Source organism: Nicotiana tomentosiformis, chromosome 6 (genome assembly GCF_000390325.3).
Source record: "Nicotiana tomentosiformis chromosome 6, ASM39032v3, whole genome shotgun sequence".
NCBI classification, from domain to species: Eukaryota; Viridiplantae; Streptophyta; class Magnoliopsida; order Solanales; family Solanaceae; genus Nicotiana; species Nicotiana tomentosiformis.
In genome coordinates, this window is record NC_090817.1 from 61,607,573 (window position 1) to 61,679,661 (window position 72,089).

General features: G+C 39.1%; 5 protein-coding genes, 1 non-coding gene and 1 pseudogene across 9 annotated transcripts; 3 read left to right on the forward strand and 4 right to left on the reverse strand.

Moving 5' to 3' along the window:
* The first annotated feature begins 11,369 nt into the window (after window positions 1–11,369).
* On the forward strand, window positions 11,370–13,430 carry LOC104094765 (AAA-ATPase At2g46620-like). The gene has a single exon (XM_009600760.4). The coding sequence runs from the start codon at window positions 11,670–11,672 to the stop codon at window positions 13,167–13,169; it is 1,500 nt and encodes a 499-aa protein (XP_009599055.1). The 5' UTR covers window positions 11,370–11,669; the 3' UTR covers window positions 13,170–13,430.
* A 6,818-nt stretch (window positions 13,431–20,248) lies between these two features.
* On the reverse strand, window positions 20,249–21,760 carry LOC104094766 (rhodanese-like domain-containing protein 14, chloroplastic). The gene is made up of 6 exons (XM_009600761.4): window positions 21,488–21,760; window positions 21,318–21,364; window positions 20,999–21,091; window positions 20,780–20,918; window positions 20,605–20,707; window positions 20,249–20,492 (listed from the first exon to the last, which is right to left on the reverse strand). The coding sequence occupies exons 1-6, from the start codon at window positions 21,672–21,674 to the stop codon at window positions 20,378–20,380; spliced, it is 684 nt and encodes a 227-aa protein (XP_009599056.1). The 5' UTR covers window positions 21,675–21,760; the 3' UTR covers window positions 20,249–20,377.
* Window positions 21,761–24,823: 3,063 nt separating this feature from the next.
* LOC117276410 (U1 spliceosomal RNA) lies at window positions 24,824–24,984 on the reverse strand. Its single transcript, XR_004506670.1, has one exon. It is a non-coding gene; the product is annotated as a U1 spliceosomal RNA (small nuclear RNA).
* On the reverse strand, window positions 24,970–38,158 carry LOC104094767 (RNA-binding protein 2-like). 4 transcript variants are annotated; one of them, XR_685984.4, is made up of 8 exons: window positions 37,920–38,158; window positions 34,145–34,266; window positions 33,835–34,069; window positions 33,696–33,757; window positions 33,417–33,498; window positions 26,984–27,050; window positions 26,515–26,595; window positions 24,970–25,096 (listed from the first exon to the last, which is right to left on the reverse strand). XR_685984.4 is itself a non-coding variant. In XM_009600764.4 (7 exons), coding segments are annotated over exons 1-7 (663 nt in total). In that variant the 5' UTR covers window positions 38,014–38,158; the 3' UTR covers window positions 26,085–26,594. The 4 variants fall into 4 exon arrangements, 3 of the variants coding, with proteins under 3 accessions (XP_009599059.1, XP_009599058.1, XP_009599060.1); XM_009600764.4 differs by lacking the exon at window positions 24,970–25,096 and having other exon boundaries at window positions 26,085–26,595; XM_009600763.4 differs by lacking the exons at window positions 24,970–25,096; window positions 26,515–26,595; window positions 26,984–27,050 and adding exons at window positions 28,642–28,985; window positions 29,092–29,214.
* Window positions 30,747–30,928, reverse strand: LOC117276411 (U2 spliceosomal RNA; annotated as a pseudogene).
* Window positions 38,159–38,758: 600 nt separating the features above from the next.
* LOC104094769 (uncharacterized) lies at window positions 38,759–40,049 on the forward strand. The gene is made up of 3 exons (XM_009600767.1): window positions 38,759–38,836; window positions 38,927–39,360; window positions 39,509–40,049. Exons 1-3 carry the CDS (start codon window positions 38,759–38,761, stop codon window positions 40,047–40,049), a joined length of 1,053 nt encoding a protein of 350 aa, XP_009599062.1.
* Window positions 40,050–68,456: 28,407 nt separating this feature from the next.
* Window positions 68,457–69,432, forward strand: LOC117275943 (uncharacterized). The gene is made up of 2 exons (XM_033655292.1): window positions 68,457–68,968; window positions 69,072–69,432. The coding sequence occupies exons 1-2, from the start codon at window positions 68,457–68,459 to the stop codon at window positions 69,430–69,432; spliced, it is 873 nt and encodes a 290-aa protein (XP_033511183.1).
* Window positions 69,433–72,089: the final 2,657 nt, after the last annotated feature.

Below are 72,089 nucleotides of genomic sequence, written 5' to 3' on the forward strand. Positions count from 1 at the left end.
CAATTTAGTAATTCCGGGAGTAGTCCCTGATTCCTGCTCGTTAGATTTTACTATGGCAGGCTCTGTTCTGGGGGTGACCTCTCGAAGTAACCCCTGCCGGACCTCTCGAAGTGGATTGGAAACCGGCCTGCTTTGTGCTTGAGTTTGGCTCTGTAGCCGAGCTATCACTAATTGCTGGGCTTGCAACATCTCGAAGATCATGCGTAAGCTGGCCCCGATCTCCTCTGGGTTTTGGGTGTCTTGGGCTATGGATCGAGCACCGCCCTGAATGCTTCTTTCCGGTTCGGAACGCTGGTTTGCTTCCAAAGCAATTTGTGAATTGACATCTAGCGGTATTTTGGCTCGAATCTCGGGTAGTGCCAAGTTGTTGGTTTCATCTTGAAGGCCAGCTTCGTAATCGGTCGGTGAAGCCATTCGGTCGGTGGCTATTCGTAGCCGAACCTGAATTGAAGGTGTTTTCGAAAATAAGTGACCATTGTTATCCTTGGCCCCACGGTGGGCGCCAAACTGTTTTCTCAAAAAATGGATAGAGTTGAATTTATACGCAGTTTCGAAGATATGTGGTACAACTTAACACAGAATGCTAGAATAAATAAAAGGGATGAATATAGGTTGGAGAAAACGTAATTCAGGCGAATCAATTATGAATAGTGAATTTAGGATTTTACGAAATAGAATCAATCTCAGAAACTAGAAATATCACTCTTTTTCTTATAGAGGAAATAATACCGTTTGTGATAGTCTATGGCCCCTCAAAAGGATCCCCTGCAAGAATGATAAACAAGCCCTTTTATAGTGAAGGGGTTTGGCTACAAGTATAATAAAATAACCATTCAGTGGGAGACCCATGATAAATCAGCTTTTTCATAATTTCTGCAAGATTCCCTCTAGTGGGATTACAACGACTTTTGCCTGCGAGCTCGATCTTTCTTAGAATCCTCGATTTTGGTTCGAGCTTAATTTCGACTCGAACTCGTGATCTTGGTTCGAGCCTGATCCTGGTTCAAGCCCTCGGATGGATTCCAGGTCGATGTAGGTTGGTTTTTGGATTATCAGCACAATAGATCTACCCGCGCCATGGTTCGATTCTTGTTCGAGTTTGATTATGATATCGATCTCAACACGGACCGGCCTCCCCGGACTCTAGGTTAGTTCGTGCCCCACCTTCGGGATCTTACTTCGATATACCACCATTCGAACCGTACTGGACATGCCAAGGCTGAAATTTATTTCGGCCATATATATATATATATATATATATATATATATATATATATATATATATATATATATATACCAAGCTCAAAGTATCCTAGGTACAATAATTGTTGTGTGCACCTATACAAGTGAAATTGCCGGTTCAAATTTGATAGAATTCGAGGGTCCACCAAACTATATAGAGAACCAGGTTCTCTATTAGTTCCCACAGAACACACTCACACTACAGTAAGTAAATGACACAGAGAAATTTTACGTGAAAAATTCTCAGCTCACGGGATTAAAAACCACGACCTACCCTTGTAGGATTTCAACTTCACTACTAAGCAAACTTTAGATTACAACCTATTGTAACCTAGAAATTAACCTCTTAATCTCTCACTAACTTGTAACAACTCTATTACAAGTCACTTTGTAATAACTCTATTACAAAGACTTTACAACTCGACTAACTCTAGCCAAGACACAAACACAAGGGTTTATGATTTATAAAGGATTTCCTACGCAATGCTTCTAACTAAGCTAAGTAGGAATTACAGGTAAAGAACTTTGACAAAGGTATAACACAACAAAGGACATGTAATAACTCAATACAGGGAATTGGTCTGTTGCTATGTTGTTCTTTGTTCTTGATGCACTTGAGAATCGTTTGGCAGATGATCAATCACTGTGTAGAGTGCTTGAGAAAATTCTCTAAATGTTCAAGTGATGTTTTGTCTTGGTTTAATGTTAATATAACATTGATGACATCACTTGAATGATGTAAGCATCTTGGGTACATGATCATTCCCAATGAAGCTGACTGCTGCACTGTGCTTGTACTGTTACGTGTGCAGGCAACGACTTTACACTTGTTGGAGAATTGACTGGTACGATCACTAGGTGAACTGATGTCCATCTGTTCCCCTTGTTGATTCTTTGACTCCTAAAGCGTTGATTTACAATTCCAGCTTAAGTCTTGTTGTTTCCACAAACTTGAAAATGTGTATTATGTTCCTTATCTGGTTTTTGTCATTAAGTTTGTTAGATCATCAAAACATAACAAGGTACATATAGCTTATCAAAATCTTACTTTGGCTGATTTTATTTTCAACACATATAGTATAGGTATGTTTGTGAAAAATCACTAAAATTACAAAAGAACAGAATTTTGAATCTATAATTTCAAAAGTATAATGGGTTTACGGTAAAAGCATAAAGTTAAAATCCATCAATTGTGAATTTTAAATTCACATCTTTAAAACGGTGCACACGTTCTCTTAGAAATTTTAGATCCCCATGTCGTAACAATCTTACTTTATAATTTTAATCCTTGCATCTAAAAGAAATCCATCGTGAATTCGTGCCTTTGGCCTATCCCGCGACAAAAAGGAGAGTCCCACTCTCCCATTCTCCACCTGGCACTTTATCAGGCATAGACCTTTTTTTTAACGAAGAATTGACCAATCTTTCTTGAACGTACAGATACACCGCACCAAATTCAGTCTACTTAATTGGAAAAAATGGTTTTACTTATCGTCGTAGGATATAATGCATGCAATTGAAAAGTGATCCTGATTTTGAAATGGAGATAGTGCATGCAGTCGAAAAGTGCTCATGGTTGAATTGCAACATTTATAGTAAAAATGTTTGAAAAATCATAATAAAAATTATTTGACTTCTTAGGTATATTGTAACAGTATTATTATTTGTGAACGAAGAGTGTAACCGAGTATTTTCTGTTTTGCGATAAAAGAAAAATAAAGTACCGATCATTGGAACAAGATGCAAGAATTAAGTTTTCTTGACCATTTGATATATAGTCAATACAGATGAACAAGAAGAATGTATATAAAAAATGTGATTATTAAACTTTTAAACTAGTAGTACGTGGATAGTTGCTGATATAGAAAAAATGCTCCTACAGCTGGTCAAGATCAAATTTGTCCGCCGGGTATCTTAGCTATTGACATTTAATACCAGAAGAATCTGGTCCAAATAAGTGATAATGAATAATTTGCTCATCTTAGGAAAGAAACAAGGAAATACACATTCATCATCCTACTAAAAGAATACAACAACTAGTCCTAGTACTGTCAAACATTTCTATAACAGCATACTTTATAAAATATTCATTCATTACAAAAGTCAAGTTTTTATCAAAACCGATTTTTATATTATATTTACCTCCCTGTGACGGTTTTTTAGCTATAAAAACAACATCCATCTTTATAGAAATTATCTCTATATAACAACCATGTAGAATCTCTATGATCACCAATAATAAAATTAAAGATTTTGACCTCAACCTACTGTTAGCGTTATCTTTTAGTCTATTAGTTGTATTAGGACTTTATTTGATTTATCCTTATAATTATCCTTTTCATATATTGTTGTAACTTCCTTTCCTTATATTATTGTAACTTTATCTTATAAATATAAGTCCGGAAAGGTAGCAAGACTCACGCTTTGACACTTTAGTTTATCTATTTCATCTTGGTATCAGAGCCAGGCTCATCCCAATTATTGTTACCGATATTGGGCCCCCATTTATGTTGTTCACGCTCCAGTTTGCAGGCCTGGGCGTGAGGGGGTGTTGAGTTGTCCCACATCGGTGGGATTTGAGGTCCTTGGTCTCCTTATATGGTCTTGGGCAATCTTCACTTCATAAGCTAACTTTTGAGGTTGAGTTAGGCCCAAGGTCCATTTTATCTTAGTATCAAGAGCCCTAAACGATCCCCTTCAATGGCTCCAAAAAATTCCTCCTCCTCCTCTACTCAAACCGCCATGAATCAATCTTCTCTCGGCCTCCCCATTCCCCCTCAAACAGCTTCCAATATCAAATGTTTTGTTCCTATCAAATTGACATATGTCAACTACCTTACCAGGAAGAGAGTTTTACTCACAGTCCTTAAAAGTCACAACCTTCTTTCCTTAGTAGATGAAACCATACCATGTCCATTACCAGACCATGCTGATTACAAGCTATGGATTCAATGCGATACTATTGCATTAAGTTAGATTAATGCAACACTTTCTTCTGATGTTCTTGACACACTTTTGAACTATGCTTGTAAGACATCTAAACAGGCTTGAGAAACCCTCGCATCACTATATTTGGATCAAGTCTCTTCCTCCGCCATTCACCTTAAGTCAAAATTCCAAAATTTCAAGAAAGGTCCCATTTCTATGGAGGATTATCTTCAGCAACTTCACTCTATTGCCTGCTCTCTCAGTGAAATTGGTAAACCTATTACTGATGATAATTTATACCCTGTTTGGCCAAGCTTCTAAAATCAGCTTATTTTGAGAAGTGCTTTTCTTAAAAATATTTTTTTTAAAAGTACTTTTGGGGAGAAGCAGTTTGTACTTGGCTAATTAATTTAAAAAATACTTTTGAGCAGTAATTAACTTTTGGCCAAGCTTTTGAAAATTGCTTCTAAGTGTATTTTTTTCAAAAGTGCTTCTCAGAAAAGTGCTTTTGGAGAGAAGCTATTTTTTTCTACTTCTCAAAAATCGCTTCTGCTTCTCTTCAAAAGCACTTTTTTTCCTTCCAAAAGCTTGGCCAAACACCTCAATATTTGGCCAAAAAAGCACTTTTGACCCTAAAAGAAGCTTGGCCAAACAGGCTATTAGTCGCTCAAGCTTTGCAAGGATTTCCTTCATCTTATCGTACCTTCGTGTCTGGATTAAATGTTACTGGCTCACTTCCTTCTTTCATTGTATTACGACCACTACTTCTCACTGAAGAAGCTCACATTAATGCAAATGCTTCTGAAGAGTCAAATGCTCAAACTGTTTTGCTTGCGTCAACTCAAGCGAAGACCACTTCTAATTTATCATCTTCCTTCAATGAAAATCAGCCTACAAAAGGATACTTCCATGGACGAGGTCGTGGAAAAAATAACAAGGGACAATATGGTAGGGGTCGTGGATACCACAATTCTTCATGGTCTGATTTCCAACATCAATCTCGGCCTCCTTCCCCCGCTACTGGTATTTTGGGTATACCACCTTCCGCTCTTACTAAACAATGTCAAATTTATTTTTATTATAATCGCACTGCGTTGGAGTGCATAAACAGGTTCAACCATTCCTTTGTGGCTAATAATATTCCTAAACCATTTGCTGCAATAAATTTGGAGGAGGTTCAACCAACAGTTTGGTACCCAGACTCTGGGGCATCTGCGCACATGACAAATTATCCTTCTACTCTTACTTCTCACACTCCCTATTCTGGTCTTTCTCAAGTCTTGGTTGGAGATGGTACTCTTCTCTCAATTAAATCTACTGGTTCATCTACCCTTCCAACAACTTTTAAGCCTCTTCTCTTAAAGAAAGTTTTATATGTTCCGTCCCTTGCTAAAAATCTGTTTTCTATTCAACGCTTATGTGCTGATAATAATTATTTTATTGAATTTACTAACTCTGATTTTTTGTCAAGGACTTGAAGACCAAAACAATGTTGCTCCACTGTAATAATTCTAGGTCTCTTTATCCTCTACGTGTCGCTCCATCTTCCTCCTCCATCTTTGGTCTCTTTGCTAAAGTTTTGCGTGCTTCCCTTTGGCACCAACGTTTGGGACATCTTGATCGAGAGTCTCTTAGTTCGTTAGTTTCTAGAAATTTAATTCGTAGTACTTCTTCCATCAATAATAAATCTAGAATGTCTTTTCCTTTATCAAGTAGTAATGCAAATTTCCGTTTGCTTTAATTCATTCAGATGTATGGCATGCTCCTACTTTCTCAAATTCGGGATATCGTTATTATATTTTGTTCCTCAATGATTATACTAAATTCTCTTGGGTCTACTTGATGCGCGAAAAATCTGAATCCTTTGAAAATTTCAAAGAATTTTATGCAATGGTTAAAAACGTTTTTCATAGCTCTATTTCTTATTTCCAGTCCGATGGCGGTGGGGAATACGTTAACAAAAATTTTAGTTCATTTTTTAAACAAAATGGCATAGTCCATCGTTTTTCTTGCCCTCACACTTCTTCTCAAAATGGTAGGGTGATCGAGGCCAAACCTACACCACTATAGAGTAGCGAAGATGATCGATGTAGTTTTACCCAACGAGGTCGGGATCGATTTCCATATTGAGTTAATTTGGCTTGGAGTTGGGTATCTAACTAATCTAGATGTGCGTGTTTTTTCTAATTGCACTTCCAAGTATTGTTGCGATTTATTTTATTCTAATTTTTATACTATTGTATGCTGAGTATAAGCTAAGTACAATATTTTTGGTAAAAGTTTTCAAGTGTTAAAAGGCACTAGGGAAGTGACTTCCGCCTAGGTGAGTATCTAATGGGTATCAAGAATCTAGGACAAACTTGTTATGATTGGGGTCGTGATATAACCATCACACATAAGTGCTCACTCTATACCTCTCGGTAGTTTGAATGACTTTGCCCGATTTGGCTTTCTCAAACCTAAATGGTTGTTCATACAATACAAGTGAAATTGGCTCAAGTCGGGTATTACTATCTCTAGGTTTAACCCTTTAATTGGGGCTATCAATCTCTTGAGCTCACCCCAATTCCTTGTTAGCCTAATTTTCCTAGACTTAGTACCTCTTTTTCAAGAAGAGCCTAAGTCATAAAGGCATGAGTCAGTGTTTGCAACTACTAATTCTACAATTTTAGCATGAATTAGGCTAAATATCACTAACCCATAAATAATTAAGCCCTAAAATTCAAGACCCATTAAATACTCACACTAAGGTTGGGTCACAACCCTAGCTATGGGGTCTAGCTACTCATAATAATAGCAGAAATCAAAGATAAAGATGAAATATAAGCCATAATATTAAAGTTCAAAATGAAAATCTAAAGTTTGAAGGTAAATCTATTCTAAAATTGCCCAAAAAGGAAAAAACCAGCCGTTCACGTGCTCTGCTAAAAAAAACTTAACCTAAAAATGTCAAAAAGGTCTATTTATACACAGCTAAAATTTTCGGACAAAAATACCCATGCGGAGGATTCGCGGACGCGTAATTCTGACCGCGTCCGCGCTTGAGCTTTTGCGGCCGCGTAATAATGAACGCGGTCTGCGTTTCTTCAATACTGGGCTTGGATTGGACTTAGTTTCGCAGATCGCGTAATTTCAACAGCGTCCACGTGGCTTCCATCGCGGCCGCGTATTTTGGACGCGGACCGCGTTCTTCAATTAAGCCCGACTTGCAGGGTCTCAGAACCTCAAGATGCACTCTCAGCGGAATTCCCTTCGCATCCATGTAAGATCAATTCGCGGCCGCGTAATTTGGACGCGGGCCGCGTTCTTCATTTAAGCCCAAACTGTAGAGTCTTTAAACCTCGAACCACGCTCTCGGCAAAAATCCCCTCGCGGCCGCGCCAAAGATTTCGCGGCCGCACTTTTCCAACGCAGTCATCGGTGATTTTAGTACTGAAAGCAGCTTCTTTGAATCTACTTTCGCGGTCCGCGTAATAGTGGCTACCTCAGTGGTGGTCCTTACGCGGCTGTGCTTTTCTGCCGCTCTCAGCGCTCCAGTCTCAGCCTTGGATTCGTGCAAGTTTGAATCCTTTATGAGTTGATTATGGCTTCTTTGCCTCATTTCGACCAAAGCCTGCAAGCAAGCACATTAAGTTAGTTTTCGGGAATACCTTTACGTATTTTTGACCCAAAACCTAAGCAAAAGAGAGTAAATAATAGGCTAAAATGCCTAGTTATCATAGGGTCGAGCGAAAATATCGTCATATTGCAAATGTCCTACGGTATCTTATTTTTCAAGCATCTATGTCTTTTCAATTTTGGGCTGATTCTTGTTTATATGTTGTCTTCCTTATTAATGTTACTCCCCTTCCAGTGCTGCGTTTTAAATCTCCGCTTGAACTAATGCCAGATTATAATTTAATTCGTGTATTTGGGTGCCTATGTTATCCCTTTGTGGCATTTAGTCATCGTTCTAAGTTTCAACCTCGATCAAAACCTTGCTTATTTCTTGGTTCGTCGGATAAACACAAAGGATTTAAATGTTTGGATCCTTGCTCAAATAGGATTATAATCTCTCGGCATGTCCATTTTGTTGAGGACTCATTCCCGTTTCAAACTTTATTTCCTACTCATACTCCAAGTACCTCACCTAATTCTAAATAACCAGTCCATACCACACGTCTTGGTGGAATTCTCCCCCCTTCTCTTTCGCAACAACCCATTTCAAATAGGAAAAATCTTCAACTTCCTCCAACTTTACAGAATCCTATTTTAAATGGGAATAGTCATCCTACTTCACCTAATTTGCAGCACCACATTTCAAATAGGAGTCTTCAAACTCCTTTGAATCACGAGAATATTTTCAGCATTTCTCCTTCTTCACCATGCACTTTTTCTCCTTCCTATTCTCAATCACCTTTGGATCACGTAACTTCTAATAATCAACCTATCGTATCCACTTCGAGTTGCTCCTCTCTCTCTCCTATTGCACGTGATTCTTCATCTCATGCACATTCTACGCCAACTCTTTACTTCACCCGACAACCTTCAAGTATCTCGTATACAATCAACAACTGTACAACCTCAAACTCATCATATGACTAATCGCTCTAAAACAGGGTCTCTCAAGCCACGCATTCTTCCTTCCTTGATGGCTTCTACATGTCCCATTTTATCCGAACCTTCCTCCTTTGCTCAAGCTTCTAAAGACACTCGTTGGATGCAAGCAATGAGTTCTGAATTCGATGCTCTCATCCAAAATAAAACTTGAACTTTGGTGCCTCCTCCTCCTAATGCAAATACTATTGGCAACAAATGGGTGTTTCGAATCAAGTTTTGTGCAAATGGCTCTGTTGAAAGATTTAAAGCTCGTCTAGTGGCTCAAGGTTTTTCGCAACAGCCTGAAGTGGATTATTTTGAAACTTTTGCTCATGTAGTCAAGCCTAGTATAGTGCGTTTGGTCTTATCCTTGGCTCTTCAGCAAAATTGGTTCATGCACCAACTCGATGTGTCAAATGCATTCCTTCATGGTGAGTTATCTGAGACTCTTTATATGCGTCAACCTAAGGGGTTTGAGCATCCAGATTATCCCCATTATGTCTGCAAGTTGTAACGTGCTCTATATGGTCTTAAACAATCTCTGAGGGATTGGTTCCATCGTCTTGCTCGTTTTCTTCTTGATCTCGATTTTAAGCAATGTGTTTCGGACCAAAGCATGTTCATTTTTCACTCCGGGGGTGATTGCATTATTCTTTTAATTTATGTGGATGATATAGCTATTTTTGGTTCTTCAAAGTCCTTAATATCACAATTTATCTCTTCCAGGAGTACAGAATTCTCAATGAAGAACTTGGGACAGCTTCACTACTTTCTTGGCATTGAGTTAAAACATTACTCTTTGGGACTTCTCTTACTGCAACATCGTTACATTACTTCGATTCTGCATCGCTTTAAATTGGAAAAGTGTAAACCAATGCTTACTTTGCTTCATAGTAAGCTAGATTGGAATTCCACCTCTTCCCCGTTGCTTGAAAATCCTTCTATCTATCGTCAAATGGTTGGAAATCTACTATACTTATCCTTTACTAGGCCAGATATTCAATTTGCTGTCAACCTTGCTTCTCAATTCCTTCACCAGCCGAGACAATTGCATTTTCAGGCGGTAAAACGGATTTTTCGGTATCTTAGTGGCACCATCGACTGGGGCTTACAGTTGTATAAAAATTCTCCCTTGGCACTTACTGTTTTCTCTGACTCAGATTGGGCTGGTTGTTCACTAGGCGGTCTACAACTAGATTCTGCATTTTTCTTGGCTCCAATCTCATCTCTTGGTATGCTAAGAAGCAACCTACTGTTGCACGCTCAAGTACTGAAGCTGAATATCGAGCTCTTGCTATTGCAACTGCTGAAGCTACTTGGCTCCAGTATATTCTTCGTGATCTTGGCGTTTTTCTTACTTCTCCAGTCTCCGCAAAATGTGACAATATTTGAGCCATTCATCTACCTCACAATCCAGTTTTTCATTCCCGTTCCAAACATGTTGCATTGGATTATCATTTTGTTCGTGAAAAGATTAGTCATGGTGATCTGGTGGTCTCTCATGTTCATACCTCTGAGCAACTTGCAGATTTATTCACCAAAGTATTGCCCTCTACCCGTTTTCCTGAGCTGATAGCCAATCTTCACGTTCATTCTTTCCGGTCAGATTGAGGAAGGGTGTTAGCATTATCTTTTAGTCTATTAGTTGTATTAGGACTTTATTTGATTTATTCTTGTAATTATCCTTTTCATATATTGTTGTAACTTCCTTTCCTTATATTGCTGTAACTTTATCTTATAAATATAAGTCTGGAAAGGTGAGCAAGACTCACGCTTTCGTCACTTCAGTTTATCTATTTCATCTCCTACTACTACTTGGACTAAAATAGAAGATTTATGAATTGTTAAGCTCGTAGATTGCCTTCAAGGGAAAACCATCAGATACCCTTTTGCTAAAAGTTTAGACACAAATTTTCGCCAATTCAAGCGTTATATTGTTAGTAAAAGACTGAAATCTACGAAACAAGCTATAATTACAGAGTTCTTCCGTCAATCTTGAAAGAATTTAATCTTCTAGTAGCTTTGAAATATGTTCCTTAGATTTTAAATTTTTGCACATTTAATTTGAATTTATGAATAATGTTTAGGCTTTTTTTAATATTTAATTAGTGAAATATGTTTTTTTTATCTTACATGTAACAATAAAAAATAAAAAATAATTTTTGGATAATTTTTATTTATAACAATCAAAAAATAGTTAAACATCAAATGTTGTTATAGGTGTATTACACCCATTCACTATAAAAGCTATAAAATATCGAAACAAGCGATGATCTTATAGAGATATTTAACTGTATATACAAAGAATCCTTTGGTATAAAACACAGAGGGAAATATGTGTACTTACAATTTAAATTATTTTTGTAGGATCATGATCATAAATTGATTCATAACAGTAGGTAATTCTTTATATTAAGCTTAACTAATATAAATAGCATTGATAGTGTAAAAATTCTTACATTATTAGCATTGATAATATAAAAAATTTTACATTGTTATTAGTGATAGTGTAAAATTTCTTATACTATATAACCAAAACTCAATAAAGAATACTATCATGTGTTGACGGCTGAATCTCCCAAAAACGAATGTATAGTCAGATAAAGACGCGGGGCTACTGAAAAATTAGAAAAGTATAAGACAGACAAAATACATGTTCCTAATTTGACCAATTAAGCCTACCCATGCTTTGAAAAGAATAAGAAAAATAGCAAATGATCGATATGCCGGCTTTTAGCCATCTCCTAACTTCAAACCAAATAAAAAACCTAAGCTATTTAAAAAGACTCCAACTTTTCATTATTCAACATGCCCATCCCTTCATACTCTACTACTAAATTCTTTATACTTGTGTTTCCTCTCCATCATTATTCATTAATCCCACTACTGTTTATAATAATTGATTCATTTCATCATTAATCATGTTTCTCTATTTGTTAGGAATCATCCCTCTGTGTTTCTTTCTAAAGTTTGCATCAAAAACCTCCCTACTTGACATCCTCAAGAAATGGTTGAGGTTATTAGAAGAAAAATGCTGTGTGTACCAGTACTACAAGGTCCCTCAATTCAACCACAACATGCAAGAAAACCAACTCTATCGACAAATTAGCACGTATCTGAATTCTTTACCCTGTCTTGAAGATTCTAATTTCATCAACCTTTTCTCGGGATACAAATCGAATGAAATCAACCTCCTTCTCGACGACTCCAATCAGAACATCATCGTAGTAGACAATTTCCTCGGCGCCAGAGTTTGTTGGATCAACGAAAAGGATGATAAAACCGGTCTGAATTCATTTGTTCTGAAGATAAGGAAGAAGGATAAACGTCGACTCCTTCGTCCTTATCTTCAACACATTCACACAAAGTTTGATGAAATCGAGCAGAGGGGAAATGAAGTGATGATGAGATTATTCATCAACATAAACAGACGGTGGATATCGGTGCCTTTTACTCATCCGGCAACATTTGACACGGTCGTAATGGAACAGGATCTCAAGAACAAAGTCAAAGCCGATTTGGACACGTTCCTAAAGTCAAAACAGCATTATACTCGTATCGGTAGAATTTGGAAACGGAATTATTTACTGTATGGACCTTCTGGTACAGGAAAATCAACCTTCATTGCTGCAATGGCAAATTTCCTAAGCTACGACGTGTACGAGATTAATTTATCAAAAGTATCTAACAATTCGGATCTGAAGTTACTGCTGTTACAGACCATGAACAAGTCGTTGATTGTCATCGAAGATCTCGATATTTACCTATCATATTCATGTGACAAATCAGCGGCTCTTACTTGGTCGTCCGCAATTCTCAATTTCATGGACGGAATATTTTCGTGTTGTGGGGACGAGCGAGTTATGATATTCACGATGAACAACAAAGATCAGATTGATCAGACGGTTCTAAGGCCCGGAAGAATTGATTTTCACATGCATTTTCCTTTATGTGATTTCAATGCTTTTAAAAGTCTAGCTACTAGTCATTTGGGTTTGAAAGATCACAAGCTTTTCCCACAACTAGAGGAGGTTTTCCAAAACGGGTCGGTTTTGAGTCATGCTGAGATCAGTGAAATCATGATTTCGAACCGAAGTTCGCCGAGTCGGGCGTTGAAGTTGGTGATTTCAGCTCATCAGAGTCATACTAAGCTCCTCCCGTCCACAACATCTGATAAAATTAAAACGATACAGACTAATATTGAGGCCAACGTGGCAACTAAGCCTCCACTATGGTTAAGCAAATCTAGATCGGTTCGACCAGTGGAGGAATCGGCTGTGTTTCCACAAGGTTTACGCAAATCTCAATCGGTTCGACCCGTGAATGAATTGGGTACATTTGGCAAGGAAAGTGTGAACGAGCTTAGTAACTTCTATGGACTTATAAGGATAAGGAGTAACAGAAGTGGATCCAGAATTTGAGGCTTATGGGTTCCTACTGTAATTTCAGTCACCTTTATTGATTATGAACATGTGTTTGTTTGTTCAAATAGGTAACATGAATTTTACGTTTAGGGCTCCAACAATTAGTGGACCCTTTGTTAGATAATCGTTAGTTTCTTTAGTGTTTCAATAGTCAAAGTAAATTTAGAGTTAGACGTTCACGTGAGTTGATGTATATAGGATTCATTATTATCCTATTATTTGATTCAAGTTTAGAAACTTACTGATGGCTTTATCTGATGATGTTTTCTCCTTTTTGCAAAGCGAATGAACTTAGTCACCTTTTTGAAGCAATAAATTAATACTTCAATAATAATATTAATTCAGTTATTTTACATCACTTCTAACTATTGCTAGCTCTAATATGCATAAGAAGTAAAAGTCTAGCCCTCCTGATCCAATATATAGACTTTCGGAGCCCTTTATTTAGTAATGTGAAAAGGTACACGTCAAGAATATAATTTAGCATTGACAAATTAAACTAGCTAAGTTGTTAGCATCTTTAACTATTACTCTATACGTAAGTCAAATTTGAGAATGTAATCCTCGAATCAACGATAAAGTTATTTCCGTGTGACTTATAGGTAACAGGGTCAAGTCGTGAAAACAGTTACTAATAGTTACATTAAGGTAGGTTTTTTACATTACATCATTTGGGTGCGATTCTTCCTCGGACCCTACGTGAACTCAGGATACTTTGTGTACCAGATTGGCCTAAATCAATTTTGACTCACTACATTTACTTATTTAGATAGAGATGGAGCAGTCAAAGCCATTAGCCGCAAGGTACTTCAAATCAGTCATCTTGGGATAGTTAATTATATTATTCATATGTTCAAAGTTTAGACATTTTCTTCCAGTAAGCAGCTCCCTCGATGTCTGATCATTTCATGCCCAGATCACTTTGACGACAAAAAGAAAAGGAGAAAAGGAAAAGGAAAGAGGAAAAAGATAGAGACCCCATAACGTTGATGTTTTTTTTTTCTTTTCAATAAAGGGAGTTCCGTGGTTCTTTCTTCTTCCAATTCACTATTAGGAAGCTGTCTTAGGTCACACTACATATCAGCAACCTTTATTGATTATCAATTGCGATAAGGTATAGGTGACTGGACGGAGAAAAGAATCATACCAATTAATAAAAATCGTGGACTATGTGTGGATTGCCACCAGTATAGGTATAAAGTCTATTCTTTAGCTTGGCCAATTAATAAAATCGTGGCTTAGCTTCTCCAGTGCCGCCCGTTTTTCTTGTTGACATATTCCTGGCATATTTCATAAGTTGGGTCTTGACATTGCGCACAACCAGGGTTTGGCTATGGACATGTCAGTCCTTCGCCTGGCACTGAGCGTCACTCTCGCGCGCACAGTTCAATCCTCAAGCTTGACACTTGTCTAGCCGTGCTTTGTCCGAGTAGGGCAACTTTCAATCCTTGGCCTTTGTCATGTACGTCTTTCATAAGATGCCTATGGTTTTCGTATGGCATTGGCAAACATAGCCCTCACAACATACATCCATCCCGCATAGTACAGCGTCACTCCACGACTGCACGTCTAGGCCAATGGACCCTTGCTTCCAAGGCTGAACCCAAGCCATGCTCATAATTCAACACACGAAGAACTTAAAAGTTGTGCCTCGAGTGTCCAATCGGTACAGAGGTCTTTGTCCTTCCCTACGGTAGCCCGCATGGCCTAGTCGTTCCATACGTCAAGCCTATGGCACTAGTTGTACGCCCAAACGCTAGCATTGAGGCGCGACACCATCCATAGAGTTCCCTAGCTCGTATGGATACCTTGGACACTCCTTAGAAATGTCTAGGAAGGCCCTTGACGTTCCCCCTCAAGGTTGCTCGCTTGGTGCGGTTTGGTTGCAGCGCGCACGGGGGAGGTTAGCTGAGCAATCAACACCTCTGCTCCCCTTATATATGCTTAAAAAGAAGAAGAAAAACCATGTTCCCCCACTTGATATGTTTTGGTCAGAGAATCATAATGGACCTTTCTCTCTACTCTGAACTCCAAATGAGGCGCTGTTTGTTCTCAATGATTTGTCTTGACTTCCTTCACACATTCATGAAGTTTCATATCATTCCCATATCCTAGGAAAGAGATATAGCCTTCGCAAGATTCAGCTAATTACGACAATGCGACTAAACTTGGCTAAGTCAAGCCCATAGATAAACGAACTCCAAATGACGCCGAACTTGGTAAGCATATATAAGGACATATCAGGAATACGGCCTTAGCCTAAATCCTTACATTTCATCAATGGCTTGAAAACGTGCGGTTCTAACATTCACGGCACGCACGCGACCGTCGCCCATAGGCTAGACCCTTAGGCTCCTCCCAAGTCCTTGCTATACTTCCTTGGCACTCTTAGGACATTCAATACAACATATATGGATGGTCGTTGCCTCTCGCAAAGTCCCTTTTCCTGATGCTCCTTCTTGAAGCCTATCGTCAGTACGTGTCACCTGCACGGCTGACACTCGTAGAGCCTACTCGGGGCGCACAAGAGCGCTGAGAGTCAACAAAGGCAACCCGTAATATGTTCCCCCACTCAAACTTGCCATCGTCCTCGATGACATAGCATGCCTACGACAACCCGGAGTCTGTCCCCTCGAGGTCTTACATCGTGGCTCCCAAATCCTGCGGGTCGGACTTCTCAAAGCCCATCTCAAAATGGAGTCGCGCCCCATGCATTGTGAAGTGCCTCCGCACTTGCACCCTCTGGTGGTTAATTTTGTGGTGACATACATGTCATCCACACCGTGACCCTCACGACCTTCATCTCCATCTGGATCTCTCGACTCCCCTCTTGGTAATTCAATAAAGCATCCTCTAGTATGGCATGCGTAGTCCGACCGCGACTTTATCGGTCCCCTTACCTTTGGAATCCTTCAAGCAGACACCCGTTCCCAATGTCTCTTCATAGGCGGACACTCCCACACTCAAAGTGTAAGACACTCTTGTCGCCACTGCGATGTTGGCTCTCATGGTCCAGGTAGACATCACTCGATGTGGCCACTCTTGCCAACCATTCTCTCATGGTCCTAGTCATCTTCCCTCTGGAAGATCTCACTGTAGCAACTCTGCAAACAAGGTCAAATCTCGATCCCATAATTCAGAGTGACTTGCAATTTACTTGATCGCACGCTCAAGAAGACAGATCACGGCTGATCCAACATCTTGCCCATCACTGAGGGGCGATTCAACACCCAACAATGTCCCAATTGAAATATAACATGGCATGTGGAAACCCATGCTGCAACATGGTATCTTCGACCTTCACACGCTTTGCACCTTCTGGTACTAAGCAAGCTTGGGACGTAATCCTGGTGAGTACTGCATATTCTCAAAGTGATAGCTTCGCAACATTCCCGAACAACTCTTTGTTCTCAAGTCGCCCCTTCCTCAGCAATTAACCAATGTTCCCGGTAAGTACATTTGTACTCAGCCCCATAGCAAGAACCCTCTTGATTCTTCTATCAATGGGCCACCTGGTCTGATGTGTACATGGACCCAAATTGTTCGTTCCCCGGTGGTTATCCGTAAGTCTGGGAAGACCACGCTTTCAACTTGGAAATCTGTTCATCTCTGATGCTTAGCTATTCCTACCCTGATCCTGCCTCCTCACATTTGTGATTCATTGCAATGCATCCCTACATGGTGGTTTGGCAACCTCGTATATCCCCACCTCAGTGGGTTCGACACTATTCCCACACTTTTCTCCCTAGACGAAGTGGTTGACCCAACACTCAAACTCCCCACAAAGAAGCTTGCTCACAAGTCCTCCCTTACGGTTGTCGCGGCCCTCTAGCATACCCTGCTCTAGCTTTGGCATCACACAATACATAGAGCTCAAATTCTCAACCATTGTTCCCCCGCGATGGTAGGCACTAACATCTATTCGCCCAAAGTGATTGTTAGTGTGGCACTTGTGCCAACACCCCCACGCTAGCTCAGCATCTGCCTCACATAGCACTCAAACTTACAAGCCCATCTTGCCCCATGCTCACTTGTCTGGCTTGGTTGTTGAGGGACTCACCTACCATCCATTGAAACCTTTAAGATGGCTAGGCTTCAATCACAATGTTTAACTCATTGGAAGGACCCACCTCAATGCCCTCAAGTTGTACCCAAGTCTACCCATCTAGAAAGATGCTCAAGTGATGTGTCGCTCGCATCTATGGCAAGATCTACGCATGATCATAGCCAGAGTTTGTAGTCTGTGGCTCACACTCTTCGCAACATGGTTGCTCGACCTGCAAACATGGCCTTTTCTTAGCCACCCGACTCATTGGCATATCAACATTCTCAACGGAAGCCCAGACTGTACGAAAGAAAATTTGTGTTTACCAATTGCCCCTTTTCAAAATGGCCAACAACTCTGACTTGATGCATAACATGAACAAAAAATCGTGAACTGCAAGTTTTCGATGCAAATGAACCCTCTAGAACAATCATAATCTTCACTTAACATTCTAGCCAAGTCCACGCCTCGCTTAGTAAATTTTCTAACCCACTGCTAATAGATTTTCTTACTCACTGTCAGATTATCACAATTAAGAACATTGGCGCATCAGCTAATGGTGCAATCGTTGATCAATCGCACTTAGCGCTATAGCTAACCAAACATGCCTTAATGGATCCTTATGAAAATAGCACCCACTGCACGGAAGATCCCTGACGATAGAACATTCAAACTAGGATGCCCTAGAACCAACTCCCAAAACACAGACGATGGCAGAAACAATGGCTATGAAATGGCTTGATACTGAAAGTCGTAGTTCATTGCTGACAAAACAATTCTACCATAATGCACACAACCAATCCCTTGTAACTAGCGGTATCGGGTTCTCTACTCGAATGGCATGAAGAATATCATTCATGCTTTGCTGTGATATATGCACTGATATTCCGTCGATGCGCTAAAATATTTTAGCCCTCATAAGCTGTGACATTCAACCAAAGTTTCATTTTGATCCATTTGCGCTAATATCAATCTTGCATGGCATCAACTCAGCCATATAACGAGCCTTACACAATGGCTTCATCTCACATTACAATGCAATGCTTTGCTCTGATACCAACTGTCACGAGCCGACTCCTCCAAAGTGTCAGCGGCACACAAATAGCCCGTACAAGCTATCCTTTTCTTATCCCGGATTTTCTATCATGATCTTGTGCCTATGTCGAAGCTTGCCCCAGAGGCTTAGCTTCTCATGTGATTCTCGTTGGATGCCAAGGCTTTAGCGTTGTCTTGTTGACATATTCCTGTGACGCATTTCATAAGCTGGTTCTTGACATTATGCATACCCGAGGTTTGGCTACGGACATTGTCAGTCCCTCGCCTGGCACTGAGCGTTTCTCTCGCGCACAGATTCAAATCCTCAAGCTTGACATTTGCCTTGTGCCTTGGCACGTGGCTGTGTTTTGCCCTAGTAGGGCAACTTTCAATCCTTGGCCTTTGTCATGTGCGTCTTTCATAAGATGTCTATGGTTGTCATATGGCATTGGCAAACGTAGCGCTCGCAACATATTTCCATCCCATATAGTGCAGCATCGCCCCATGACTGCACGTCTAGGCCAACGGACCATTGATTTTGCAAGGCTGAACCCAAGCCATGCTCACAAGTCGACATACAAGGCTCTTAAGAGTGGCGCCTCGAGTGCCCAATCGTCACAGAGGCCTTTGTCCTTTCCTACGGTAGCCCGCAGGGTCTGGTCGTTCCATACATCAAACCTTTGGCACTAGTTGTGCACCCAACGCTAGCCCTGAGGCATGGCGCCATCCATATAGTTCCCTAGCTCGTATGGATATCTTGGGCACTCCTTAGAGATGCCTAGGCAGGCCCTTGAGGTTCCCCCTCAAGATTGCTCACTTGGTGCGGCTTGGTTGTAGCACGCACGAGGGAGGCTAGTTGAGCATTCAACACCTCTACCCCCCCCCCCCCCCCATATATATATGCGTAAAACAAATGTCCATGCTCCCCACTTGACATGTTTTGGCAAGAGAATTATAATGGACCGTCCTCTCTACTCTGAACTCCAAATGAGGCGTCGTTTGTTCTCAATGATTTGTCTTGACTTCCTTCACACGTGCATGAAGTTTCATTCCATTCCCATATCCTAGGAAAGAGATATAGCCTTCGCAAAATTCAGCTAATTACGACAATGCCACTGAACTTGGCTAAGTCAAGCCCATAGGTAAATGAACTCCAAAATGATGCCGAACTTTTTAAGCATATATAAGGACATATTAGGAATACGGCCTACAGCCGAAATACCTATCTTCCATCTATAGCTCAAAAAAGACAGCCCGTAACAGTATATATGGCTATTGCGACATACGCACCATTTAACCTGACCAATTGTGCTGTAGACTGAGTCAATAGATAAAATCAATGTAGCATCACGATTGACACATCATATCCAACCTGATTAACTATGTTGTTAGACAGAGTCAACTACAACGATTTTGACGCTTCACCATGGCAACAGACTCTTAAAATCTAGGGGATATGTACATCTTCATTTGTCAAAGTTTTAACTTGGAATTGTAGCTGATTAACTGTGTCATGCCTTAATAGAAGCAACTTGTAGCTGCTAAGAAAGAAGTCCCTTTACGGGACTTGGAATAAGCGTATCTTTGTTAGATGGTTTCCACTTATTTTTGTAGCAACAACTCTTCTCTACTTCATAGATGTAGGAGAGCTTTTTACTTTTTGACAGATGAAACTAAATGCACATGGGCAGAGATCTTTTGGATGATGTAAAAGACATCGACAGATAGTTCTCTTATGGAAAAGAGAATTAGTATTAAGGGAAGGATCATTTGTTAGGTCTTCCATTAAATCTTACGTTTGAAAGAACATTTTAGGATGTATTTAAGTTTTTGGTTAAACTTAAACGAAAGTTTTGGCTGAATGAAAACTCTTTTTCAATGGACATTATATTGTTGTTTTTTCAACTAGTGTAGTCTCTAGCAAAATCTTGTAGACCTCTTTGTCATTGCATGTGTCGGTAATAAAGACAATGAAGATGTAAATTAGAAATGGTAGTGGACACATCAATGGAACGCATTAAACTCTCAAAACTTGATAATCTACAATATCAATCTCAGCAAAAGTAATGGAGGGTTCGATATGTACAAATTAGGAAATTGGTGCAGCAATTGTGATGAGTAAACTTCACTCTTCAGAAACTGTTGGTAATCCTTGTTTGAACCAATTATAGAGCCCTCCCTCCAAATGAAATACGTTAGAATAACCATTGAGAATTAGCAAAAATGCAGCAATAAGTGACCTGCACAAGAAAATTTAGTAAGTCTTTTCTCTTCTCTTGTATATATCATGCAAGTTTCTTGTTGGTACGCAAGTGTAAAATAGGAAAAGAAGCAGAAGAATTGAAGAAGAACCTTGACTGTTGTCCCTCGGGAAGATTTTGGGTAGGCTTCATTGTACCCCCAGATGAGCAAGCCACTATTATCTTTGCATCCTTGTTTATTTTTGATTCAACCACTGCTTGACAATATGAAAATTGTTAGTTATCAATTGATGCTGTGAATCAATCCGAAAGTAGATTAGTATTACTTTGTATGAATTCGGGGTTTTCTTCAGTTCCAGAAAATATGCCAAAAAAGGCAAAAGCAACCCGTCTAGCAATGTCCCATGCTGTCCATTCCTTTATTAGCCTGTATATCTGGACATTAATTGCTCCTTCTGGATGAGCCTGCAAATTATTAAGTCTTAAATTGAATTACTCTTCATTCAAACACTATATATAATTATATAGTCATGGGACTGACTGACCTCTTTGAACTCGGCTTCTGGTCGTACGTCAAGAATCACAAAATTGTTCTCTTTCTGAAGTCTCAGTGCTTCCTTTGCCTCTACACTTCTTACCTGAAATTATTAAGCCTTGTTACAGCAACTACTACTACAAGAAGTAAATTTGAGTTATATTTCTTAAGTTGTAATCAAAAGCTCCTCCATAGTGCTAACAACTTGGCATTTTCTGCACAGAACTAGGATAAAGGTCATATCGATCAATTCTTGATAAACATCGATTTTATGTGCCAATGATAAAACAAGCACATATCATGACTGAAAGAGAGAGAGTTTCGTTTACCCTTTTCTCAAGCAGATATGCCCGTTTAGTTGACCACTCTTCTTCAGCTATTCCATCCAACAATAAAGTAGTCAGAGATTAACTTGGAACACTAATTAACAATATAGAAGAATTATGATACACTTCATTATTGCCTTAAACAGAGAAATTAGGTGGGGTTGGTTGGGTACCTGGTGATTTTGCAGGTTTGGTTGCTGCATTTCTGATTCTGAGGGTTGAGGGGTAGTAGCTCAGTGAGAATCTTCTGCTTACTGTTGTAGCTAAGCCATATGTCACAGATTCTGAATAACAACTAGTAGTAGAATGAAATCGGTGCTGTAGAGATGAGCCTGCGCTAACTGAAGTTATAGCAGCCATATATCTCACTACCAAATCTGGACCTTCTAATTAAGATTGAATAATGAAAACTTGATGTGTCTGCTTTCTTTTTTGTCTTGAAATGGCATCCCTGGCCTTGTAAATATCTAGACATGTGGATATTTTAGGCAATCTGAGTTTGTGGTGCTAGTTGGATTTCATTGTGTCCATGTCATCTTTCTTTTTGAATTTTGATCCCTCATTCTAGAGGTGAAAATCATTTTTCAAATTACCTCTTCAACTTTGAAATATACATGCTTTTTCATCTATACATGTTTTTCTTCTCCCAATTCTAAGCACTATCTATTTAGTCTTTTTAGATTACTAATTTCACCGCTGCCCCTTCCCCGCCCCGCTTATGTAGTTTTTTTTTCTACTTACTTATTTTAACCTAGCTAGTTGCCTGAAGCAATCTTTTAATTCCTAATCCAGCTAGGGCTTCCTTTTGCTAACTTTTTAAAGGAAACCGATAAACAATTTGTTTCTAACTGATGGCCATAATTGGCTCCTTAATTTGAAAAAATACCCCTTGGGAAAAATAAGGTCTTTGATTCAACAACCCTATACCAATCAAATAAGTTCGAAATTCAACACTTTTAAGTTTTGATCTTTCCTCTTCATTAACTATTGTAATACTTAACAATTGTAGCATAAAAGAAAATTAAGGAACACTAACCATTGAAGCATAAGAGAAATTAAAATAATGTTTAAGCAATATTAGAAGCATATAAAAGAGAAACTTTAAATTTCTATTGTAATGACTTTTTCATGTTGATATTGTAATTTAACATTTGTACATATATTTTTACAATGTGATGACCGATAGGTCATTTATAGCTTTAACCTTCATTTTTGTGTGTCGAAATTTCGATTAGCTTCGTTTAGCCTTTCTCGATTTGCGTGCGCAACTCGTGTCTTTTTCCGGAAGATTTTTATGTGAAAGTTTGATAAAAATGTGAAATCATGCCTTAAAAACTCATTTGAGTTGACTTCGGTCAATGTTTTGAGCAAATGGACCCGGATCAGTATTTTGACGGTCCCAGGGAGTCTGTATCGTGATTTGGGATTTGTGCGTATGCCCGAAATCGAATTCAGAAGTCCCTAACTCGAATTATCATAATTTATTAAAAACCAGAAGCTTAAAGGTTTAAAGAATTAATAAGTTTAACCGTACTTTGACTTTGTTTCTACCAGATCCGGATTTCAGTTCCGGAACTTAGTATAAGTTCATTATTGTATTTATGACTTGTCTGCAAAATTTGGTGCAAAACGGAGTTGATTTGACGTGATTCGGACGTTCGGTTGTTAAAATGAAAGTTCTTAAGCTTCTTTGAAAATTTCATTGTTTTGGCATCTGATTCGTAGTTTTAGGTGTTATTTCGGTGTTTTGATCGCGCGAGCGAGCGAGTTCGTATGATATTTTGGACTTGTGTGCATGTTTGGTTTGGAGCCCGAGGGGCTCGGGTGAGTTTCGGATGGGCTACGGATTTTTTTGAACTTAAGAAAATTTCTGATTTTGGCTTGTGCTGTCATCTGGTGTTTTTTTCTTCGCGATCGCGAAGTGTAATATGGGCTGGGGGAAGTTTTTCTTCATCGCGAACGCAATGGCATGTACGCGAACGCGAAGCCTTGGGGGTTGCCCTTCGCGAACGCGTAAGGTTAAGGACCTTGGGAGGGGGGATTCGTTTTTTGCTCTACGCGAACGCGAAGGCTTGGGGGGAGCAGCCTTTGCGAACGTGTGAGTGAACTCGCGAACGCGTAGGCTATTTGGACCGTTGTATATCGCGAAAGCGGCAGGCCCTTCGCGCACGCGAAGAAGGCCTGACGCCCAGACCTTAAATATTTTCAAACACGGGATCTCACCCATTTTCACCATCTTTTCATTACAGCTCGGCCTAGAGGCGATTTGGATGAGAAAATTCATCATCCTTTCATATGTTAGTATACTTTAACTTATTTTCTTCCATTTCTATCACCCATTAATTTCTAGCATTAATCGTTGTTCTTTCATGGCAGAAAATTAGGGATTTGGGAAGAATTGGGGATTTTTTGCAAATTTCGGATTTAGACCTCAAATTGGGGTCGGATTTCGAAACTAATTACATAATCGGGCTCGGGGTGAATGGGTAAATGAGTTTTGATCTGAATCTCGAGTTTTGACCAAGCGAGCACGGGGTTGACTTTTATTGACTTTTGGAGAAAAGTGTAAAGATCTTAATGATTGTAATTTAATTCTCTAGTATTATTTGATGTTATTGAGTCGATTTTGGTTAGATTCGATTGGTTTGGAGGCGGATTTTAGAGGAAAGGCCCTGGTAGAGCTTTGATTTGCTTGCAGAGCGAGGTAAGTATTGGGTTTAACCTTGATTTGAGAGAATTAGGAACCCTTGAGCTATGTGCTATGTGAAATTTATGTGTAACGACGTATATGCGGGGTGACGAGTGTATGTACGCCGCCAAAATACTTGTTTCCCTGCTTTCCGTATTTCATTAATTGTTTCATTCCATGTCTCTTAACTGTTACATGATTTAAATGCTTCCCCGCCTTTACTTGCTATTTGTCAATTATTATTCTAGTGGTAAAAATGTTAGATTCTCCCATGCTTCCATGATTGACTGTTACTTGCCTTAATTGACTTACTTGCGCCCTTTAATTGTCATTTACTTGATTTGTCTTACTGCTTAATATTAATTATAATGAATTCCTAATTTGGCATGAGACTTCCTTTCTGGTTCTGCTCCATATTCGTTAATCGTAGAGATTCTTGTGATTCGAGTTGTTAAATTGATTGCACTCATTGATTTATTAACATTGATATGGTGAGATCGGGTTGCGCACCGCAATATATATTTATTTATTATTATTGATATATATATATATGATGAAATAAGGGAGGATAGTGTTGTACGGTGGGATCGAATTGGGCACCACAACAATTTACTAGTTTCTATTTCTTATTGTGTTGTGATGGCTTCGGTACTTTCTGTATTCACACTATGGCGCCGCAACAGTTTAGCTGTATTCACACTTTCTGCTTAAGCTAAGCAAAGTACGGAAATAGATTAAATGATGTCAAAGTACTCATGCTTTAAAATATTTTCTAAAGTCAAAATACACTGGACTTAAAATATATTCGGGCCAGCAAATATCTGGGGCTCAAAAGGTTGAACGCAAACCCACAAATTATGACGTAGGCTCGACCACTTGGGCCGACCTTAGACAGGCACCTCTCCAAAGTGCAATGGAGGTCACCAGCCTAGGCCATGGGTCTTCCTGATCGCCCATCATTGACCCCGTCCGGATAAGTATGTTTCTTCTTCGTACTTGGCCCATTCTTATACTACCTTCTTCAGCCTCCGTCCTCTTTATTTGTCCCAACTGATTTCTTGCATTCACTTCTCTCGTTGACCACATTACATACCTACTCGAGGAAAAAGCAAATCTTTGTCATTTTTTAATAGAACAGTTCAAATTCTTAACTAAAATTAGCTAATTCTTAGCAACAACAAGATATAAACGCATAAGATTATCCTTTTGAAATGAATTAACAAATACAACTTACACGCTAAACTTTCCCCATGATTAATGCTTTTCACTTTATGTCATGTCTCAAACAAGTATCCAGTAATGTTTGTAAATTTGGTTTTAGACTTGGTTGACTGTTTTTCTTTTTAATGAATTCTTCAATAGTCCATTTTGTAGCATTGGTATATTTTTGGCGAAAGAAAGAAAAGATTTTATGCATATTGGGATACCGCATCAACCTAAAGGATCATATCACATCAGCTTTATATGGTTTGCGACTATGAAAAAATATTATCTGCTCTTCATGAAAAGAAGAGCAGGGATGACAATGAATGTCATTAGAAACTAAATTATAATATGATGGCACGACTCAGAACTTGATTAGTTGCGAAAGACTAAGATCTAGTTCCTGTTTGTTAAAAAAAAATATATTCCAATGGTCAAATAAGCAACTTTTTTACTAACTCGAACATGCGATGCAAATACATTGTTGTTATTTGTCTTTACCCATTTTATGAAACTGACTCTAGGCTTTTAAGAATCCAGACATGTCGTGCAAATTAAATCTTGCTCTTTATGGTCTGTGTAGCATTGCACATTCCTCTTTATTAATTTGCTAAGGAAACGATTCTTCTTCTTGTTTATATATATATACTGATGGCATATTACCTTATTTGTTCTAACAGTGAGATTGTATCCGTAATTTATGATGCATTATTGAATCTGACAATAGCACATGTAGAGGAACTTTTAGTCTGGATTACATACATGTACGTACCACTTACTTTAACTTGGGAAATATATATCTTAAGATATGTTACGCGTAAATTATCAAAATTCTACAGATATCAAACAGAAAGCGTTGGACGGTAACATTAGAGACGTAAGAAGAAAAAAAGTTTTGGCATTGTAAAGTTACGTTGTTCATTACAAGGATGAACACATAAATTAGAATCAGCAACTACATTGGCAGTGGCAACACAAGGATAGAATAAGCAAATCCAACATTTGAAAGCAAAACCAGAGAAAATGTAGTATGCAAAGCTGTAATTAAAGGCTATGATGTGTCCGCATTAGGCCACCCTCCCTTCTCTATTACATGACCATGCACCAAAAATGTTTTCCAAAATCATTCTAAGAAATAAACCAAATCCATACATCATGGAATGGCGGAGCTAGGTGGAAGAAATTGAATCTCCTTAGTTCAAAAAAAAAAAACATATATAAACAATTCTAGTGAGGTGGCAACGGGGTTCAAGAAGTGCTTTATACAAAGTCAATCGAAAAGTCTCATATAATCATGCATGCTGGTACCTGAATAACGATTAAACTTTCATGCCACGACATCTCTCTTGAGGAAAAATATTATCCAGCCCAGCCAAAAGCTAAAAACATCTGCAGTTGTACGTACATAGAGCAAGAAGGTCAAAACAATACTTACCTTTTTTCTTTAAGAAGGCAGCAATTTTAATCACATTCTGCTGCCACTTGTGTGAATATGGCTTCTCTCAAGTCTCAACTCAAGTTAGATAGCTAGATATTTAATAATTAAGCTTCTAATCATTCACCAACCAGTACCAGAACCTCTTAAGTAATAACATGTAAAATCACTTAATTTTTTCAACCAAAAAAACAAAGGTATTTTGGGACTCTTTTCTTGGTTGAATTCGAGAAAGATAACTTTTGAAGAACTTCACTTTCGTCAAATTAACAACTACTTAAAGAAATTATATGGCAAGCAATGCAGGACTAAAACCAAGTGACTTCTTCCAATGAAGCTTACCAGCAGTCGATATGTGAGTCGCATAAACAGATCACCAAAACACCAATCCTGGCAAAATCTTCTAGACCTTCAACAAGAAATCAGGCGTCAGTATCAGCTTTTTTAAAACAAAAATAATAATTGGTTGATCTTGTGTTAATTTAGCCTTTTGCAACAGTTTCAGCCCAACCCACTACTTTAGACATAGGGGAAAAACCCTTAAAATGGAGTATATATACGTAATAAACCCCTAATTTTAAGACTTTTATTAGCCCATCGGAATTAGCAGGTGACAATATAATATACATTGACGTGCTTTTAGACAACTCGATTGAAAAAGACCGTCACGACCCTCGCTTCTTATATTATATTAGGCAGATTAAAATACTAGTCAAAGTGGGCTTATGCATTTTGAAAACTGTTCGATCCAGAATTTCCTACTAAGAAAATACTTTAGCCGTCTTTAACACTTCTTTAATAAATAAATAAAATATGTAGTTATTGCTGAGTGATGCTTACCTCCTTTCCTTTTATTTTTCATTTTTCATAATTTATTTGGATTTTCCAAAAATAAAAAGGAAATATAAATGATCAAAGAACATAACACAAAATCTAAGCACATGATAGACAACCAGATAATGGCTCTAAAACCTTCATGGAGTACGTTTTACAGAGTCCTTTTCCTTGAAAGATTATCCAAAGTCATCTGCCCATGTATTTTCTTTTTGTTAAGTATTTCATTCACGGTTTGTTTCCAGCAAAAACCCATTCAGTAGTCAATTATTGCGGGAAGTTTGACTATTTTTTTTGGTTTCCCACCCGGTATCCGGTACCCGCATTGGAGCCCGACTATATCCGGATTCGCGCCGCATAGGACCCCATTCGGGGGAAGCGCTCCATACCAAAGATTTTTCCATACCCACTAAAAATAAAGATTTATCAAAAATAAAGGCAGTCCATTGATTTGTAATAGAATGAGCATGCCACGCAAACTTTTAACCATGTGATGAATCCACATAAAACAACTCAACTTGATCCACATAACCAAGTACGTCAACCGTTGACAATGAAGTTAGATTAAACTGACTCTACAAATATCAAGAATGAAGAAAATAAACAAACAGCAATCACAGTGATAGTTGATGGCATGCATTGATGATAATACTAGGAAAGTCGACTACTTTTTTGCCCTCAGACTCGGAGTCATATACCAACCACAAAAGGATGGAATACACACATTGAAGGAACATGGGACTCTATAAGTACAATTGTAAGAGCTTTCATAGACTCCAAATAAACCCTTACCATCAGTGCCAATCCCCCCAAACACTCCACCCCCACCCCCACCCCCCCCAACCCCAAAAAAAATAATAGAAATAGTTCCTCTAGTACCTATTAGAAAAGTTTTACGTGGAGAAGGTAACCAAAACCATCAACAGATGGAACCATGGGAAGGCACAGACACTTCTAGCAAGTATTGTATTTTCTTTGTTCCCATCAACCTTAAAAGTCTCCACGCCTAAATGATAGCAAGCAAACAACCAAAATTGACACGAAAAGCCTCCCAGTTCTTTCATGAACAGAGCAGATGTTAATGCCCATCATACAACACCCTGAAATGTCTACTAAATCACAAGAGGTTTAGTGAATTTAAAAATGAATTCAAACAATTCATGGCATGATCGAACAACCAACTTTTAGAACTGCTATGCAGCAACTCCACTTAACATTACACGTACATTGTAACATCTTAAACGCAAGATTCAAGCAATATCATCTCTTGTCTGTCCAGATATGAAATTTAACAACGCGTGGGTCCAGTAAAGTCGAGGCAGAAAATTGAGGTTGAAACGAAAGCTAAACGCTTTATCGCAACTATCACTTCCTCCCCCGGATAAAGAAAACCCAGCAATTTCAAGCTGGTCCTAACGAAAGCCCCCGATCAGAGAAACACATCGCACACGAAACTGCAAAGCCGGCATAACGTCTCTAAGTATCATAAATCTCCAAACTTGGGCAAGTCCTACACAGAAGTATAGTTCCACAATTTAGTTTGATCTATGAATTTCTAGCATATGTTATGGCCATCGATAATAAAGGGTCAAGCGCATGGAAGTCTAGCATGTCACCTGTAAAGACGCATAAGTTCTAACGTTTTCCGCGATTCCCACCACCTGACCTCGCACCAGGATTGCGAGCATATTGCAGCCTTAAGCTGACCGAATCACGGTCATGCTCATCGAATTTATAACCTGCAAGATTTAGTTTTACTACCTCACCAGCGCAACAAATTTCTCTTTCACTGACGACTCAAATATACACCAGCAAAAATGTGATGTTGTGCATACATTGCCCAACAATTGGACATGGAGTTGCTTTCAAGCAAAAAAAGTTTCGTTATGCAACCACAACTGACGAAACAGGTATTCAGCAGGCTATGGCAGAGTCAAAGGCACATGCAGAGCTGCGCAATAGTGCAGTCTGCAAACGTCCTTCAACTTTTATGAAAGTTTAGTGCCCCTTAAATTGCCAAGGCCAAGATCTTAACATGCAATTCACAACATGAAATAAGATGAAAGAGCTACAGAAGAGGTGGTAGGGGAGGGAGGAGTAAGCCTGAGTTCTAAGATTGAGCCTCGGAGACAGCAACACCGAGATAAACTAATCTTGTTCAGTGCATATAACATTTACCTGAAGGATCATCACACTCAACGTATATAAAATGGCTTCTTCCCACAAACCATCTACAAGCTGTCCCCCATTAAAATTGTCTCTTACCAAAAGACTCAAAAGATTTAATTTTTTTTTTGTAAATAAGAAGTTAAAAGTTAATAGAATGCATAAACAAAGTCTTGGTCCTCAGAGGAGTCAAAATTTGGAGTTTATGTAATCTCCTGTAACATTCCCCAAATTATTAAGCAAGCAGTGCCAATTTCAATCATTGCTCATGTGTTGACTTTGGGTAGATAGAATCAGACTTAAAACTTTAAGACTCACGAAAAATCACCATCTTTTCCCCTTTTTTTTCCTCGTCAGTTCCAGAAATTTATTGATTTCATGGCAACTGGTTTGGAGGATAATTCCACAAGCCAATAACTAAATTACAACCCACTGCACAATAACTCATCTTAATTAGAATTCTATAGCACCATTACCTCTTTTGACTTTTGGCAAAATTAAAGAATAGTTGACAAGCCAGAAATTGGGTCTGTAACAAACCAAAAGGCCTTACAATGACAAGCTATGCATAATCAATGGTGCCTAAAGGGAATGCCAAAAGAGCAAACAATCAATCAATTAACTCAACCCCAAAATAGTTGTGACCCACCATATGAATCCTCAGGAACGCCAAAAGAGCAGTGCAAGAAAAAGGAAAAAGAAAAAGAAACAGCAATTGAAAAAGGAGAAAAAGCCTAGAGCAGAAGAGCAAGGCCATACATCAAATGGAACACATATCCGCCACCCAATATTATGTCAGATCCTTCAGCACGGAATCATGATCTTTCTTTACCTTTTATCAGTTAGCTGTTAGACTTCGTAATATTAGAAAATGATAGTTAAAGTTGCATTCTTCCACCAAAGTTGACAATTGGTGAAGCGCTGACACTGTTTATACACTAATCCATAAGCACTAGGCCTTTGTCCAGAAACAGCACCATAAGGTAATTAAGAGGTACGGTAATTTACAGAGCTACAAACTCTCCAACTCTGCTCCACCTTAAAATTTTTAGAATATTCACAGTATTTAGCATTTTGTTTATCTGATGAAAAATGAGGATTCTCTACAACCAGCACTCAGTATGAGGTACCCATGTCAGCTCTAAAGAATACATGGAGAAGTTTTTATCAAGAGCTCTGACAACAAAAAGTAAAAAGAGTTAATATCGTGTGAGCTGATGGCCCACACATTAGACATTAAACTGATAAGAACAGATCTACACTTGATTACACTAGTTGAAAAGGTTACAGTCAGAATTAATGAAGCATACTCCAAGCACTTACCCTATGCTGAAAGACTACAAATTATCAATGCAGTGCTTTTCCCTATATACAACTTTAGGGGAGCTGTATTCATCCTCCCTCAGTGTATTGAAAGAGGTGGACAGAAAATGTAGATAGTACTTATGGGGGGAGCTCTGAAGAGGAGAAAAGTTGCACTGGTATCATGGGACAAAGTCTGTATCCCTAAGAGATTTGGGGGTTTGAACATACAGAATTGCAGGAAATGGAATGTAGCATCAATGGGAAAACTATTATGGCAATTGACAGAAAAGAAAGATGTCCTATGGGTAAAATGAGTAAATCAGGTTTATATGAAAGCAAAAGGGGATATTTGGAGTCACATACCACCACAAGATTGTTGCTGGTACTGGAAAAAGCTAAACTCTCTAAAGGGTCAGATGCAAGAGTGGTACCAAAATGGAACATACAGCCTGACTGCTAAAGGAAATTACTCAGTGACAAGTAGCTATTTAGCTATGCTGGGAACTATTATAAGAATGAAGGAAGCTGATTTAGTATGGAGTTCAGTTATGCAGCCAAGACAGCGGATGATAGTGTGGCTAGCAAATCAAGATGCTACTTACTAAGGAGAGGATGTACAGACTGAATACACCCAATGGATAGTCACAAATGGTGCTTATGTGAAGCAGATAGTATTGAAACAAGCTATCATCTATTTGCTGATTGTAGTTGGATCTCTGAAGTGAGAAATGCACTAGGGGCTTGGGCTGGTGTACGTATAGTAAAAGCCGATGCAAAACAGAGTATACAGTGGCTGAAAAGGAGGATACGGACTCAGTTTAAAAAAGAGACAGTGAGCGCTGTATGGGGAGCAATGATCTATTACACTTGGCAAGCTAGAAATTGGAGGATTTTCAGGAATTCTTGTGTAAATACCAGTTTTGTAATAGCATAAATACAAAAGGAAATTAGGGGTAGAATAGATTGGATAGGAAACTCGAAAAGAGCAAAGAAATGTCAATACTGGATACATAGTTTATGTAACTAGAATGAGAGGCTATCTGGCTGTTTTGGGGTCCATCAATTACGGTAATCTTCCTAGAAGGTGGCTGTAATTCTGGATGCTCTTTAGTTTGTACATACTTTGTTGGTTAATGGTAATATTTCACAGTTTATTACCACACAAAAAAAGTAAAAAGAACTGGTAGAACCACGATCTGCACTTTTTGAGGAGGTGAAATACGTTTGAGAAAGATCTACTACCGAAGATGCCCAAAAATGGCCTAACGCCCAAGGATCACCACAAATTCAGGAAGTGGTGTCAGTGTCACTTCACATGTACAAGTATTCCTCAAATATATAAGAAAATAACTTATAGAGGAGACAAGTCAGTATGGGCATTCGGAAGGCTGGAAAGAATAAGGAGAAATTGAAACCAAGAGGGAGGAACCAGCATTATCAGGTAAAATAAAAAGAGAATGACCCTGGTGAATCAAACTCGGAAAAGAAATCGTTCCTTGGCCGAGATATCAGTCTACTTAGAATAGACTTTCATGGATCATAAATGAATAGTATGAGTGTAACCTTATCCCCAAGGGAAAAGAAAAGAGTATGAGTTTAGGAGTGAGTAACCTATTGTAGAGGTTTTTGTAAGTAATCACGACTTTTGGCGCAATTTGACAGGATTGCATATGGATTACTCACTCCTAAAAATGACAAAATACAATACAATAAAAACTATAATACCTTGATAGGTTAGGCTACAAAGCTACTTTTGCCTACGGAGCACTGGAACCTCTTATGTTCCACAAGAAAGGCAAGGACGTATTTATATTGCATACTGGAAAACATATTAAGTACTGGGTATATGGCGCATCTAGTGAAATAAAGAAGGCAAAAGCCTAGCAGGCCATCAAGGAGACATCAACACTTGGGCTAACTTCCTCATTTCTTAAGGATTACTAAATGCAAGACCACACACAATCAAGAATCTGAGCTGACTGACAAGCCTGCAAACGGAAACTATTCTTCCTGGTCTCAAGTTAAACTAATCTGATCCACCAAGAATTGTAGGTGATATTAATTTTGCAAATTAGAAGCAAAAAATATTTGTTTTTGCTCTTGTTTAAACTTTGAAAACCTCATTCTTATAGTTGTTTCTACAGGGCTGCATAAGTTGATAGTGCAGTGGATTTCAAAGTAACAGTAAACAGAACTAGGTCTTGATAGATGCAGAAGGTTTCTTTTCTTTTTTTTTTTGGACAAAGTAAGATAAGATGCATGAGGATTCATATCGCCGACCCCCACTTGTTTGGGACTGAGGCATAGCTGTTGTTGTTGTTGAAGTAAGATAAGATGCAAAAGGTATTCTTATAATTGTTTCTACAGGCTTCCAAAAGGTGAAAGAATATAAAGGCTAACTGTATTACTAGCAGTCACGAGACAAGACTACAGATGGGTATGTCAAAATAGAAGGGTGCGTCAAGCTCACCTTGCAAGGCATCCATTGCAGCAGCTGCATGAAGTGGAGTCACGAAATCAACAAAGCAAAGAATCAAAGGATCGCCTCCGAGCTGCATAAGTCGATAATGCAGTGAATTTCAAAGTAACAGTATACAGAACTAGGCCTTGCTAGATGCAAAAGGTTTTTTCTTTTTTTGGACGAAGATAAGATGTATGAGGATTCATATTGTCGACCCCAACTTGTTTGGGAATGAGACGTAATTGTTCTTGTTGTTGAAGTAAGATAAGATGCAAAAGGTATTCTTACATGTCGCGATCCTTTTGGTACCAGCCTTACTTCTTTGTAACCTACAAAAGGGCGAAATATATCTGCAAACAAAAGTCAAGGAGAAAAGTAGAATGGGACGCATAACAATAAAACAGGGAAGCAGACCACACAAGGATACGTGACACCTCTCTTCTTGTACAATCCGCAGGCAAACCCTCTACAAACAATGTACTGCTAGCATCCGGAGGAAGGGAAATTTCTGGTCTGCCACCTACCATTCCAACATTCCTGCTTTTTAAAGCCAGCGGGTCAGGTCCCCCAATCCCCATAACACGTGGATCTTCAATAGGATGGCCACTAATTCCACTATTTATGGATCTTGCAGACTCACTGGCAACATGGGAGGAAATTTGCTGGAAATTTTACCAATACATTAGACCTATACGGTATCGAGGAAACACGTTCAAAAGAAAATAAAAATGAATTACCCCACAACGGAGGTAGCGCTCATAGGATGCTTCTATAGGATCTGTGTCTCTAATGACACGAGGCATTCCCCTTTCATCATCACGGCCATAATAGCCAGGAAACTCAGGACCACTTGGAACATCTACGAAGGGCAACACCAAAAGAAATTAATTACAGAAAGAGAGAAACAAGCACTAAATTGTGTGTCAAAGAAATATCTTTTTTCCGGTAATATAAGACCACAAACAAACAAGAAAAGAATAGTAAAATGAAGCTAATTGAAGTGCAACAACTATCAACATGAGCATAAGATAACAAAATAGAAACCAAACCAGCTACTTGACACGATTTTTATCCTAGTTTCCCTCGAGAAAAGAGTTAAAGGTCTAGTTAGGTGAAAGCAATTTGTGGTCATGCAGAGTTACAATTTACGAATCTTTAGTACCAACATATGTGGGCTAACACAACCAAGCCAATAATATCATTGCACTTCCGTACTTTTTATCTATATAAATACAACATGACTACAAATCAATCTTAAGCAAGTTGGAATTGGCTATATGAATCGAACATTTAAACCCATATCCGTCCAATATTGTAAAACTTAGTTTCTCTACCACTAGAAATTCTTGGATAGGTCCTACAAACCGGTGCATCCATTAGGCATAAATCGAATTGGTTCTCTATCACTCTTGTAGTGTCCTAAGGCTACGTCCTATTACTCTTTCCTAAATTATTATTGTATTGCTCATAGCCAAAATAGTTTACACAACTTTGAATATCTCCTTTGTTCTTACATATTAGAATCAATGTACTCTTTCTCCGCTCATGGAACATCCTACCACCTCGCAACAAATGCAATACACTTCAAATATGGACTACATACTTTTCTAATCTGCATATTTTCATGGTATCATTTACTTCTACTTGCCTAATTCTACAAGTTTAGCTAAAGTTTCTATTGGAAAAAGATGTATGGAGATTGATAAAGTTATCCTAGTGATTCGAGAGCAATTGATCAAAATAGCCTCTCTATCTCTCTTGTGATCTCATTATCTCCAAACAACACTTTTTTAGAATCGCCTTTAGTACACTTCAACTAGCTTAAGTCCTTATGCTCTTCTCTCTCGAGTGGTTTATACATTTGTTTCTCCCATTTTTGAATCCCTAACTTTTGTTACAAGCAATCTAGAGCTTCTTCTCGAGCTTTGCTTATGGACTTTTTAGCTTTCCTCTTAGCTCTTTTATACTTTTCAAAGGCTTTTCCAACTTGTGTTTTTGGTAATTTCCAGCTGAACTCTCGTTTTATTTTAGTAGCTCTTTGCACCTCCGCATTCCACCACCCACATCTTGTGGTCGAGGTCCTAGGCGTTTAGACACTCCTAACACTTCACTTGCTACTTTCTTAATGCAACTTGACATTTACTTCCACATGATGTCTCTATTTCCATACGGTTTTTCCTCTATCGTTTTTTCTTGAAATGCTAACTAGTTTGTGCCTTATAGTTCCCACCACCGAAATCTCGGTTGTTTGTAACTCATCAACTTTCTAACTCTTCTTTTTTGCTTTACATCCAACACCACCAATTTATGTTAGGACGCCATAGCTTCTCTTGGTACAATATCGCAGACCTTATATATTGTTCTATCACGTCTTCAAAAAAGGATAAAGTTTGTTTAACTATGATTATCACTCTTAAATATTATTAGGTGAGATTTTCTCTCTTTTAGATATGTGTAGCTACAAGTAAATCATAAGTTAAAGCAACCTCTAGTATAGTCTTTCACCTTTAGTATAGTCTTTCCTTCATCATTTCGGGTACCAAACCACATTCCTTGTGTACTTGACCGAATCAGTCGTCTGCGAGCTGGGCTTTTAGAGATGAGGCCTTTTGGCGAAGCCAAGTATCTCTACTCACGTGACTATTCAGATCTTTCCTAATAAAAATATGTTGGTCCCCTCAAAACTCTTAGACCAATGTGTCCATATCTTCTCAAAATTTAGTTCCAGATTCTGCATCTAATCGTATTTCTAGTATAACTATTGTAACATTGATTGTCTTATTCACATACAAGTCTTAATGAGATAATCATATTCCAACTTGTTTTACCTCTCCAACTTTATCCCTAAGTCTTGGCTCCACTATAATATCACGTGTTTTTTATTCTTGTCCATCAACAATACCACAATTTATGACTTGTGTTGCCAATCTCTCTAACCTTTTTTCCCCTAAGGGGAAGTTTTTTATAGCATGCAATTCCAACCCTCCTTCCTTTTAAGGTATACACTAATCCCGCAAAAAGGCCTACTCTAGAACTACCTCCCCAATCCAACTCTCTTGGAATATCTCCTTTTACCCTCATAATGGTGGGGAAACCCTTTCCTATCTTGCACCACACCTGGGGTGCCGATTGTTCATAATGCAGGAGTCCTTGCTCATACTCCCTCCGATCCCGAAGGCAACGCTATCGAACCTCTTGCTCATTTTTTATCGCACTATGTGTCAATGTAACCGTCCCTAGATGTACACGTCCCAACGTACTTTGTATTGCGAGGTTTCGCCATAAATTAACTGCTTTTACACAGATTGTCAACAAGAACAACAAACAACACAACAACTACACCTCATCCCCAAACAAAGTTAGGGCCATATGAATCCTAATTTTTTTTTTTAAGCTCAACTCATATCATCATCATGCCAAAATAAAATAACAATTGTGAAAAAAAGTTTTATATCTCTAACAAATTTAAATCCTATTCCTAACTAGTAAGTGTGAATCACCTATATGGATCTTTTTCTTCCATTGTACACTATCTTTAGCTAAGTCTGCATTAATTCCAAGGATTTGTAGGTCTTTTGGGACAACTTTCTGTCATGTGATTTTAGGTCTATCCCGTCTCCTTTTAACACCTTCACTCACCATAGTTCTACACCTACAAAGTGGTGGCTCTGTAGGGCGATGGAAAACATAACCAAACCATCTCAAGCGACCTTCTCTCAATAGAAAAATTATAAGTTCAATCACCTAAGCCTAAATAAGCCCATACACCTGAAAGGGTCATCTAATGTATATACACAAAAAAGAACAAGCACTTGTATTGAGCCAGATTTATTTTGGCCATTTCCCGCTTTATGGGGACTACAAACAATACAACTACTTTTTTCTATTTCATCCTCTTGCTTCTGCGATACGCAAGACATTCTTAATGAGTATTCTTCCAACCCCTAATTTACCCGTCAATCTTTTGACCATTTTCCGCTTTAGGGGGGCCTATAACCAGATTCTACAATTTTTATTTCCTCCTCTTACTCCAGCAATGCCAATGAACTCTTGAGTATTGTTCCAATCCCTTACATAACTGTGGATCTTTTTGCCATTTTCCACTTTAGATGGACTATAAGCAAATACTGAAATTTCCTATTTCCTCCTCGTACTTGCAATAACTAAATCATTTTTGGCAAGTACGCTTCCGATACCAAACATAGGCCATAGCTATAACATTTTTTGGCCATTTTCCCCTTTAGGGATACCAATAACAAAATACTAAGTACCATTTGTTTTATTTCCTACTCTTACTTCAGCAATACCCAGGACATTTCGGTGAGTATTCTTCCAATTCCTACCATAACTATCTCATCAAACACATGAAAAGCCACAAAGGTAAAGTTCTTGACTGAAAAAGGTTGTAAATGAATAAACCCTAGCTTTTACAAACCCTCTAAGTTGAGAAAAAATATGCAGAGATCTCGAATTATTTAGACACAAAAACAAAGCGGGAGATGATTAAGATACCATATTCGGTGCGAGGACGTTTTGCGACGAGTTGAGGAGGAAGAGCCGCCGCCTGCTGCCCACCGCTGGTGTACCTCCAGTAAGCATCCGCCATGTCACTCCACTGTTTGTGGGAGAGACAACAAGTAACGAAAAGGGTGAATTCAATTTCGATTAAAATCCAAGGAGAAAAAGGAAAGCGTTGCGCCCTTTCTCGAGCTGCTCTGCGAGTCCGATAAATTAACGACTACAAAATGAATGGAAAGAAAGAGGATCCGCCTTTATTTATTGGCGAAGAAAATGACAAATTTAATCCTATTTTCAGTTTCTAGAAGTGAAAAAGGTTTACGTTTGTAATTTAATCATATTTTCACTTAGTAAAAGGGAAAAAGGTTTACGTATGTGGTAAGATTTATTTGTGGGCGTTTGGGCACAAGAATTGTAAAATTCTAAAAAAAAAAAGTGAAAAAAAAATTCAAGTGAAATGGTATTTGAAAGCGGAAAAATTTCACATAAAAATAATTGGGCTTCTTATTTTTTAATTTTATAGCCCATATTTCAATTTACAACGGAGTAGCCCAAAAATAATAGGCTCATATCCGAAAAAGGGGCGTTATTTCCATTTTTGGGGATTCAGAAGCGGGATTTTCTCTCTTTCAGCGAGTTTTTCTCTCATTCTTTACATTCTTCTTCCCCAAATCTACAAAAATGCGATTTTACACTCAATGCAACTCCAAAAAACCTAAAAATTCTTCTTCATCTCGAATTAACAGCAAATCAAACACGAAAAGTAAAATTTTTTTGTTGCAATCAACACGATTTTCATTTTTGCTGCAATTTTGATTTTAATTTTTTGTTCGATGGAGCTTTATCCAGTTTACGTTCGTCATAGTGGTGAATGGGATGACAATAAATTTATCATTTTCGTCGGCGATTGTGTAATAATCGAGTCTACATTCGGCTACAACAATTTAGTTGAAGTAATTTCGAAACAGATTATAGTTGATTCTGAGTTAAATACATTATAGATTAAGTTTCTCCCAAAGGATGGTTTGCCATCGATCCTGATTTACAACGATACTGATGTTCGGGTGTATATTGAATTAAAGAAGAAAAGGTTGGATTTCACTGAGTACTCGTTGTATGTGACTGTGAAAGAGATTTATGATAATTGTTTGGTTGCTACAAGTTCCAGGTGTTTGGTTGCTACAAGTTCCATTTGTATAGATAAAGGCAAATGTGTAAATGATATTGAAGATGCATCCACAATTTATAGCATTGAGATTATGCCTGATATCGAATTTATTGAAAATACCGATTATGGTATAATAGATAATATGTTAAACAAATTGGTTGAGGAGGATCAAGTTTATAAAGATAGAGAGACAGTTGTCAGTGTAATGAAAAACTCGGTTGTACGCGAGAGGTTCCAATTCAAGGTGAAGAGATCAAGCGCAACAATGTATGGCAATAGTTGTATATTCTGCTATATATATGTATAAATATATATAAAGTAGTATATATTTGTATAGAGGTATTAAAATTAGTATATATCTAGTTATATTTTTGTATACAAGTGTATTTAGAAGTTGAATGATCTTTAATCCTAGGTATCACCTTATGTGTGTGGATGACAATTGTGTTTGGAGTTTCAAATCTTCTGCCGTTTACAATGCAAACATATTCAAGGTGAGAAGTTATAATAATAATCACACATGCGGCTATGGTGAAAGATACTTAGCACAACGTCAAGCTACTTCGGGTGTAGTTGCTAGTATAGTCAAGGACAAGTATGTTAATCCAAAAAAAGTTTACACCCCAAATGATCTAATAGAGGACATACAAAAGCAACACGGGATTAAAGTGAGCTACATGAAAGTATGGAGAGCTAAAGAGATAGCAATGGCAATAATAAGAGGGAATCCGAGCGATTCATATAAGGAGTTGCCGAGGTATTTGTATATGTTGGAGCATACAAATCCAGGAACGATTACAAAGTTGCACAAATCAGAATATGGATGCTTTCTTTACGCATATGTTTCGCTATATGCATCTATCAAGGGTTGGAAAAATTGCAGGCCGATAATGGTTGTTGACGGAAGTTTCCTTAAAGCAGCATATAAGGGTACCATATTGACTGCTCGCACATAAGATAGAGCCGGTGAGTTGACTGCATCTACCTTGTTTCTGCAGTTTATATAATATTGTAGTTTCATGTATAAACGTGTATAGGATTTTAGAGCTGATGTTTTTATAAGATTTGCAGTATGTATAAAGTTGTATATTCGTGTATAACTGTATATAAGATTTGTATAATTGCCTGAATCTTAATATCTACTTTGTATAAACATGAAAAATCCTTCCACTTGCATATGCAATTGTAGATTTAAAGAATAATAAATCTTGGGAGTGGTTCTTCATCCAGATAAAGGGTACTTTTGGTGTTAGGGAATGGATGTGTATAGTTTCATATAGAAATGAAAGCATCTTCAATGACACAAAAACTGTGTACTAAGAAGTTCCACGTTGTATTTGCATGTTTCACTTGTGGCGGAATGTCAAGCGCACATTTAAGAAACATCACAAACAATTGAAGGATATCTTCTTCGCTTTGGCTAGAGCTTACACGATAGAGAAGTCTGACTACCATATGATATAGATGTGCAAAATTGATCCGAGGGTGCAGCCTTACTTGTTTGAAATTGGCTACGGAAGGTGGTCTAGGGCATACTCCAAAGTGAAAAGGTCGATGGTAATGACTTCCAATATTGTAGAATCAATTAATGTAGCAAACAAAAATGCTAGAGAGCTACCAATAATGCAATTGCTGGAGTACATGACAAATTTGCTACAACAGTGGAACAACAAAAACAGAAAAGAGCAATAGAGACATCTATAGAGCTTGGCAAAAAGTACGACAAACTCATTCGGGAAAATCTAATTGCATCGGAGCAAAAATATTCAACAGGAAGCAGTCAGGTAATAATGCTGTAGAGTAACTAATCACAGTCTAAGTCCGGGGAAAACAAATAAAGGGAAAACCAGCAATAACTCAATAAGAACAACCGCTTTCACACCAAATCTGTTCAAGCATTTCCACAAGGTACCGAACCTCATAATCACAGCTCACGGGTCCCAATTCATGAACCCTAATCACTTGGCATCTTGTGCCCACTTACAACTCATAACCGCACGGACGACTCAAGTGCCAATAGAACAATCTTCACACAGAAGGCAAGAAGATAAGAGTACGTATAATGGTTAATGTCGTTAGGATTCACCTTTTAAAATCGATATGGGTAATTTAACTAAGTGTATGCTTGTGCAAATGTTCTACCATAATTCCAGTCAACAAATAAGAGTAGAGTCAATGAATGGCACATAAGCAATGATCACCACGAAATGTACGGTGTAACAGAAGCAGCAATGCAGTTTGAAGCAGCGGCCAACACAACAAGATTAGCTACACAAAGCTGGGCAAATAGTGCAACACATAGGAAAAAAATTAATAGTATGCTAAACAACAATCAAAGATAAGTACAAAGAAAAGGGGAAATGACAACAAGAGCACTCCTGAGGTACCGCCTCGTAGTCTTAAATCATAAATGAATCACAATTTTCCTTATATCACCGCGGGAGCCTTTATATTTAGTTTTAGAAAATCATTTTCCCGAAATAGCATCCCGCATTTTAGCCCACCTTATCACATCGCATGGCTTCTAGTAGTTCCCCTACTAGCCACGCGTTTCAAGCCCACCTTATCTCACCGCATACGTATCAATAACAATCGCACGGCAGAAATCTCGTATAACACAATAACAACTGCACGGCAGAAACCTCGTGTAACACAATAACAAACACACGGCAGAAACCTCGTGCAACACAATAACAACCGCACGGCAAAAACCTCGTGCAACACAATAACAACTGCACGACAGAAACCTCGTGCAACACAAGAACAAGAACTTCAGAATATAAAGAAACGGAAGAACAAACTCACAGAGAAAAACACAACAGGGAAATGATACTCTCAACAAGAATAGTTCAACAAGGGAGAGGTAATGTGTAACAATGATTCCACGAGAGTGCAATTCGACGACAAAAGAGATATCATGAATTAATAACCCCAAATAAGAATACGTCAACAATGAAAGGGATAACAACCTTCAATTAAGGATAAGCAATTACGGAAGAGATAATAATGATTTCAATTAAGGTTAAACAATTACGGAAAGAATAGCATGACGATAAAAAAAAGGGGCAACAACTTCAGTTAAGGCACATAAGAGTTTAATCGGCAATAAGAGTAGAACATGAAGCAATTAATTCTAATTAAGACATGTAAGGGTGAATTTAGTAAATGGAGAATTTAACATGACAAAACAACTTCATATTTGATGGACATAAGAACCTAAGAGTACCAAACAGTCAAATTTCCACAAATAAGTCTGAGCACGTACTCGTCACCTCGCGTACTCGGCCTTCACATGACATAATTAGCGCAAGAACCCAAATCCTAAGGGGTAGTTCCCCCCCTCCCCCTCCCCACAAAGTTAGGCAAGATACTTACCTCAAAGAAGTTAGACCGTTACTCTAAAATGACCTCCTCAAGTAAAACACCCTCCAGACGACTCAAATCTAACCAAAATAACTTTAATTCATAAATAAAACCCATAGAAAACAATTTCGGATAATAAAGCTTCAATCTTTAACAAGAACTAAAAGTCAAACCTCTGGCTCACACCTTGGAACCCGACCAAAATTATAAAATCCGAACACCCATTCGATAACGAGTCCAACACAAGAATTACCAAATTCCGATAACGAATCGCCCTTCAAATCTCCATTTTACATTTTTGAAAGATTATGCAAATTTCTCAATTTCTTCCATTTGATTTACTAATAAATGATGAAAATAACCATATAATCATGAAATACAACCAATTTCGGATATAGAATACTTACCCAAACCAAACTCATGAAGAATCCCTCCAGAATCGCCCAAAACCGAGGATTCCAAATCAACCAAAATAATGAAAAATGACTGACTTCGATCCTTTATGTTTCTGCCCACAATCACACCTGCAAAACAATTTGTGCGCCTGCGATGTCGCTTCTACGACACAAGCCTCACTTCTGCGGAGTCCACTACCAGTTGAAACCATTGCACTTGCGGCAGAAAGTCTGCTTCTGCACAAACGTAGGTGCGAGCTGCAAATGCGCTTCTGTGCTAACCTCGCTTCTGCGTCCCCAGGCACCGCTTCCGCGATCACGCAGGTGCGGAAAATAACATCGTACTGCGACCTCTACCCTGATCCTTCCCAGCCACTTCTGCGGCTCTTTCCTCGCTTATGCGACTGCGCACCTGCGATCAAATCCATCGCAGGTGTGATGGCACCAATCTAGAACTCCTCAGCATTTCTAAAGTCCAAAAATCCTACCCGTTAACCATCCAAAATCCACCCGAGGCCCCCGGGACCTCAACCAAATATACCAATACGTCCTAAATCACGATACGAACTTAGTTGAGGCCTCAAATCACATCAAACAACGTCAAAACTATGAATCGCACCACGAATCGAACTTATGAACTTCCAAATCTTCCAACTTCCAAAACTCACGCCGAAACATATCAAATCAACCCGGAATGACGTTAAATTTTGCACACAAGTTTCAAATGATATAACGGAGCTAATCCAACTCTCGGAATCACATTCCAACCCCGATATCACCAAAGTCAACTCTCAGTCAAACCTTTCAACCTTCTAAAACCTCAACCTTCCAATTTTTGCCGAAATGCTTCAAATTACCCTATGGACCTCCAAATCCAAATTCGGACACACGCCTAAGTCCAAAATCACCATACGAAGATGTTGAAATCATCAAAATTCCATTCCGGAGTCATTTTCTCAAAGATCAAACTCCGGTCAACTCTTTTCATTTAAGCTTCAAAAATAAGAATTGTTCTTTCAATTAAATCCCGAATCATCTGAAAACTAATCTCTACCACACACGCAGATCATAATACACATTACAAAGCTTCTCGAGACCTTAAGCCGCTGAATGAGACGCTACTTCCCAAAATGACCGGTCGGGTCGTTACAGAAATAATTTCATAACAAACTAGGGAAAGAATAAGGAAAGTTTGACTTTTCCTCTCTAAGCTTGGGCGGCAAGTAAGAGCCTTTCCTTGTCTGATGTAGGGCACTCTTGAGGTCTTCTTGTGCAGAATTAAGCTCAAATTAATGGCTAAAAATGTGGCTCTATGTGGTGCTCCTTGGGCGACAAGTTTGGGCACATTTTAGGTACCAAATTGGCCCAAAAGTGGACTGATTTGGACATCCTACAAAGGCTGCTTTCGAGGTCCAATCCACCTCTTATTGGAATTGAAATTGGTTTATAAAATAATTATAACACCCAGCTAATTCATATCCTTTAGCATTAAGCGCTTCCTCCAAATTGACATATTTTTTATTTGCACTTGAAGTCCAATGACCTTGTTTTGCTACTCTTTACCTTGAGATTATTTTAATTACCTTATTAGAGATTCTAAAGTTTTATCCTTGTACTTGAATATAGCTGAGCTTCATAGGATTCTATCATTCCCCTATTCTTGAGAAAATTCGTCATCGAATTTTGACCTTGTAAGAAATGAAAGACGCGCATTAGTAAATGACATCCACCAACTAGAAAAAATAGTAGGAATAACACAAGATAATGATCATGTCTTCACTTAATCCTATTAAGCCTAATAGGTATAAATACACCCCTTTAAAGCATATGAACATCATCATCCCAACAAAATTTATGCCTACTTCGATAAGTACAACAAAATCTCTCTTAGATATACCAAGCAATGAAACTTGCAAGTCCAATTTGATTTTGCCAATAAAATAGTCCAAAATTCCACATGACAAAAAAATTATAAAAAATTGACCATGCATCCATTTTGTCCAAGTATCCCTACAACATGCATCAAATAGAACACTTTTATGGTAGAGCCAAGCATCATCAATTACAAATCTCATGGATTCTTCTACTTGTAAGCTTTTTAAATAAGCACTTAAATCCTAGAGAAGGTTAGAAGAACTCATAAATCTAGAACTTTTATTATATTCAAACTCATGATTGGAACCTCCCCCAATAATAATCCCAAAATTGATGAATTCTAAATAATTACCCAAAAAGTCATAAATAGGTTCATGAAAGAGTATTTAATCACTAATGTCACTATAATCATGCATCTCATCTTCACTAGTATCAAGCACTTTTATACGTTCACAATTGACAGCATGACTCTAAGAACAATGTTCCATCGTACGACAAAAATTATATCCCAATAAATTATAACATAAAAACCCATTAGACACTTAAATAAGAGACGTAACAATAATTAACTCATTCTTAAGCCTTTTCTCATAAATACCATACCTCTTTTCACAAAGTTGGAATACATAATCACCTTTGTCATACTCAATTTCAAAAGAAAATAACTTACTCTTGCACTTGAATTTAGATATTACAATTAAGGACTTGATAAGCATCAAAATATTATCATCCTCAAAAATAATAAAATTACCAACATAAAATATAAGAGAATAGTTCATTACCTTCATAAATACCTTAGATGTTCTAGAAAGCCCGTGAATGCGAATAAACCAATTACGCACACCATACCTAGACTTATTTACACAATAAAACATCATCGCCTTGTATTTTTTATGCAATGACTCCAACTTAGCAATGGCTTTAGGGAACTCCATGTAATAAACCTGTAAACAAGAATCAAAATAGTCAAATCAATAAAAAAGAAATCAACCTAGCTTTTATCTTCCACCATCAAACAAGAATTGATTTTGCCAAATTCATCTTCGAATTCAGTTGGTCCTTTGCCACCATCTCTTGCGCCTCACCTTTCCTTACAAAAGGGTTTTCAACACTTGGCTGCACAAAATCACAAAAACTAAAATAATAAAGAGTTAATGGGTTAGGAAGTAAAGCATTTGTTTTTGCTTATACTTTCTTTGGATTTTATCATAATACTAAATTTTTCTGCACCCTTGCCTCTTTTCTCTCACAAATATTTTTGTATTTTTCTTTACTCAATCCCTCTTATTTCTCTCTCTCTCTCTCTCTCTCTCTCTCTCTCTCTCTCTCTCTCTCTCTCTACCTCATGGAATTCTCTCCTTTCTTTTCTCTCAAGTTCACTATTTTTCTCACTTGACATCCCATTCTTTTCACTCAATACAACCTCTCGTTTTCTCTCTCTTGGGATGTCAACATACACTCCCTTACTCCTCTCATTCTTTCTTTCTCATATTTTTCCATATTCTCTTTAACAATATTTTTATCTTCAAAAAATTGAGAGGGAGTCAAAGGGCCAAGAGTGAGTTTCTTCCCATTAACCTCAAAAGAATATTTATTTTTTTCAGGATATATGCAGGTCTTCTATTGACATACCATAACTTTCCCAATAAGATATGATAAATATTGATGGAAATGACATCACACCAGATCTGATGCTCATACCTTCCAATAGAGAATTACAATAACACCATTGTATTTACCTTTACTCCTTTCAACATGTAGGGTCCAATATGCTCAACACAAGGTAAGTTCAATTTCTCAACAATATACGTCCTAATTGAGTTATAGTCAAACCCTTTGTCAATTCTAAGGGCACAAATTTTAGATAGTACTTTAGCTCCAGTTTGAAAAATAACTTTATCATCGTCTTCCTTACATTCGGCATATAATAAGTTCGATTTTTTAAGTTGTTGAGTCATAGCTTGCCTCCTTTCATCATAACTACCTATTTTAGACATCCTAACAAAGATTAGAAGAATTATGTATCTCTCAAATTTGGCTTTTTCCTCTAATGCTCTCATATCTCTTGCCTTTTTCTACTCAAAATAACTCTTGATCGTTAATCTTTAGATTTATTAATAAACCTTACTAGTCACAATCCTTAGTAATAAGAATAAAGAGTAAGAAAAAGGAAAGAAAAGTGAAAAACCAAACCTAGGAAGAATAGGAATTGGTTAGTAAGAAAAAAGGGAAAGAATTTAAGAAATCCAAAACCCACAAGAATAAGGAAATAAGTTACCTTAATCTTCAAGAACTTGGATCCTCTCTTCTTATTTCCTTTCTTGACTTAAATACTAATAACACTTAAATTCGGAAAATAATGACGAGCAATAATAATTTTAATTTTTTTTTTTGCTAAAAAATCTTCCAAAATTATCAAGATTGAAAGTTTGATTAGCATATTCTCCGATACCACTTAATAACAACTCGGGGTCCAAGAAATACTAAAGAAAAAAACAAAAATATCAAAAAACGGGTGGAAGCTAGAAGAAATAAAGAAACGAAAAAGACCAAAATTAAAGATAGACTGAATTCAAGAGGTCTTTAAATCCTAACAACAATAATTAGCTAACGAAAAACTAACAGCCTTTGATAGAGAATTAAAGACAAGAGTAGATTGTGAAACCCGACCCTTTAGAATAACAAGAATAATAATAAACCTAAATCTATCGCCTTTCTTGAATATCTAGAAGTTATCTAAGATTTCGAAAAGAGTTTAATCTTACCACCTTAAGTTGAGTCTTGAATGTTAAATAATAAATTCAAGAGTAGCCACATATAATAGTGCAAGAAAAATCTTACAATTTTTATTGATAATAGTATGTAATAATCTAAATCTAGAAACAAAGAAGAGAACCCTTTATATAGGTATAGGGGGTCACAAAAGTATGCCTAAAAACAATGATATAAAGTCCTAAACTACTTTGGACAACAAGCCCAACTACCTGAGGAAAAGAAAAAAGACTAGAAAATAAAAATCAAGTCAAATCTTGGAAAATAATCTCAATAAGCATAGGAAAAGGAAAATACAACCATAACTATTTAAGAAAGCATTAAATATGTCATAACTAAGTAAATAATTCCATAACAAACTAGAGAAAGAATAAGAAAAGTTTGACTTTTCCTCTCCGAGCTGGGCAATAAGTAAGAGCCTTTCCTTGGCTAATATAGGGTGCCTCTTAAGGGCTTTTAGAAAGAAAGTAAGCTCAGATTAATGGCTAAAAACGTGGCTCCATATGAGGTTCATTGGGCGACAAGTTTGAGCACATTTTAGGTGCCAAATTGGTCTAAAAGTGGACTGATTTAAACATCTTTCGAAGAGTGACTTTTGGGCTCCAATCCACATCTTCTTGGACTTGAAATTGGCTCATAAAGTAATTATAATATCATGTTAATTTATATCCTTTAACCTTGAGTTCTTCCTCCAAATTAATAGCTTCTTTATTTGCACTTGAAGTCCAATGATATTGTTTTGTAACTCTTTAGCTTGAGATCTTTTTAATTACCTTCTTGAAAATTCTAAAGCTTCATCCTTGTATTTAAATAGATTTGAATTTTCTCGGATGCAATCATGCTCAGTGGATCAAAGGTACACCAAAGATAACGTGGCTAATGATTCCTAAGAGCTCTTATGGATGGAATTGTTTGGCATCTTAGGTAGAGATGTCAAAACGAGCCAGGCCAGCCCAAGCTTTATGGGACTTTGAATTTGGTGGGTTAGGACTGTAAGGACCCGTAAAAAAAAATATTTAACCAAAAAAAATAAATCGAGGTTTCGTGGTGCCAAGATAGATTCCCGCGTTACTATAGTAGAAATAACGAGCCACAGTTCGGACTTTTTGGATTGAACAGTATACTACAGACTGAGAGAAAATATTTCGCAGAAGAACGCATTTCTGCAGCCCATTATGCGGCCGCATAATCACTCTGCGGACCGCATAATGGCCGCTGAGTGAAGTAGTAAGTTTGGCCAACTTGAGGTCAGTTTTGCGGTCGATTATGCGATCACATAATCGATATGCGGACCGCATATCGGTTACATAATTCCTCTTGGGTTTCTGCGGAGGGAGTTCTGCGGTGCATTATGCGACCGCAGAATAAGTATGCGGACCACATACTGGTAGCATACCTGAGCCGAATGTTTAGGCCCCTAAGGGCCATTTCTGCGGTCACTTTGCGGATCACATAACCATTATGCGGTCGTATATGCGACCGTAGACCTATGTCGGGGCACCATTTTTTTAAATTTAAAACCCGACCCCCATTCCATTAAAACACCGATTTAGTCTATTTTGAAGCTCATTTTTGATATTTATAGAGTGTGAGAGAGAGAGGGTTCTAGAGGGATGGCCTAATTTTCATCAATTAATCTTCAACCATCACTCAAAGCTTGAAAATATTCAAGTAGAGCACCAAATTCTTCATCCAAAAAGGTAAGACTTCATCACCCCATCTCTTAATTTCAAACATAGCTATACTGGGGTACTAGTGTGATACTTCATGGGTATAAGGGTGGTTTATCTTACATGCATGTATGATAAAGAGTATGGGAAAAAGTGAGCTAGAACTATGAACGTTTTCCTAATTCTAGGTTCAATTTGTATATTGCTAAAATATATTAAGGTTGCTAAGGGTTCCGGATAATTTTAGAGTCTAAAGAAGCGCAATTGAGGTATGTATGGCTAACTCTCTTCTTCCTAGAATCGAACTCCTGGTGTCCGAATAATGGGTGTAAGTTCTAACTTGATTATACTAGAATTGTTTTCCTTAGTGTGTTGGATTGAAAGATTCATGTTCCCTAATTATTTTAGATGGTTACCATGTCATCATGTTATTTGAGAATGTAATTATAATTTTTCAAGCTTCTTCCCTTATGTGTGAAATACCTTATGTGATGGTACTTATCGACATGAATGATGATGTTATTTGAACGAATAAAAAGGGAAAGACTTGAATTGTAAAATGTTCCCAAGTCCAAGAACTAATTAATAAATAAGGCTGTTTGAGCCATGTAACGAAAGATGGGAAAGAAATGTGAATTGAGTGAACAATTGAAAGAGGTTATGTCTCAAGTGAGATGGCTTAGCCGATCGGGCCGAGATCGGACGCCATGCTGTACACATGGTGGCATTTGTGTTGGAATTATTGATTTACATTGTGGATATGGATATGTCTTACTTGAGATGGATTAGCCGGTCGGGCCGAGACCGAACTCCATGTAAAAACACGGTGGCATTGTGAGTTGTGACTTTGGCACTAAAGATTATTAATCTAAAAAGATGGAAAGATTGAATTGGAAACTATGTGATCCTTACTTGGTGTTTCTTTGTATTTCTATGAAGTACTTATTGAATATTATGACTGCCTTCTCTTTGTTTCCCTGTTCATTCTACTAAGATTGGTGTTTGCCTTACATACTAGTACTATTCGACAGTACTAACGTCCCTTTTGCCGGGGGCGCTACATCTTTGAATGGATGTAGGTGGTTCCATCGCAGATAGTGCCGATCGCAGATAGTGGTGCTCTCTTTCTCTCCTCACAGCAGTCTTGGTGAGCCCCATTTCTCCCAGGGGTCATGTAGTCCTTCTTTTGTATATGTTTTCATATTTTGAGGTATAGCCGGGGCCTTGTTGACGGCATTGTCATGTTGCTCTTTTGTACTCTTAGAGGCTCCGTAGACGTTTGTGTGGGTCATGTATGTATGTTGGGGTGGTTGTTGGATTGAGTTGTATTTTGGGAACTCAACTATGGCATAATGTATGTAAGGAAAAATGAACTAGCAACGTCTATATATTTATATAACTGATCTCTCCCTTGTTTTACAAATGGTGATGCGATCCCTTTTTGAATTATGAATGAGTCGGGTAGGAAAGGTTTAATAGGCTTGCTCGACCGGGTTCATTCAATTGAGCACCGGTCGCGCTCCCTGAGGTTTGGGAGTGACAAGGACGGGACGGCCTGCCATTTTAATAGGTCTTTAAATAACTAGCCCAACACAACCCTATTAGGGTTGTAGGATAGGACGGGGCTGACCCTTTATTTTTTTAAAATTTATTTTAAATTTTTAAGGATTTCTTTGTCACATAATCGCCTAATTATATTAGAGTCGTACAAGAAACTTGAATTTGATAAAGAATATCGTAATTAAATCCAAATTCTTTATATCTTTAGCTCTTTTTTTAACATTACATAAATATTTTGTTAGTACTTTTTTTTAATTTCTCCAGCTTCAAGAATTGCTTCAATAAAGTTATATGATGAGGTCTTTTAATTTACTCAGTTTCAAGAATTGCTTCAATAAAGTTTAGCTTTATGCAAGGATGAAGGCAGAGTTTAGCTTTATGCAAATAGTGAAGGAAACATTTAGCCCTATGTAAAGGTAAATGTAGTGTTTTGCCTTATGCAAGGATGAAGGCAGCATCTAGCCTTATGAAAAGTGAAGGCAATGTGTATCCTTATGCAAGTAGGTGAGACAATGTTTAGCCTTATGCAAACAGTGCAAGGCAATGTTTAGCCTCATGTAAATGATGAGAATGCAGTGTTTAGCCTTATGCACGCATTGAGAAGGAAGTGTTTAGTCTTATGCAAATGATGAGAAGGCAATGCTTAGCCTTATGCAAGTAGGAGAAGGCGGTGTTTAGCCTTATGCAATTGATGAGAAGACAACGTGTAGCCTTATGCAAGAAGAGGTACGCTAGTGTTTAGCCTTAAGCAAATTATGAGAAAGTTGCGTTTTGCCTTATGCAAGTAGAAGTAAGGCAGTGTTTAGCCTTATGCAAATAGTGAGAAAGCAATATTCAGTTTTATGCAAGTAAAGAAAAGCAATATTTAGTCTTATGCAAATGATGAGAAAGCAGTGTTTAGCCTTATGCAAGTAGAGAAAGGCAATATTTAGTCTTATGCAGGAGATGGAGGCAATATTTAGCCTTATGCAATGAGAAGAAGGTAGTGTTTAGCCTTGTGCGAGGAGTGAAGGTAGTGTTTAGTCTTATGCAAGGAATGCAACAACGTTCAACCTTATACAAGGAATGAAGGTAGTGTTAGCCTTATGCAAGGTGAAGGTATTGTTTAGTCTTATACAAATAATGAACCTTTGTGCTTGTGGTACGTGTCCCTTTGTGAGTATTCTTGCTGATGTTGTACCTATTATTCCTATATTTAAAGAAAATTCATCAATTTTAGGGGGGAGGTTGATTCGTGCTTAGATTCCGCTTCTGCTCTTCCTTGCTCTTGCTTTGATCTCAGGTGCTCAGGACTTGTGATCTCGGCCAGGTGTCAAGTTTGGTGAATCATAAACCACAACATGCTTTGAGATATGACGACATCCTTCCATGAGTCACTTTTTACACTGATGTTTTTGTTTTTTATTTTTTTAGGTATCCCTCAATAATTCTGCCCCAGTTCAATATAGCTATCTCTTCCGGTGATGCTCCTTTGCCATAGAATGATGAATCCGTTGTTAAATACCAAATTTTTAGGAACCGCAAAAATTTTACCCTAGTTTTGTATCTTAAAAGGGAAATAAAATTTTATTATAATGTGACAGAACCCATATGGTTGCTTACGTATCCCCTATTAAAGGGAATCCAGACAATCATAGTTCATATTTGAAACTTATATAATTGCTTGAGTGCAAGATTTATATGATCGAATAGTACTTATCGAAAGTTCTAGTGAATTCTCCAAGGAACAAAGTGTGACTACGAAATTGAGTTTAGACATAACAACTTTAGAAGAGTATCATGGTTGGGCAGCCGGAGATTGGTAGAGTAATAGCGTAGCGCTTGGATGGTACTCACCATTGAGATTGAAGTTCTCGAGAAGGTCCCAATGATCTAAGATATGGACGAATATTTTGGAAGTAAGCAAACAAAGTGCCGAAAGCAAACACAAGGGTCTAACCTACTTGGACTTCGAATATAATGTCTTGGATGTAAAAAAGTGCAAGATGTGCAAGAAACGAGGCCATAATGTTTGAACTAGATTATGCTGCATTTGACTGCTAAGATAAGTTAAATTACAAGTGGAGATTGATTGTATGAACAAGAGAAATTTCCTATCTTTTAAAATATAATATTATGCTAGTTTGGTAAAAAAACTCTGAAGAATCAAAGTTAAGAAGGTTTCATATGACTCGAGTATTTTATAAGTTGAGATACAGAACGAATATCCAAAAATAACAATATTCGGATGCTAGCCATGAGGTATGATTTGGACTGAGTTGAATGGAGGATAGCAGCAATGGGAAGGTAAATATGAAACATTTATACCACATGAGGACAATCGAGATGAAATATCACTTGAAAAAGAAATTACGCCATTAACTAAGAATTATGGTAGATTAGTCATGTTATGTAATCGATGGATGAAATATTCCATTTAAGCAATATCAGAGATTATGCCCATGGGACGGAATGATAGTTTGTTCATGCCAAGATTTGCGTGATTCGAGCCTAAGAATAGAAGTATAAGAAAGGTCCTATAATTGATTATGTTAATCGCGAAGTGATTTTAAAAGAATATGTCATGAGTATTTTGAAATAAATAGCAAGCGAATAAATATGGACATATAAGCAAGAAAATAGATACACATATATGTAAGGCCCCGTAAGAGTTTGCCAAGGATATAAGTTTTTATGGTGCCAAGGTAAGCTAATGTGCTACAATATGAATTTTTGGATTGTGCAATGCATCGTGGAGTTGGTAGAAACATTTATAGAAAATGGAGATTCTGCGGTCAATTATGCTACCGCGGATCTGTTCTACTAAGGCGGAATGCATCGCGGATCGGTTTTGCGACTACGGATCCGTCTCGGATCTGACCAGACACAACCTAGATTTTGAAGACCATTTTGTGGCCATTCCGCTGACCGCAGATCTATTATGCTATCGCAGAATTGACATCAGGGGGGTTATGTTTTGAAATTTTATAATCCGACTCTATTTTGATATAAAGTCTTAGGGGGTCATTTTAGAAGGTATAACATGAGGTTTTAGAGAGAGGAGAGTAGTTTAGAGAGAGAGAGAGAGAGAGAGAGAGAGAGAGAGAGAGAGAGAGAGAGAGAGAGAGAGAGAGAGAGAGAGAAGCTCTTTCAATTCTACTCCTCAATTTCTTGCTCTAATCTTGAGAATTCAAGAAAGAAAGCTCTAAAGTCTTCTATTAAAGAGTTAAGACCTTGCATGTCACGACCCAATTTCATCATAGGCCGTGATGGCGCCCAACACTATTTAGGGCAAGCTAACACTGATAAATCAAGTGGTTTCCACTTTTAATATGTTTGCAAAGTGAATAACTTTCCTCATTGGTAAAAGTTTTAGAAAATTACAGCCGTAAAGTAATTAAACATAAGCAACTAAGTGCAATTCGAAGTCATAACAATAAATCTAAAGTCATAAGTCTACTAGTGTGTGCCAAGACCTGGTGTCACAAGTGTGTGGGCTACTAGCAGAATATACAAAAAAATACTAGTCTACTACCTCAAGGAAATAGATAGAAATATAAATTCAAAAGAGAGACTCCGGCTGCTGCTGAACGGCTCGGAATGGCAGCTTACCGTGTAGTCTCGAACTAGAAGTCAAGAGTGCGCGCTGGACTGGTAACCAGATGCACCTACCTCAGATTCTGCACATCAAGTGCAGAAGTGTAGCGTGAGTACATAAATAATATGTACTCAGTAAGTATCTAGTCTAACCTCGAAGAAGTAGTGACAAGGGGTCGACTTCGACACTTACTAAGGTCCAAAAACATAATAACGTGAGGTTCTAATTAAGCAAGTAATATACAATGATAATAGCGCTCGAGACAAGAAGTAAGTAGACAAATCCTTCTTTCAAGTAAGAATCAGACCATTTCTCTCATTTATTCCTTTCACCTTTCAGTCCGTAAAACATTATTAAATATAACGAAGGGATTTCGGTAGCACTATGCATGAGTTATGCCGAGGACGTACGGCCTGATCCAAATATACATAATAATATATTGTGCACTGCCGAGGGTCGAACGACCCGAACCATATAATATATCAATAAATTATGCCGAGGCAGACGGCCCGCTCCCATGAGAGTAGTGGAAGTTTACCCCGCTCGCGGAATATATTTGCGAAGCGGTTGAACAGATAATTTCTCGATTCATCGTAGTATTCCTCAATTCCTTTTGTAAAAATAAGAAATTCAACTTGGACCTTAAACATTGAAACCCTCAACCTCTGCTTTAATCCAACAACTAGTAAGCATAAACAAGCAACGATATCAACAAAGCATGGTGTAAGCCTAAATCTACCTGGACATAAGCATGAATAGTAGCTACGCACGGACTCTCATCACATCGTGCATACGTAGCCCCCCCCCCCACAAATAGAAGTACATATTGATTAAGTTCATCTATGGGGTTGATTCCCTCTTACAAAATTAGAAAAGAGACTTACCTCGTCTCAAAGCCTTCTTCCCGGTTCAAGAATGCGCTCACACCCTCAAGTCAGTGCCGAATCAATCCAAACCAATCAAATAATATACAAACTAATCAATACGTGCTCAAGAGTTCGTATTCCAACTATTAAAGAGATTACCCAACCCTAAATACAAGATTCTAAAAATTCACCCCGAGCCCACGTTCCCGGATTCTGAAAATTTTCAAAGAAAGTTGTTACCTATAACCTTAGAAACATAAATATATGATTTTCACTAAAGTCCATAACCATTTTTGTGGTAAAATCCCATTTATTTTTTTTTATCAAAACCTAGGTTTTTCATCTAAACCCATGATTTCCACAAATTTTCATGTTAAATTCTACCCATAATCTATGTATTAAACTCACATTAGGTAGAAATTACTTACCTTCAAAAGGTAGGTCGAAATCTCCTCCTTAAAAGCTCTCAAATCTCCCAAGAGTGAAAGAAAATGTGTTAGAAATAGCCTAAGTCCCGTATTAAATGAACCCTTCTGCCCAGCGATTTCCACACCTGCGGTGCCTTGGCCGCATCTACGGTCCCGCACCTGCGGCAAAATCCCCACAAGTGCGCATTCTTTTCACCTGGACTCCACATCTGCAGATCATTGGGGCCACTTTTGCGAGCCCATCCGCTCCTGCGATCAGGTCCCTCGCACCTGCGGTTACGCAGGTGCGCCAAATATTTCCGCACCGAGCTCGCACCTGTGGCTGGCCCAGCGCAGGTGCGATTATGACAGAACTGGAGGTTCAACAACTGCTCCAAACTTCCAACTTGGTCCGATCCTCGTCCGATTGACACTCGAGGCCCCTAGGGCCCCGCCCGAACATACCAACAAGTTTGGAATCATAAAATGGACTCGCTCGAACTCTAGGAACGCCAGGAACAACATTAAAACTAAGAATCGCACCCCAAAACCAATTGAATCAAACTTATGAACTTCAAGTTCTTCAATTTACTCCTAATGCACCGAAACATACTTAAACTACTCATATTGACACCAAATTTTGTGTGCAAGTCTTAAATGACATCACGGAACCATCCCCGGTCTCAGAATTCCGTTTGGACCTCGATATCACCAAAACCCACTCCAAACCAAATTTATAGAACTTCTAAACCTTTAAAGAACCAACCTTCACAATTAGACGCCGAAACGCTCCCGGGTCATCCAAAACCCGATCCGAGTATACGCCCAAGTCCGAAATCATCATACGAACCTATTGGGACTGTCAAATCCCAATTCCGAGGTCGTTTACTCAAAATGTTGACCGAAGTCAAACTTAGCCTTTTAAGGCCAACTTAAGGAACCAATTATTCCGATTTCAACCCGAACCCTTCCAAATCTCAAACTAACCACCCTCGCAAGTCATAAAACAGTAAAAGCACATATGTGGGGTCTTATTTAGGGGAACGGGGTTCTAGAAAGCAAAACGACCGGTCGGGTCGTTACATTCTCCACCTCTTAAACAAACGTTCGTCCTCGAACGGGTCTAGAATCATACCTGGAGTGCTGAACAAGTGAGGATATCTGCTCCGCATGTCCTCCTCAGACTCCCAGGTCACCTCCTCGACTGGTTGGACCCTCCACTGAACCTTTACCGCGGAAATCTTCTTGGATTGCAACTGGCGATCCTGCCTATCAACAATGGCAACTGGCTCCTCTTCATAACCCAAACTCTCATCTAGTTGAACCGTGCCGAAGTCTAACACATGTGACAAGTCGGGATTATACCTCCAAAGCATAGACACGTGGAAAACCGAATGAACTCCCGATAGACTAGGAGGCAAAGCAAGCTCAGAAGCAACCTCTCCAACTCGCCTCAACACCTCAAATGGGCCTATAAACCTTGGGCTTAACTTGCCCTTCTTCCCAAACCGCATGATTCCCTTCATCGGCGAGACTTTCAAGAGAACCTTCTCACCTACCATGAATGATAAGTCACGCACCTTCTGATCCTCGTAACTCTTTTATCGGGACTGGGCTGTGCGAAGTCGCTCCTGAATCAACTTTACCTTTTCCAAGGCATCCTTTACCAAATCAGTATCATACAACCTAGCCTCGCAGGGCTCAAATCACCCAATGGGAGAACGACACCGCTGACCATATAAAGCCTCGAATGGAGCCATCTCGATGCTGGACTGGTAATTGTTGTTGTAAGCAAACTCGGCCAAGGGCAAGAACCGATCCCACTGTCCTCCAAAGTCAATCACACATGCTCTGAGCATGTCCTACGATATCTGAACTGTCTGCTCCGACTGCCTGTCGGTCTGTGGATGAAATGTTGTGCTGAGCTCTACATGGGTCCCCAATTCACTCTGTACTGTTCTCTAGAAATGTGAAGTAAACTGAGGACCTTTGTCTGAAATGATGGAAACAGGCACACCATGCAGCCGAACTATCTCCTGGATGTAAATCTGGGCCAATCTCTCCGAAGTATATGTAGTCATCACAGGAATGAAGTGTGCCGACTTGGTCAATCTGTCTACAATGACCCAAACTGCATCAAACTTCTGCAAAGTCCCGGCAACCCAACTACGAAGTCCATAGCAATGCGCCCCCACTTCCACTCAGGTATAATGATCTGCTGGCTCTAGGTCTCTGGTGCTCATACTTAACCTGCTGGCAATTTAGGCATCTAGCTACATACTCAACTATGTCTTTCTTTATCCGCCACCACCAATAGTGTTGCCTCAGGTCACGATATATTTTCATAACACCTAGACGAATGGAATATCGAGAACTATGCGCCTCCTCTAGAATCTTCTCCATCAGGCCATCGACATTAGGAACACATAGACGACCCTGAAGTCGCAGGACACCATCCTCACCAATAGAAACCTCCTCGGCACTACCCTGTAGTACCGTCTCTCTGAGAACCAATAGGTGCGGATTATCAAACTACCGAGCCTTGATCTGCTCCAATAGTGAAGACTGGGCAACGACGCAAGCAAGAACTCGGCTGGGCTCTGAAATATCCAACCTCATAAGTCTGTTAGCCAAGGACTGAATGTCCAAGTGTAGTGGCCTCTCCTCTGCTGAAATGAATGCCAAGCTACCCATACTCTCTACCTTCCTGCTCAAGGCATCCGCGACTACATTCGCCTTGCCCGGATGATAAAGAATGGTGATGTCATAATCCTTCAGTAACTCAAGCCATCTACGCTGCCTCAGATTGAGATCCCTTTGCTTGAACAAATGCTGCAAAATGCGATGATTGGTGTAGACCTCACAAGACACCCCATATAGATAATGCCTCCAGATCTTAAGAGCATGAACAATCGCGGCCAACTACAAATCGTGCATAGGATAATTCTTCTCTTAGGGCTTCAGCTGACATGAAGCATATGCAATAACTCGCCCCTCCTGCATCAATACACAACCCAAGACAACACGTGAAGTGTCACAATACACAGTATACATCCCTGAACCGGAAGGCAACGCAAGGACGGGTGTTGTGGTCAAAGCTGTTTTGAGCTTTTGGAAGCTCGCCTCACAATCATCGGACCAATGAAACTGAGCATCCTTCTGGGTCAATCTAGTCAAAGGTGCTGCTATAGATGAGAAGCCCTCAATGAACCGGTGATAATAACCTGCTAACCCCAAGAAGCTTCTGATCTCAGTCGCCGAAGTAGGACGAGGCCAACTCTGAACTGTCTCAATCTTCTTGGGATCCACCTTAATGCCCTCTCCTGGTACCATTTGCCCCAATAATGCCACAAAATCTAACCAAAACTCACACTTGGAGAACTTAGCATATAGCTTCTGTTCCCGCAAGGTCTGAAGCACCACTCTCATATACTGCTCGTGCTCCTCCATTCTACGTGAGTAAATCAAAATGTCATCAATGAAGACAATGACAAATGAATCAATATAAGGCCTGAACACCCTGTTCATCAAGTCCATAAATGCCGCTGGGGCATTATCAAGTCGAAGGACATCACTAGAAACTCATAATGGCCATATCTAGTACGGAAAGCAGTCTTTAGAACATCTGAGTCCCGAATCTTCAACTGATGGTACCCTGATCCCAAGTCGATCTTGGAGAACACCCTAGCATCCTGCAACTGGTCAAACAAATCATCAATACATGACAACGGGTACTTATTCTTAATGGTGACTTTGTTCAACTGGCGGTAATCAATGCACATCCGCATAGTCCCATCTTTCTTCTTTACAAATAATACTGGTGCACCCCAAGGTGATACACTTGGTCTGACGAACCCCTTGGCTAGCAACTCCTCAAGTTGTTCCTTCAACTCCTTCAATTCTTTCAGAGCCATACGGTATGGTGGGATAGATATAGGCTGGGTACCTGGAGCCAAGTCAATACAAAAGTCGATATCATGATCCGGTGGCATAACTGGAAGATCAGAAGGAAATACATCAGAGAACTCCCGGACTACTGGCACTGAATCAATCATCGGAGACTCTGCGGTGGTATCCCAAACATAGGCTAGATAAGCCAAACAACCCTTCTCGACCATATGTCGAGCCTTTAGAAAAGAGATGACCCGACTAGATGTGCTGACAGATGAACCCCTCCACTCCAACCTCGGCAACTCTGGCATCGCTAAGGTAACAATCTTGGCATTGCAATCAAGGATGTTGTGATATGGAGATAGCCAGTCCATGCTCAGGATGACCTCAAAATAAGTCATATCAAACAACAGAAGATCCGTTCTAGTCTCATAACCACAGAATGTGACCATATAGGACCGATAGATCTGGTCCACAACAACAAAATCACCCACATGTGTGGACACATAGACAGGAGTACCCAAGGACTCACGAGGAATATCTAGAAGGTGAGCAAACAGAGATGACACATACGAATAGGTAGATCCTGGATAAAATAATACTGAAGCATCCCTACTGCAGGCAGAGATAATACCTGTGATCACGACATCTGAGGCCACTGCATTTGGTCTGGCTGGAAAAGCATAAAATCTGGCTGGAGCGCCACCTGCCTGGCCTCCGCTTGCCTGACCTCCACCTCTAGGACGACCCCTACCCACCTGCCCCCGCCTCTGTGCGACTGAACGGTTGGTGCGGCTACTGGAGCTGTAATCATGGGCTGCTGACCCTGCTGCACTGCCTTGCCCCGAAGCCTGGCGCAATGCCTCTTCATGTGACTAGGATCCCCACACTCATAACAACCTCTCGGAGTGGTGGACTGCTTCCCTGAAGTCTGGCCCTGATGGCCTGAATACCCACCGAAAGAACCCTTGATAGCTGGTGGGCGATATGAACTCTCTGGCATGGCACTGAAGTAGGCACTGGAAGAACCCTGATGACCGGAGTACCCATTGGAAGAACCCTGAATAGCCGGCGACCGGTAAGAACTCTCGGCATAGCACTGAAATAGGGCCACACTGGAATACCTCGAGGAGGTGGTGGTGCTGAATATGGGGGCATGCTGGGCTGACCCCTCCCAAAATGACCTCTGCCCCAAGCTGGGGCACCTCTGAACTCCCCAGAAAAATGAGACCTCTTGTCCCACTGCATCTGCTCTCTACCCCTCTGATGGTAACCCTCAATCTTGTGAGCAATCTCCACCACTAACTGATAGGGAGTCCTTATCTCAACCTCCCGAGCCATGCTAGCCTGAATACTAAGTGCATCATGCAACGAACCTCCGCACTCGCTCCGCGTCAGTAGGAAGTATCATAAGTGCATGGCGAGACAGCTTAGAAAATCTCGCCTCATACTCGGTCACTGATATCTGACCCTGCTCGAGCCGCTCAAACTGACACCGAAACTCTTCCCTCTGGAAGGGTGGAATATACCTATTCAGGAATAGGCTTGTGGACTGATCCCAAGTCATAGGAGGAGAATCTGCTGGTCTGCCAAGAAGATAAGCCTTCCACCACCTACGTGCGCTGCCCTCCAACTGAAAGGTAGTGAAATCTACCCCGTGAGACTCCAATATGCTCATGTTGGGCAGTCTGTCCCTGCACCTATCAATAAAGTCCTGGGGATCCTCATATCGCTCACCCCCAAAGACCGGAGGGTGAAACATAGTCCATCTGTCCAAAAGCTTCTGCGGCTCGCCAGCCGCAGCTGGTCTAGGCTCAGGTACGGCCGCTACAACTGGCTGGGCCCCGCCCACGGGTAGTGTACCTGGGGTCTGATATACGGCAACTGCATGCCCAGGTGCCTGACCAGTATGGGTCTGTGCTCCCCTTCCCGCCTGAGATGTGGCTAGGTCTGCTGAAAATAAACCAACCTGGGTCATAGAATCCATGAACCGCAACATACGACCCATGACCTCCTGAAAGCTCAGTGCTGACGTGAAACCTACCGGGGCTGGCTCTACTGCGGGCACCTCGCCCTGCTCCTCCATAATGGGATTCTCCATTGGCTTCACTGGCGGTACAACTGGGGCAACTCTGGGACGTCCTCACCCCCTACCTCGGGCCGGTTCCCTCCCCCGTCCTCTAGCCACAGGGGGAGCAGCCCCTCCCGGGTCTAGAACGTCTGCAGCGCGTGTTCACACCATCTGTGAGAGAATAAGAGGGAGAAACTTAGTACACCATCAACTGCATGATAGGAGATGAATAAAGAGTAATTTCCTAACACCCCATAGCCTCTCGAAGATAAGTACGGACGTCTTCGCATCGATCCGCAAGACTCTATTAGGCCTGCCCATAACTTGTGAGACCTACGTGAACCTAAGGCTCTGATACCATGTTGTTACGACCCAATTTCATCATAGTCCGTAATGGCGCCCAACACCGTTGTTAGGAAAACCAACACTGATAAATCTAGTGGTTTCCACTTTTAATATGTTTGCAAAGTGAATAACTTTACTCATTGGTAAAAGTTTTAGAAATTTACTGCCGTAAAGTAATTAAACAGAAGCAACTAAGTGCAATTCGAAGTCATAACAATAAATCCAAAGTCATAAGTCTACTAGTGTGTGCCAAGACCTGGTGTCACAAGTGTGTGGGCTACTAGAAAAATATACAAAAAAATACTAGTCTACTGTCTCAAGGAAATAGACAGAAATATAAATTCAAAAGAGAGACTCCGGCTGCTGCTGAACGGCTCGGAATGGCAGCTCACCGTGTAGTCTCGAGCTAGAAGTCAATAGTGCACGCTGGACTGGTAACCAGATGCACCTACCTCAGATCCTGCACATCAAGTGCAGAAGTGTAGCGTGAGTACATAAATAATATGTACGCAGTAAGTATCTAGTCTAACCTCGAAGAAGTAGTGACAAGGGGTCGACTTCGACACTTACTAAGGTCCAAAAACATAATAACGTGAGGTTCTAATTAAGCAAGTAATATATAATGATAATAGCGCTCGGGACAAGAAGTAAAACATTATTAAATATAAAGAAGGGATTTCAGTAGCACTATGCATGAGTTATGCCGAGGACGTACGGCCTGTCACACCCCAAAACCGGGGAGCGCGACCGGCGCTCAATCGAGTGAACCCGGTCGAGCAAGCCTATTAGATTTCCTTCTACCCAAAACTTATCCATGAATAAATAGGATACACATCTTCGTTAATTAGACTATAAGATGTTCATGTCTATAATACCAATTCATAATCAATTGTTCCATCATTTTAAAGTCTTAAATAGAACAAGTAATACAACATAGTTTGACTTTCCCAGCACCAATACACAACCCACACTTATGTCTACGGAGCCTCTAAAATACCAAAGAGTACAATGATAGTGCTGGCAATAAGGCTCCGGCTATACCTCATAATACGATAACACATACGAAACAAAATATGCATAACCCCGGAATGAGATGGGGCTCACCAAGTCAGCTGGGAAGAATGAGCACCACTATCACTGGTCGATATCCTCCGCTGTGGAACCACCTGCATCCATTAAAGATTCAGCGCCCCCGGTAAAAGGGACGTTAGTACATGTCGAATAGTACTAGTATGAAAACCAAGCACTAATTAAAGAATTCGGAAATACAATATAAATATGATGAACCAGGGCGACAATAAAATAACATAGATAGCCGTTTAAACCAAAGCAAGCTTATCAAGAGTTGTCATTAACATTTATAGAATTTAAGATGAGGACCTCTGTAACTATTTTCACAAAAAGCGGCCCCGCCGCCTCACCCCAATATATGTGGGTGGAGGTGTAAGCACAATACCCATTTTCACACAAAGCGGCCCCGCCGCCTCACCCCAATATATGCGGGTGGAGGTGTAAACACAATACCCATTTCCACACAAAGTGGCCCCACCACCTCACCCCAATATATGCGGGTGGAGGTGTAAACACAATGATACTAATACCTACACAAAACGGCCATGCTGCCTTACCCCAATACGTATATGTGGGTGGTTGTGCAACAACAATACTAAAATGATACACAAAGAAGCTCTTCCGCCTCACCCCAATATATACAGGTGTAGGTGTAACCCCAATCATAATCTCTACACAATTTGATATAATAGTTTCCTACATAAATCACGACTTGGAATCATAACACGTAGATACACGATCCATAGTTTGGAACACATCCTCAATTTAAAATACAATATGATAACAATATTTGAAACACAAATTGAACATATACCTTTTGTCACAAAACTTATTCGGAATACTCAACTTGTACTAAGTATTTTGGAACTTACAAGGATATTGGGATTCCAATTCTTAAAGAAGAGTTTAGCCATCATACCTCAATGGAGCTTCCTCAAACTCTAAAATATTTTGGAATTATTAGCAACTTCAATCTATTTTAGAAATATAACAAATTGAACTAAAATTAGGAGGATGATCATAGTTCTAGCTCATTTGAGCATTTTATCAAACACTAGGTGTGCATTAAGGTTTAAAGGTCCTTTTATGGAGGATTCCATCATCCCACAACCCAATCTTTACCATTTTTAGCTCAACAATCTTCCTACATCCTTTAATAACACATGCATGTAAAATAAACAACTCTCATGCCCAAATATTATCTTGCTAATTACCCATTTCTAGACAAAATTCGAAATAGAGGGTTAGGGTGTAGAATCTTACCTCTAGGATGAAGACCTAGTGAGTTTCCCTTCTTAATCTTCCAAAATTTGAGCAAGAATTGAAGAACAATTATTGAGGAACACCTTCTCACTCTAGGGCACTCTCTCTCACTCTAAAATGTCAGATTTTAGCTCAAAAATGGCCCAAAGCGTGTATTTAACGAAGTAGGGTCGGGTTTTAAAAAACTAAAATGAAGCTTCGGAACCAAGTCTGCGATCGCATAATCGATATGCGGACCGCATATCGGCCGCATAATTGGTGTCCAAAGCTGGCCAAAAATCTTCCTGGGTCTGTGGTCACTATGCCCGCAGACCTGTTCTACGGTCGCATAATGTACCGCATGCGGTCGCATAGTGGACCGCAGAATGGCATCCAAAATTGCCCCTCTCCTGCCTCACTCTGCGGCCATTATGCGGTCCACGGAGTGATTCTGCACCACGAAACATTATTTTCTTTTGCAAAATTTTACGGGGCCTTACATTCTCCCCCACTTAGGATCATTCGTCCTCAAATGAGGGTCAAAATCTTTTATTAGCATCTTATGCAACTCAGTTTTCATACCACCCACTAGCAGCCCCAAATTTGACTAACTCTCTAAATTTCCAAAAATTTCGTCAGAGTTTCCCTTGTAACTGAGCCTATCCACCTGTCAGAGAGCCCTAGATATGCACTCTCAAAACATATATATAATCCAATAACGTACCATAACTCATAACAACACCAACCATGGCCTCACATACTATATATTTAGAAAGAAGCATCTTTATATTACCGAACAAGTGATACAAGAATCCATAGGCGACAGTTTTATAGAAAGGTTACATAGCTTATACAAACAACTAAGGATACTTCTTTTTCATCTCTTCCTCGGCCTCCCAAGTAGCCTCTTCAACCTGTTTGTTTCGCCATAGTACTTTCCCGGAGGCAATTTTTTTATTTCTCAACTTTTTCATCTGCGGTGGCTGGGCTGCCCTTAATGGTTCGCTTCTGTGGCTCTTGGCTTGCACCTGCGGCTGGCCCAGCGCAGGTGCGATTATGATAGAACTGGAGCTTTAACAGCTGCTCCAAACTTCCAACTTGGTCCGAGCCTCGTCCGATTGACACTCGGGACCCCCAGGGCCCCGTCCGAACATACCAACAAGTTTGAAATCATAAAACAGACTCGCTCGAACTCTCGGAACGCCCAGAACAACATTAAAACTAAGAATCGCACCCAAAAACCAATTGAATCAAACTTATGAACTTCAAGTTCTTCAATTTATTCCCAATGCGTCGAAATATACTTAAACTACTCGGATTGACACTAAATTTTGCGTGCAAGTATTAAATGACATTACAGAACCATTACCAGTTCAAAATTCCATTTGGACCTCGATATCACCAAAACCCGCTCCAAACCAAATTTAAAGAACTTCTAAACCTTCAAAGAACCAACCTTCACAATTAGACGCCGAAACGCTCCCGGGTCATCCAAAACCTGATCCGAGCATATGCCCAAGTCTGAAATAATCATATGAACCTATTGGGATTGTTAAATCCCAATTCCGAGGTCATTTACTTAAAATGTTGACCGAAGTCAAACTTAGCCTTTTAAGGCCAACTTAAGGAACCAATTGTCCCGATTTCAACCCGAACCCTTCCAAATCTCAAACTTACCACCCCCGCAAGTCATAAAACAGTAAAAGAACATTTAGGAGAATGTGGTTCTAGAAAGTAAAATGACCGGTCGGATCGTTACATTGCTCCAACTCACATGCAATGTCCTACTATGCATATGAGTAAGATTGTATTATTCTGGAGGTTTATGGGATGGTGATCAATAGCCTAGCCCTCTATCTCAAATTTGGTGTGTGTGAGGAGAATGTGGAGTGTGGTTCTTGATTTGGGGGTGTGTCATTGGGTATGCATGTATCAATGAAGGTGATATGGAGAATGTTTAACTATCGTGGGTAGATTATTATTTGAAATTGGTTGTGGGGTAGAGGAATTCCATCATAAAAACCTTGTAGTCAAAATTTGCACACTTGGTGGGCGTTTGGATATAAGAATTGTAAAATTCTGAAAAAGTGAAATTTCTTTTAAGTGAAAATGGTATTTGAAAATTAGAGTTGTGTTTGGACATAAATATAATTTTGGGTTATTTTTGAATTTTTGTCAGTAATATGAGTGAAAATTTTGAAAAATAACTTTTTAGATTTTTTCAAATTTTTTAAAAATTTCAAAATTCATCTTCAAGTGAAAATTGAAAATTTTATGAGCAAACACCAATTTCGAAAAAAAAAGAAATTTTTTTGAAAAAAAGCGAACAAATGTTCATGGCCAAACGGGCTCTAAAGTTTGATGAAATGTCAATAATGGCTAAACCTATGAACGCGTCCCTAATAGTTGTACAATTTGATTATGTTGCTATAGATTGAAGTGCTAAGAGTAGTGGATCATTGTAGTAATCCTAAGGAAAGCTCAATCAAGGTATGTTGGCTAAACTCTTACCATAGAATCAAATTTCCATGAGCTCCTTATGAATTCCAAGTACGGTTTGACCAAGCTCCCATTCTTATTGTGCTAAATCATCACAAATGTTTTATTTTATCGAATGTCTAATTACTAAAATCATGTCTCAATTGCTCTATATGTATATCATGCTCTCCCTTGGGAAATAGTCCAAGTATGATCGAATCATCAAACGATTATGAACTCAATTTATGGTTCCGTTGAAATTACTATGCTCTTATTTGTAAATGTTTCCAATGTGTTCTAAGCCATTATGTATTCATGAGATGAAGCTATGATTTTCTGGATGTTTTATAAGTGCCTTTAAATGTTTTATAGTCCTTATCAAATGAAAGAATGAAAGCTTGAAGTATGAAATGCGGCCATCGTGCCAAGAATGATGATTTACATGTGTGGCCAAGTATGCCAATGAAATGAAAGAAAATATGAAAGGCTATGAAACAAATATGATTCTTTTATATGATAATTGTTTTGGGAGTATCGTTAGATCACCGAGGATGACTGGGTTATAAATGACCAAGCCCGAAACTACACGTGTCAGTGTAGGAGTTGATTGCGGGGTGAGTCCCCATTATATTATTTTGAGATTATTCCCCTTGATTGGGATGAGTTGATATCTAGTAAGGACATGTCGAACCACACGACATTGTGGTAAGACGGCCTAGCCGATCAGAGAAGATCAGACGCCATTCTGCACACATGGTGGTATTGTATTTCTATGTCCATCTGCATACATTGGAGTAAGACGGCCTAGCCGATCAGGAGGGGATCGGACTCCATGCCATGTGCATGATGGTGTATCGGTCCGAAGGATCTACTAACAAAAAGTGAAAATGTTTACTTGAAGCCCTATTTTGTTTTAACTTGGCATTTAAATATGATTGATTTACTTACTGTTTTACATGTTTCTCATCCTTTTACCCTATCATTCCATTCCATGAGAGGGTATTTAGCGTTAAATAATAGTACTATTCTATTTGTACTAACGTCCCTTTTGCCGGGGGCGCTGCATATTTAATGGATGAAGGTGGTTCTTCAGTAGGTGGCAGTGATCGTTGATAGCATCATGCCCTCTTCTCAACGAATTTTGGTGAGCCCTATTCTATACCAAGGTCATATGTTGCATTTTCTTCATTTATATTTACTTTTGTGGTATAGCCGTGGCCTTGTCTCTGGCACTCTCATATGGTACTCATGTTCTCTTAGAGGCTCTGTAGATATGTTGTGGGCTGTATTTTGATTGGGGAAAACAAACTAAATATCTTGTAAGTTATTGGATGTTTCCACCTTCAAACTATGCACTTGTAATCTTTTGGCAAATATCAATGGAGTCCATACAAGTAATAAAACTTGGTACTTTGCATTTAACCTCTCACGTCTATATTATTGTTATTGATTCTCAAATCATTCATGGGTAACATTGGGTAGACGGCATCAAGTAGGCTTGCTTGACTGGGATATCTCGGTTTAGCACTGGTGGCGCTCCCCGAGGTCGGAGCGTAACAAGCTTGGTATTAGAGCCTAAGGGTTTTAAGTGTCATAGAATGTCTCAGAGCCGTATCTAGTAGAGTCCTTCTTATCGGTGTATTGTCGACCATATCTATAATTAGGAGGCTACTTGGGCATTTAGGATTGTCACCCTTCTTTGTTATTCTGGAATCGTGTGATAGAGCTTGATTATTAGACTACCCCTTTTTAACTCGTGCATTGTTCTAATTTTCAGTACATGGCACCTAAGAAGAAGGCAAGGAGTGGCCAAAGGGACAATCCCACCCCAGGAGTGGTTGTTGATACTATAACTGATGTTGTGGGTGAGCACCCGAGGGGTGAGAATATTCCCCCAACCACAACACCTCATGATTCTACTATTCCTGCTGAGAATGCACCGATTCCTCCTCCAACTGATATTCCAGCTCCACCTCCATCCTCAACCACCGGTCCTAGTGTTTCTGATGGGGACCTTAGGGGAGCAATACAGATGTTCACTCAGATAGTGGCTTCTCAGGCCCAGAGATTGAATGCTACACCTACCTTTTCTAGTCACCAAGGGGATTTTGTTAGTTCCAGGGTAAACCAATTCCTTCAATTGGAACCTCCGGTATTCACGGGTACTAAGCCCGAGGAGGACCCCCAGGCATTTAATGATGAGATGTACAAGACACTTCGTATGATGCGTGCCACTGAGACAGAAGTAGTGGAATTGGCCTCGTATCACCTGAAGGAAGTGGTGTATTCATGGTTTGAATTGTGGGAGTAGTCTCGTGAGGAGGGGGAGCCGTTCGACAAAGTGGAGTAAGTTTGTGGATACTTTCATTGATCATTTCCTGCCTGCTGAGACTAGGGCAGCCCGTGCTGTCGAGTTTGAGAACTTGAAGCAAGGTAGTATGAGTTTATGTGACTACCATATAAGGTTTCCAGATCTTTCAAAGGATGCTGGCTATATGTTGCCCATGATGGAGGCCAGGGTTCGCAGGTTTGTGCAGGGCCTTAGCCCTTTGGTTATTAACGAAGCCGCTACAACCGCCTTGAATTCTGATGTGAACTATGGGAAGATGGTAGCATTTTCTCAAGCCACAAAGACCCGAAAATTGAAGGCCAGGATGGAGCGAGATGATAACAAGAAGGCCCGGTCCGTGGGCAGCTTTGGTGATTCTTTTAGTGGTGGTAGTGGTGGAAAGGTGATGTTTAAGGGAGGGTCATAGTCTTTTGCTCAATCTTCAGCCAGTGCATCGCCATCAGGGCCCGGTCAGTAGTAGTGGAGTCGTTTTAGGCCCAGTTAGGGTAATAGGGAGTCTTATCAGCATGGTCAGTCAGGTGGGAGATTTCAGCCGCAATGCAGGCCCTCTGTAACGACTCAAAACTATGTGACCGGCACCCGGTATACTACCTAACCCGGGTGGACCAACGCGTACAAGAATACCCATCTATATGCCTAATAGATGCATGCAGGAGTCATTTTGATAACACAATCATTTTAACTGATTAAGACCATGCATGAAACATAATCCTTAAATCCACCATTTTCAATATTTGAAAATACATAAATATAACAATATTCCTTTAATACATGCGATATGATTTAACTCTCAATTACAACCCAAAATAATGATAAGTGTCTATGGAATCTCTATGACACAAGTATAGAATAAATACTTGGGACAAACCCCAACCAGAAGAAAGTAAGATCAACACGACAACTACTATAAAATAGAAGTGGTGCTTCACTATATACCTTGAAAATAGAGTCATCCTAGCCTCATTCGCTCATCACATGCCACATCTCATCGTGAAAACATGTAAAGATAGCGGGACCCAGGAGAAGGTCCCCTGAGGGCTGAGTACACCACAACGGTACTTAATAAGTGTCATAAACTCTCTCTAACTCGAGTTCGTGGGTAAAGGCTTTACAAAACATATGCAACCAACATTTTATATGAATCGATATACCATTACACAAGTTCATACTCTTTAGCATTTTAAATAAAAAGACTCGTAAAATATAAATCATGGTACAAACTTTTAAAATATTTATATCAACCCATGATTCTAATAAAATCATGCAAAAGCATTTTAACTTCATTAAATCATTGAAATTACTTTCGACTCCTTAGGCCGATACATAACAAAATCATCTTTTACGTTTCATGGGGAGTACTATACCATCACCGACACAAGAATGTCAACTAGGTTATGTACCTAGCGGCAAGTATCATATACCCTATTTACTCAGGTTGTCTCATCGCAGTGCTGTACGAATCGACTCAGCCATGCTATTAATAGCAAAAAATAGCACCTCTCAAGGAGGATACTCTGCTGTAGTCTATGCCATAAAGTGGCCATCTACGCCTACACCGGCACGTGTAGTTTTATGATGACGAACACAATATATCCGAAGCCAATCTCGATGAACACAAGTAACTACATTTGATACTCCAAAAATAGATTCATATCTGAATAGCCTTAAAAGATCTATTTTATCAAACCATGACAGTTTTTGTCAATCCAAATCGTTTGAGTAAAATCAAATAAGGTCCTTCCTCATTTCATATTAAGCAATTAACAAAATGAGATTTCAATCCTTAAAGATTTAACAAGTGCTACTTCGAAATATAAAGATTTTTGAAATATTACATGTCTCACTTTATGTAACAAAGGTAACAATAGAACTCAAATGTTTAATCCATTTATCATCAACATAAATTTTTAATAAAACTTATCACATTTGCCTCAAACGTCATTTGCTAACAAGTTTTTGAAAACAATATCTTACAAAATAACATGGCACCATTTCATATGCAACACGATGCAAAGACCATGGTAACTTCCTTTCCCGCTTGTCCCAACGAGTGCGGATGCACATTTATGAACAATCTCAAGTATCATGTCAAAACATATGTTTAGAGAAAATCCCTCAAGTAGAGTAAGTTTTAATCAACTTACCTTAAGTCCAAGCTCCAAAATAGTACTATAAGGCTCCAATTCATTTAGAACTTTCAAACGTCTCCAACAAGCCAATATCTACATAACAACTCATATTCATCAACAACATATTACGATAATACCAACTAAGTCAACTAAGTGTTCAACACTTAGGTCCAACTTTACAAGTCTAGTAAAAATCAATATTCCCACCATAGAAGTCGGTTCTTGAGTTTTTAATTCTAAATCTCTCATTTCATACCCAACAATACAATATTCAATAATTGAATTACTCACAAGATAGTAAAGAATATCATTTGACTAATTTTCACCAAATTGATACTATTTATCGTCTCTCCCCACTAGTCAATCTTATTCACAATACCCACTTCTAGGGTTCATCTCCCAGCTCAACCAAACCATAATATTTACTCCAAATCACCTTCTATATACTTATTTATACACAATAGATGAACATTGAGTAGTGGGATTACCTCTTGAAGACAAATCTTGAAATTTCCATTTTTGTGTTCTTGGAGGATTTGGAAAAATCTAACAAATTCCATGGTTGAAACTTGTTACTAGTGGTGTTAATCAACTTGAATTAACATAAAACTTGGATAAAAACTCACCTTGTATGATCTAAGTGAAGCCTTGGTCGAAATCCTCTTCAAAAGCCCCAAAGAACTCCCAAATTTTGACCCCAAATCATCTCTCCCCAACCTAGGGAGTATATATAACCTTCCCAGGTGCGCTGCCGCGCAATTGGGCGCACATCAGACAATGCTCAGTAAATTGGTCATAACTTTTAGTACAATTCAAAATGACAAACGGTTTGAACCGTTGGAAAATAGACTCAAAGAACTTTAATTTGATAGGTTGAACCCAGCGTAACTCAATATATACACATATATATAGAGTCGTTTGAAGTTAGGTCATG

Bases quoted from the DNA above. Each gene is read 5' to 3' on its own strand.
- LOC104094765 (XM_009600760.4), top strand. From the start codon at position 11,670: ATGTTTCTCTATTTGTTAGGAATCATCCCTCTGTGTTTCTTTCTAAAG.
- LOC104094766 (XM_009600761.4), bottom strand. From the start codon at position 21,674: ATGGCTGCTATAACTTCAGTTAGCGCAGGCTCATCTCTACAGCACCGA. The intron at 20,919-20,998 runs GTCAGTCAGTCC...AATAATTTGCAG, and splicing joins CAGAAGCCGAGTTCAAAGAG to GCTCATCCAGAAGGAGCAAT. The intron at 20,708-20,779 runs GTAATACTAATC...ATTGTCAAGCAG, and splicing joins AAACCCCGAATTCATACAAA to TGGTTGAATCAAAAATAAAC.
- LOC104094767 (XM_009600763.4), bottom strand. From the start codon at position 38,013: ATGGCGGATGCTTACTGGAGGTACACCAGCGGTGGGCAGCAGGCGGCG. The intron at 33,758-33,834 runs GTATCCTTGTGT...TTTTGTTTGCAG, and splicing joins TACAAGAAGAGAGGTGTCAC to ATATATTTCGCCCTTTTGTA. The intron at 29,215-33,416 runs GTGAGCTTGACG...TAAATCTTGCAG, and splicing joins TGCAATGGATGCCTTGCAAG to GTTATAAATTCGATGAGCAT.
- LOC104094769 (XM_009600767.1), top strand. From the start codon at position 38,759: ATGGAGCTTTATCCAGTTTACGTTCGTCATAGTGGTGAATGGGATGAC. The intron at 38,837-38,926 runs GTAATAATCGAG...AATACATTATAG, and splicing joins TCATTTTCGTCGGCGATTGT to ATTAAGTTTCTCCCAAAGGA. The intron at 39,361-39,508 runs GTATGGCAATAG...CTTTAATCCTAG, and splicing joins AAGAGATCAAGCGCAACAAT to GTATCACCTTATGTGTGTGG.
- LOC117275943 (XM_033655292.1), top strand. From the start codon at position 68,457: ATGGCACCTAAGAAGAAGGCAAGGAGTGGCCAAAGGGACAATCCCACC. The intron at 68,969-69,071 runs GTTTGAATTGTG...TGCTGAGACTAG, and splicing joins AAGGAAGTGGTGTATTCATG to GGCAGCCCGTGCTGTCGAGT.